The 72,089-nt window shown below is 43.3% G+C and overlaps 1 pseudogene; it reads right to left on the bottom strand.

Annotated features, from left to right (window-relative positions):
- Positions 1-22,535: 22,535 nt before the first annotated feature.
- Positions 22,536-68,353, bottom strand: LOC140736639 (uncharacterized; annotated as a pseudogene).
- Between the last annotated feature and the right edge of the window lie 3,736 nt (positions 68,354-72,089).

Below are 72,089 nucleotides of genomic sequence, written 5' to 3'. Positions count from 1 at the left end.
TCAGTTTCTCCATCTCACTAGACCCTCGGTCCCTTACTATTTCTGGAAGATTATTTATGTCCTCCTTAGTGAAGACAGAACCAAAGTAGTTATTCAATTGGTCTGCCATGTCTTTGTTCCCTATGATAAATTCACCTGTTTCTGACTGTAAAGGACCTACATTTGTCTTGACCAATCTTTTTCTTTTCACGTATTTATAAAAGCTTTTACAGTCAGTTTTTATGTTCCCTGCCAGCTTTCTCTCATAATCTTTTTTCCCTTTCCTAAATAAGCCCTTTGTCCTCCTCTGCTGGACTCTGAATTTCTCCCAGTCCTCAGGTGTGCCGCTTTTTTTTTGCTAATTTATATGTTTCTTCTTTGGACTTGATACTATCCCTAATTTCCCTTGTCGGCCATGGGTGCACTACCTTCCCTGGTTTATTCTTTTGCCAAACTGGGATGAACAATTGTTGTAGTTCATCCATGCGATCTTTAAATGCTTGCCATTGCATATCCACCGTCAACCCTTTAAGTATCATCTGCCAGTCTATCTTAGCTAATTCACGTCTCATACCTTCAAGGTTACCCTTCTTTAAGTTCAGAACCTTTGTTTCTGAATTAACTATGTCACTCTCCATCTTAATGAAGAATTCCACCATATTATGGTCACTCTTACCCAAGGGGCCTTGCATGACAAGATTGCTAACTAACCCTTCCTCATTGCTCAATACCCAATCTAGAATGGCCTGCTCTCTAGTTGGTTCCTCGACATGTTGGTTCAGAAAACCATCCCGCATATATTCCAAGAAATCTTCTTCCTCAGCGCCCTTACCAATTTGGTTCACCCAATCTATATGTAGATTGAAGTCACCCATTATAACTACTGTTCCTTTATTGCACGCATTTCTAATTTCCTGTTTAATGCCATCCCCATCCTCACTACTACTGTTAGGTGGCCTGTACACAACTCCCACCAGCGTTTTCTGCCCCTTAGTGTTATGCAGCTCTACCCATATCGATTCCACATCCTCCAGGCTAATGTCCTTCCTTTCTATTGCGTTAATCTCCTCTCTAACCAGCAATACTACCCCACCTCCTTTTCTTTCCTGTCTATCCCTCCTGAATATTGAATATCCCTGGATGTTGAGCTCCCATCCTTGGTCACCCTGGAGCCATGTCTCTGTGATCCCAACTATATCATATTCATTAATAACTATCTGCACATTCAATTCATCCACCTTGTTACGAATGCTCCTCGCATTGACACACAAAGCCTTCAGGCTTGTTTTTACAACACTCTTAGCCCTTATACAATTATGTTGAAAAGTGGCTCTTTTTGCTTTTTGCCCTGGATTTGCCTGCCTGCCACTTTTACTTTTCACCTTACTACTTTTTGCTTCTACCCTCATTTTACACCCCTCTGTCTCTCTGCACTTGTTCCCATCCCCCTGCCACATTAGTTTAAAGCCTCCCGAACAGCAGTAGCAAACGCTCCCCCTAGGACATTGGTTCCAGTCCAGCCCAAGTGCAGACCGTCCTGTTTATACCGGTCCCACCTCCCCCAGAACTGGTTCCAATGCCCCAGGAATTTGAATCCCTCCCCCTTGCACCATTTTTCAAGCCATGTATTCATCTGAAATATCCTCCTATTTCTACTCTGACTAGCATGTGGCACTGATGGTAATCCAGAGATTATTACCTTTGTGTCCTACTTTTTAGTTAATCTCCTAACTCCCTAAATTCACCTTGTAGGACCTCATCCCGTTTTTTACCTATATCGTTGGTACCTATGTGCACCACGACCACTGGCTGTTCACCCTCCCACTCCAGAATGTCCTGCAGCCGCTCAGAGACATCCTTGACCCTTGCACCAGGGAGGCAATATACCATCCTGGAGTCTCGTTTGCGGCCGCAGACACACCTATCTATTCCCTTTACAATCGAATCCCCTATCACTATAGCTCTCCCACTCCTTTTCCTTCCCTCCTGTGCTGCAGAGCCACCCATGGTGCAATGAACTCGGCTGCTGCTGCCTTCCCCTGATGAGACATCTCCCCCAACAGTATCCAAAACAGTATATCTGTTTAGGAGGGAGATGACCTCAGGGGACTCCTGCACTACCTGCCTACTGCTGCACTGTCTTGTGGCCACCCCTTCCCTTTCCGCCTGTGTAGCCTTTACCTGCAGTGTGGCCAACTCACTGAACGTGTTATTCACGACTTTCTCATCATTGCAGATGCTCCATTATGAATTCAATCGCAGCTCCAGATACTCAATGCGGTCTGTCAGAAGCTGCAGTTGGACACACTTCCTGCACACATAGTCGTCAGGGACACTGGAAGTATCCCTGATTTCCCACATGCTGCAGGATGAACAAACCACGGGGCCGATCTCAGCTGCCATGACCTACCCAATACTTGCCTCAACTTTTGAAACTTTCTCCTTTGAAAGGAACTTACCCGGCCTTACCTCACTTGGAGTGAAGCTCGTCCTCAGCCTCTTCTCATCGAAGCCTCTCGAGTCAAAGCCTCAAATCTCCACTCCTTCACTGGCCACTTTCCACAGGCCGCTCCGCTTGAGGTAACCGTCTATTTATTTGTTTGAGCTTTTCAAACTGCTTGGTCACCTGACCTCGATTGCCCAATCAGCTGCTTTCTGCTGAGTCTGAGCTATTCAAATCTTGATTGACTTGATTGCACAGTCCAACTGCCAAAACTGCCAGAATCTCTAGAGTCAAAGCCTCAAATCTCCACTCCTTCACTGGCCCACTCACTCACTGGCCAGTTCAAAACACTCTAGTGGTTGGAGCATCTCTCTCCTTTGGGGTTGTGGGATATTGAAGATTCATCATCCCAGCCCTCAGTTTCCCAAGCCTCAAACTCTGCCCTCTACAGCTGCTTCACCCAAGATCTTCTTCCCATGACGTAACGTCAGGTTTCCATTCACAGCCTCTCAGCGAATGAACCTACTCCTGCCTATGTTCAGAAAGACCTGGACAACATTCAGCCAAGGGCCAATAAGTGTCAGGTAACAATCGTGCTACATGATGGTCATCTCCAATACAAGAGAATCCAGACACCTAGCACTGATACTCTCATTCAAATCCAGGGACATGGTGAGGTGATATGCCACCACTGACCAGAACCGATCTGCACCAACACCAACCACTGGGCGTTCTGCGGCAAGTGACCCACCTCCCATTCAATTCCCAGCCCTGGACAGATTAGCTGAACCTTCTTGCCCAGGAACTCAAATCTGCCACGGGGTGAAAGCACAGAGAGAGTAGCGCTGAAGACAGTTGTAGGTTGAGAAGTTGCTGACCAGTACTCAAGGTCCTTTCCCCTCACTATCCCTCCAGCTATTCCTCAGCCCCTCACTTTATACCCCACCATCCCTCTATGCCTCCAATGTACCCTAAAACTCACTATCCACTCCTCTTCCCTCCCTCCCTCTCCCCATCACCTTCCTTATCCCTTTCATTCTATCACTGACACAGTTTCTATCTGCTTCCATCTTTGCCCCAATCCACCCTCTCCATCATGCTATCTACGCTTCTCCTTTCTTATCCTTTTCCACTCCTCCCTCTCTGTCTTGCTCTATACCTGCTTTCCTCTCCTCTATCTGCCCTGATCTACTCCTCATCCTCACCCCTCTTTCCCACTCCTCCTCCCCCAACTCTCCTTTATCTCTGATGTTCCCCACCATCCCCATCCCACTCTCCCTTTTTATATCTGGGTACACCTGTACAGCTCCCACTATATACACACACACTCTCTCTCTCTTGCACACACACACACACACACACACACACACACACACACACACACACACACACACACACACACACACACACACACTCACACACTCTCACACACACACTGACACACACACACTCACACTCTCACACACACACACCCACACTCTCTCTCACACACACACTGTCACACACACACACTCACTCACACACACACTCACACACTCTCTCACACACACACTCACACTCACACACACACACTCACACTCACACACACACACTCTCACACACACACTCACACACTCACTCTCTCACACACACACTCACACTCACACACACACACACACACACACTCTCTCACACACACACTCACACACACTGACACACACACTCACACTCTCACACACACACACTCACTCTCTCTCACACACACACACTCACACTCTCTCTCACACACACACTCACACTCTCACACACACTGTCACACACACACTCTCACACACACACACTCACACACATACACTCACTCACTCACACTCTCTCACACACACATTCACTCACACACACTGTAAGTATATAGGCCTTATTTTCCTTTCAGGAGGAAGTGTTCAGTTTGCTGACACTCATAGTGAAGAGACGAGGGGACACTGCCTTGCAGAAACATATAACCAATGCTCCAGTGGATTTTTCCTGCACTGAGGCTGTCATCCCCACTGCACTGCTCCCTGCTGCCCTGCCCGTGCCAACACTCAGGAACCCACGGAGTTTCTCAGAGTTTACTGAAGCTCACTGCTGCTCTCCTGTGGCTGCTCCATCTCACTTCACCCAAGGCCCAAAGCTTCACACGGCCAGCCATACCAGATTCAAATCAGTTCAATCAACTCCCCTTGTTGAAATACTTTAAGTGGCCTAAACAACAGGCCAGTGTCAGGTATTAAATAACTCCCTACAGTTAAGCATTTTGATGATTCGATTTACAAGTTTTCAGTGTTATGTCTGTATTGATATTTTGTAGCAATAACATCAGGGATAAACTAAACAGGAACATATTGATACAGTACATAGATTGGATTGTCTGCTCCAGGACTTTCTCTAATTATAGTTGTTATCAAAGCCAACATTTAATGCTAATCTGAAACATTAACAGAAACTGCTGAAGAGGTCAAGCTGCATTGCAGGAATAGAAACAGTCAACATCTCTGGTCGAAGACCCTTCCTCAGAGCCAGGGAGGAGATGTAATGATCTCATTAAGCTGCAGGGAGGGGGCAGAGCAGGGATGCCTCTGATAGGGTGAAACCAGGCTGATCATGGGAACTGGCTGTAGTCAAGGGGTGAATGGCAGCAGTTAGATAGGGAGGGAAGGCCATAGACAAGAGAATATGGGAGCTGTGAAATGCAGAGCAGGGGAACATACCTGACAGGACAAACTTGTTTTATTTTTCTCTCCTTCCTTTTTACCTCTCTGCGAGTGGAGGACATGCCCAGCCTGGCCTGCCAACAGAAGCATTTAAACCAACGGGTCTATTCTGGCTCCCAGTGGTCCCATTTCCCCAACACCCCTACACTCATAGGCTTGTAACTGACTCTTTCATCAACTTCCCTTTGCCACTTACCTTCACAGCAACAAATTAACCTCCCAAACCATACGTCTTCACAGTGAAACCACTGCAGTCACAGAGAGAATAGCATGTAGATTATTTAATATACAAACTTGCAAACAAAAGATGACCCCTTTGCCTTTGGGAAGGTGGTAATTTTTGTAAAGTGTGTGTGTGTGTGTGTGTGTGTGTGTGTGTGTGTGTGTGTGTGTGTGTGTGTGTGTGTGTGTGTGTGTGTGTGTGTGTGTGTGTGTGTGTGTGTGTGTGTGTGTGTGTGTGTGTGTGTGTGTGTGTGTGTGTGTGTGGGCGCGTGCGCGCACAAATGCAGTCAGACTATGAATCTCAGGTAAACTGACCAAACATTTCTGCCCAGATCAAAACTATGTTCTCCTTATCGGGAGATCACCGTCTGTGATGATTGGAAATAATATCTCCTCCTCACTGACAATCAACAGAGGCACACCTCGAGGATGCGTGATTGACCCTCTACTCTACTCTCTCTACACTCATGACTGTGTGGCTAGGTACAGCTCAAATGTTACCTATAAATTGCCTGATGATACAACTACTGTTGGCAGACAAATGGTGATGAAGAGCCATACAGGACTGAGATAGATCAGCTGTTGAGTAGAACCACAACAACCTTGCATTTCATGTCAGCAGAATTGATTGTATTGGGGAAGTTGAGGGAACACACACCAGTCCTCATTGGGGGATCAGCAGTGGAGAGGGTGAGCAGTTTCAAGTTCCTGGGTGTCAACATCTCTGAATATCTATCCTGAGTCCAACATATTGATACAATTACAAAGAAGGCATGACAGCAGCTATATTTCTTTAGGGTTTGAGGAGACTTGTTATGTCATCAAAGACTCACAGATTTCTATAGATCTGTGGTGGACAGCATTCTAACTGGTCTGGTATGGAGGGACCACTGTGCAGAACCAGAGAAAGCTACAGAAAGTTATACACTAGGCCGCCTCCGTCACGGGCACCAGCTTCCCAGCATCAAGGAGCATTTCACAACAAATTTCACAACATACACCAGTAATATTAAACCTGATTCTGATTCTGATCTTTGCAGCCTCCCCCTTCCCTTCTAGTCTTGAAGAAGGATCTTAGCCCAAAACACCCAAACTTTCTTTATTTCCATAGGTGCTGCCAGACCTCATTTCCTCCAGCATTGTGTGTGTGGGTCTTGCTCTGGATTTCCAGCACCTGCTGAATTTCTCATGTTTCTGATTCTGACTCTGGGTCGTTGGATCTGTGGGTCAGCAGCACTAACTCTGCACCACCCTGTCCCTACTCGGCTGAGAGGTGTACCACTTCAGGAGCACACTTGGAGCCAGGAAAGAGGAGTAACAAGGAAGCAGAGTCTTTGAATATTTTTTAAGGCAGAGGTAGATATATTTTTAATAACATGAAGTTAAAAAGATACAGAAGGTAGATTGGAATGTGGAATCTGATCAACTTAGCCTTACTGAATGTGAAATCTAACTGTAGGATCTGAGTAATCTACCCCTGTTCATAATTCATAAAAGTGTGAGACATTGGAGCAGAATTAGGCCATTTGGCCCACCAAGTGTACTTTGCCATTCATCATGGCTGATTTTTTTCCAGCTCTATTCTTCTCCCCATAACCCTTAGCCCTCTGACCAATAAAGACACAATCCCTGTCAGTGACCTGGCCTCCACAGTTGTTTGTGTCAACAAGTTCCAAAGATTCCTTACCCCTTGGCTGAAGAAATGTGGCATCAGATCCTAGATTCTCCTACTAATGGAAACATCCTCTGGACATTTACTCTATCGAGTCTTTGAGTATTTGCTAAGTTTCAATGAGATCTCCCTTCTTCTTTCTGAACTCCACTGAGCAGAGGACTAGAATTCACATGTTTGCCTGATAATAGCTTAGTTGTCACCAGTAGCAATAGTGTAGAGATGAAGAGGATCAATGACCACGATATCAAAATTACTAATGCTGCTGACTGATTATGGTCAGAGAAATATACCTCAAAGTGTCAGTAGGAAAATGTTCAGTTGTTGAAAACCTAGTCTGTGAGACTTGGGAAGCACTGAGTCAGTTGTTTCTGATGCAAAGGTTGGGTAGAGTGAATGTGGAGAGGATATTTTCACTGGCTGGAGGGACTAGGATCTGAGAGTGTAACAGTTTCCAATTATGGTCAGAGAGTGAAGCTGCCCATTAGAATACCCAAATAGCTACAAAAGGTACAATCCTGTTTTGAGAAGATCAGACAAAAGAATCAACTGTGGATTGGATGCACCCCATTACCTAAGGCTTCTAGAGCAAAGGCAGATGTGTTTGAACATAAGCACACTGATGTACGGGTTATAAAGCCAAATGCCAAGCCAATTTACTGTAAGCCTGGTCTAATAACATTAGAGGCTGAAGTAGAGGAGGAGTTGTATGCACTTGAATGATACAATTGTAACACCCTGGGAAAGGTTTCACTGCTAATGCAATGGTTTCTCTGTAGCAGCAGTGTTTGGGTTATGAGTAGAGATAATGGGGGTTTGGAATGTGCGCTGGCCAATGACGAGTGTTTTTATCTCGTTGTGTGCCTGAGACCGAGGTGATCTGGGTCTTTGGTTCGGCAGAAGATGGGAAGAGAAGATGCCTGAAAGGAGAGGTCGTAGACACCAGAAAGGAGTGGACTTGGAGTGAGGGCCGGGTGTCGACAAAGCCCAGGGAAATTGATGGAGGACCAGCGGAGGGAAACCACGAGCTCCAACTTGTACACATTAGATTGTTTCATTACATTGGGCCCTCTACTTCTTGTTTTACTTTTCTATCCCTTTAGTCAAATTAGGAATTATAAAACAAAATCCTTTAATTGCATACGGTGTACTGTCTGTTATTTTGTGGTACTGATTTGTAACAGGGGAACAGATCACACAGCATCCCCACAAACAATAGGATTTGCATCTCAATCTCATACATTTGGTGAGGCCTGAGATTGTCTTCCCCAGACTTACGCAGCCGACAGAACCTGGGGGTTACACTACATATTAGTCAATCCTTCTTAGAGGAATTGGGTGATGGTATTGTTTTGATGTCCACCATTGTCAAAACTGTTCAGCTTTGCAGGGACTATATGGTAATCCTCATTGATAGTCACAGACTAACAACAATATGAACATATAGTTAAGTGAGTGTAAGGAAAGCCAGCACAATTTAACAATCAACACCCACACCAGGTTTCATTCACTTACTAAGCTGCCTTGGCCTCAACTCACTGACCATAATATTTCGGGCCACAATGGAAGGGGAGTTTAATACTGCTAACATAACCAGCTCAAGTACCAAAACCTTCAAATATTTTAAAAGGCATTGTAGACAGTTAATCTCAGGGAGAGGAGAAGCAGACTTGTGCAAAAAGAATTCCCATTAGTTTGATAAATCCATTCTGCTCTCACGGGAAGCAGATGAAGGTAATTTTGTCCTGTTCTTGTATGTAAAGTAGGTGGTCCAGGTATGTTTCTGGTTAGTGAAAACATGGCCCCAGTGACTAATCATATTGGTGTTGGATGTTTGCTCTCTGCCATATTGAAAGTGGTTCTAACAAGGCAGCTGTATGACTTCAATGTTTCTTCAATGTTTCATAATCTAAGGTTTGTGCACAGGTTTGAACGTAGCACCATCATCAGAATCCATCTCCTCTTTAGATCTTATCTTGGATGGAAGGTCATAGAAGAAGCAGCTGAAGATGTTCTGTGGAATTCCTGTAGTAAGTCCTTGTATTGAAATAATTAACTTTCTAAAATTACAAGCATTTCCTTTGCTGGGGTACGACTCCAACCAAATTTTTGCCCAACTTCCTTCTTTCAAATGAAACCATGATATGGTGGCAGTTTTATTTTTTCTCTTTTTGCACTACTTATTTAATTTCACTCTCTCTCTCTCTCTCTCTCTCTCTCTCTCTCTCTCTGTCTCTCTCTCTGTCTCTATAGAGTACACACACATACACTTCTTACTGTAATTTACAGTATTTAATATTATGTATTGCAATGTACCATGTAACAGCAAATTTCACAACATATGCCAGTGATATTAAACCTGATTCTGATTCTGTTTTAGTTCTCCCTCCCTTCACCCCGGCAATCCCTCGCATTTGGACAGAGGTTATGATGGGGTCTGGAACACAGCAATCCTGCCAAAACACAGAATGATTATTATCCCTGCCCTCGGGTTATTGATAAAAACTCAATGTCACCTTCCCCCCTTTTAGTGAGCAGGGGTTACTTGGATTGTATTTGCCCTTTTAGTGAACGGGACAGCTCTCCACGTTGTTCCTGATCCCATGACAGTGGCTGCACTGGACAGCTGGCTGGAGGTGTGGCTCTGTTACAGATTAATGTTAGGGTATTGTGGCCAGAATGTCATTGGAACCAAGAGTCCGGTGTGCTCAGCAACGTTGATATGTTATGCAGTGAAATGAATTGTGGAGTCCTCGGAGAGGATATAAATGTTCTAACATCTAGCCTCTCGTCATTTCTCTTTCTTTTTCCACCACCTTCTGCGACTAAGCAGGAGTGCAGAGGTTTGGTCGTGACTTTGCTTCACTTAGCTTACGCCATGCAGTGTCTGTCTTTGAGCACACATGTTGTGGCTTCTAGCTGCCTCTGGTATTGTGGTACATTGGTTTATTATTGCCACATGTGCAGAGTGAAAACAATTACTTTGCATGATGTCTATGCACGTCATTTCATCACATTGAGGTAATCCGAGGGAAAGCAATAACAGAATGTAGAGTTAGAGCTACAGCTACAGAGAACACGCAGTGCACGCAGGCAATAACGTGCAAGGACATGACGAGGTAGATTGTGAGGTCAAGAATCCATCTTGTCATACAAGAGGTCTGTCTGTTCAATAGTTTTTTACCAGTGGGATAGAAGCTGTCCTTTAGCCTGGTTCTCTCACCTCATCGTACCAGAGATACAGTAGGAGGTGTGTTTGACCAGCCATTAGGTTGCAATTCAATTCTGCTGATGACCACACTCTCCCATGGATGTTGGCTTCAAGCTGCTCAAGCTACCCCAATTCAATCCCCTTTAGCTTGGTGGCAGTGCCTGTATAGCACACAACCTACTTCACAACACAAAGTTTGGAAAATTATGAGAAATGTTGTTAGAGTGGACAGTCAAAACTCTTTTCCCATGGTGGGGGGATCTAAAAGAAGAGGGCAGAGGTTTAAGAAATTTTAAGGAAAATATGAAGGGAATAGCTTTTATACATGAAACTGTGACATCTGGAACATAAGACATAAGATACAGCAGAAGAATTAGACCATTTGGCCCATCAGATCTTGTCTGCCATTCCATCATGGCAGATTTATTATTCCTCTCAAAGCCATTCTCCCATCTTCAACCCGTAACCTTTGATGCCCTTAGTAATCAGGAACCTATCAACTTCTGGTTCAAATGTGGCCAATGACTTGGCCTCCAAGGCCATCTGTGTCAATAAATTCCACAGATACACCACCCTATAGATAAAGAAATTCCTCCTCATCTTTGTTCTGAAGGCACATCTTTATATTCCAAGGCTGTGCACTCTGGCCCTAGAGTCCCCTACTATAGGAAACATTTTCTCCAAGTCCACTCTATCTAGGCTTTCAATATTCAATAGGTTTCAATGAGATCCCCTGTCATTCTTCAAAGCTCCACCGAGTACAGGCCCAGAGCCATCACATGTTATTTATATGTTAATCCTTCCATTTCCAGGATTATTTTTGTGTACCTCCTCTGGACCCTCTCCAGTGCCAGCACATCCTTTCTTAAATTACGGGGCCAAAATTGCTCATAATGCTCCCTGCAGTCTGACCAATGCCTTAGAAAGTCTCAGAATTACATCTCAGCTTTTGTATTCTAGTTCTCTTGAAATGAATTTGAAAGGAGAATTTGCCAACTCAACCTGCCCGTTAACCTTTAGGGAATCCTGCACAAAGACTATCAAGTTCCTTTTGGACCTCTGATTTTTGAGTTTTCTCCTCATTTAGAAAATACACCTTTATTCCTTCCACTGAAGTGCGTGAGCATACATTTCCTTACACCATCTGCTTCGTCTTTGCCCATTGTTGTAATCTGTCCAAGTCCTTCTGTAGACTCCCAGCTTCTTCAACACTACCTGCCCCTCCGCCTATCTTTATACCATCTCAAAGTGGGCCACAAAGCCATCAATGATATTTAATGTGAAAAGAAGAGGTCCCAATACTGACCCCTGAGGAACACTACTAGTCAGCGGCACTCAAACAGAAAAGACATCCTTTATTCCCACTCTCTGCCTCCTGCCAGTCTGCCAATCTTCTATCCATGTTAGTATCTCTCCTATAACATGGCTTGTCATCTTGCTTAGCAGCCTTGTGAGTGGCACTTGGTCAAAGGCCTGAAAATCCAAGTAAACATCCACTGGCTCTCCTTTGCCTATCTTACCTGTTAGTTCCTCTACAAATCCCAGTCGATTTAGAACATAGAACAGCACAGCTCAGGACCAGACCCTTTGGCCCACAACGTTCTGCAGAACCCAAAATCACAACCCCCAAACACGAATCCCTCCTATCTACATAATGTCCATATCCCTCCATCTTCCTCATATTCATGTACCTATCTAAATGTCTCTTAAGAGCCTCTAATGTATGTGTCAGTGTGTTCCAGACAGCCATCAGTCTGAGTAAAAAACCTGCCCCCGTCACCTTCAATGCATGCCCTGAGGTATTTGCCATTTCTTCCTTGGGGAAAAGGTACTCCCTGCCTACTCTATCTATGCCTCTCATAATCTTATAAACTTCTATCAGATCTCCCCTCTGCCTCCACCACTTCAGAGAAAACAGCCCAAGTTTCTCCAGCCTCTTATGATAGCACATGCCCTCTAAACCAGCCGGCATCCTGGTAAACCTGTTCTGCACCCGCTAGAGAGCCTCTACATTCTTCCTATATGTCAGGTAAGATTTCCTCGTAAGAAAACCATGCTGACTTCAATGTTTCAAAGGTACATTTAATGTCAGAAAATGGTATACAATATACATCCTGAAATTCTTCTTCCTCACAAACATCCACGAAAACAGAGCAGTGCCCCAAAGAATGAATGACTGTTAAATGTTAGAACCACAAACCCATCCCCCAGCTCCCCCCTCCCAGGCATAAGCAACAGCAAAGCAATGACCCCCTTCCCACACCAGCAAAAAAGCATTTGCACCCTCCAGCGAGCACTCAAGTGTGTAGCAAAGCATCAGTAAAGCCTTGCAGTACCCCAAAGACTACTCATACACTGGGTAATTCAACATACTGCAGGCTCTCTCTCTCCCTAATAAGGGAAAAAGCTTCTCAGTAAGAGGGGAGACATAATAAAAGAATGTCGATTTATGGTGTTAAAAGTCTGTTGTGTCGCTTTTTCCGAGCTCAGTGCCCAAGGAACGCGGGTCTTCAGACACACAGCTAGCAGCCAGCTCACTGCTTTTAATCTTCCCCGTACTCCCACAACACATCAGGCCTCGATTCCACCCGTCTCCAGAACCACGAAAATCCAGCACCCTGAAGCTGCACTAGTCTTCCAGGCCACGTCCTTGGCATATCAAAAAGCGGGTGATAGTGAGGCCCAGAGAGCGGGTCCCATTTCCGCAAAGAACTGAAGTCAGCATGAAACTGTAGGTCAGGGTCTTCAAAAAAAACCCCGAGAAGGTAAAAAAAGAGATATCAAAGATTGAAATAGAACTGTTTCTGAAGATGCAAGCAAAGGAGTTGACATTAGGCGCCATCATCCTAAGCTCTGTCCCCTCCAACTTTGGCTTATTTTATCACGTGCTTCCAAACCCGTGAGATCCCCAGAGCAGATAACGTGTCTCACAGAGGGACAGCAGCCCCAAGCAGGGACAGGAGACAGGGCAATGTGTGGGAATCATGTCAGGAGGTCGCTAGGGTAGGGGCCTGACACAGTGAAGAAATGCTAAAAGCGGTGTAGCTGCCTGCAGAGGTAGCAGCAATTAAAGGCACAGGAGAAGGGGGAGAGTGAGGAGTAGAAAGGGAATGTGTGACACGGTTCACGAAACAAAGAGAGCAAGAGGAAAACACGCCACAATAGAAATTGGAAGTGTCCAGGAAGAAACCATTAGAGCCAATTCAGTAAAATTCTATTGGAGTGTGAAGGACCACTGTAACCTTGTTACCATTAGGAGGGACAGGGCAAAGCAGCAGAAGCATATTGCTGATTGGAGAGACACAAGGTAGTCCTTTCACTGCCCGCTCAGAAGTCACAATAAGCGAGCCACTTGAAAGGCAAGGCTTGATCCCAACTGGACAGGACCACAAGTGATACTTCTGAAAAAAAAAGACACCCGTATTTGTATACAAATGCAGCAAGGAAGCCAGTGGAAACACTGGATCCAGGTTAAAACGTGTGACTCACCTTCAGAACAAGGTGCCGGACAGAGCGTAGAATCAAGTCTACTCAATAAGATTGTCGTTACGGAGAACTTACCCAATGCAAATAAGCCTGCTGCTTCACATCTGACCACCCGATGGAAGTAGACCCACAGGTGAAAGAGAACGAACACGCAGATGGAGAAGAGCGTGTCAGTGAATCACGACTAAAGTTTGAAGTGTAACGGTAACTATACTTTGAAATGAGTGCTGGTTCTTGAAGGCGGATGATTAGTCATATGGATCAGAATAGAAAGATTCTGGGGAAACAGGTGGGAAAGGATCCAAGTTAAGGCAGAAACATCAAGTTCTGCACCCTTGATGGCAAGGCAGGCCAAGAAGGAGAGAAGAAATCGCACACAGCATCAGCAGTCAGCCAGCCCAGCTGAATGGGGAGAGAACACAAGTGAGCTCGGTCCTTTCAGTGGTTGGGCCAGTGATCAACAGCACAGTCCTGGAGGGGTTGTCACTGACAAGGTGCTCGCAGCTATTCGAATAGCGACGAGCCGAAGCTCTCCTGTGGATCGATCAGAGACTGATTGTCAAGGTCACTGATAATCTTCTGTCATGGCAATGGAATTGATCCGTTGTCCGTGAATCTGAAATGAAGTCACTTTGCTGTGACCGTGCTCACTGACAGATAGTTTCAGCCATTGAAGATTGAAGGGGTGAAGCTGATGTCGTCACGTTTCTGGAACTTTGTATTGCCATACTGCCCTGATGTGTAGATAGCCAATTATCAAAGTCAGATATTGTCATCAATGCGGCAAGAGCCTTCCCCCCCCCCCCGCACTGATGACCCCTTCTCCCGTCGTCAACCCTCCTCCTCTCCCTGGACACCCCGCCCTGGTCTTCTGCCTGCTCTGGACCTTTTCATTGCCTACTGCTGATGGGACATTAACCATCTAGAATTTAACACTCCTCTCTCCTATTCTGACCTCACTCCTTACGAACGCTCGGCTCTCCACTGCACTAGTCCTAACATCATCAAACCTGCAGATAAGGGAGGTGCTGTAGTAGTCTGGCGAACTGACCTCTACCTTGCCGATGCCCGATAACAACTCTCATACACCTCCTCTTACTTACCTCTCGAACAAGACCTCACTAAAGAACACCAGGTTACTGTCTCCCACACTATCACCAACCTTATTGACTCTGAGGATCTCACATCCACTGCTACTAACCTTACAGTTTCAGCACCCCACACCTTCTGTTTCCACGTCCTAACCAAAATCCACAAACCCACTTGTCCAGGTAGAACTATTGTTTCAGCTTGTTCCTGCCCCACTGAACTCATATCAGCATACCCTGACTCAGTTTTATCCCCACTGGTTCCGTCCCTTCCTTCCTACATCTTGACACTTCCACGCTCTGGATCTTTTCAAGGATTTCAAGGTCCCTGACCCCCATCATCTCATTTTTACTATGGAGGTCCCGTCTCTATCTACCTCCATCCCCCACCAGGAAGACCTCAAAGCTCTCAGGTATTTTTTCTGGACTCCAGACCCAACCAGTTCCCCTCCACCACCACTCTCCTCCACCTAGCGGAATCACTCACACTCTCAATAGTTTCTCATTTGGCTCCTCCCACTTCCTTAAAACAAAAGGGTAGCCATGGGCACTCGTATGGGCGCAGCTATGGCCGCCTGTTTTTCGGCTACGTGGAACAGTCTATGTTCCAACCCTACACTGGTGACCGTCCTGCACTTTTCCTATGCTTCATCGACGACTGCATTGGTGCTGCTTCCTGCACCTGTGCTGAACTCATTGACTTCATCCACTTTGCCTCCAACTTCCACCCTGCCCTCAAATTCACCTGGATAATTTCCGACACTTCCCTTCCTTTTTTCGATCTCACTGTCTCTATCTCTGGAGAAAGCTTATCCACTGCTCTCTGTTACAAACCCCTGGACTCTCACAGCTACCTAGACTATACCTCGTCCCACCTTGCTACTTGTAAAAATGCCATCCCTTTCTCTCAGTTCCTCCGTCTCTGCCACATCTGCTCTCAGGATGAGGCTTTTCATTCTTGAATAAAGGAGATGTCCTCCTTTTTCAAGGAAAAGGGTTTCCCTCCTCCACCATCAAAACTACACTCAACCACATCTCTTCCATATCATGCACATCAGCTCTTACCCCAGCCACCCCATTAATGATAGCGTTCCTCTTGTCCTCACCTACCACTGCACCAGCCTCCACGTCCAGCTCATAATTCTCCGTAGCTTCCGCCACCTCCAATGGGATCCCACCACTGTGCACATGTAACATGCTGTAAGGTTTCACTGCTAAGGCTAATGTAATGGCTTCTATGCAATGTTCCACTGCTAAGGTAATGGTTTGTCTGTAGCAGCAATGTTTGGGTTATGACTAGAGATAATGGGGCTTTGGAATGCAGAGGCTATCCAACGGGAGAAAAGTTGTTCTTTCTTGTTGTCTGGGAGCTGGGTTTTTCATGATCTTTTGTCGGGGAGTGATGGAGAGAGAAGACACAAATGGAGAGAGTAGGAAAACCACCGGACGGAGTGGGCTGAGGAGCGAGGGTCCGAGGGCCGGCTACGCTTGGAGGTCGCTGGGAACAAATGAATGAACAGTGAGCCCCAGCGATGTGCAATAGACCGTTCATGAGAACGGGCCCCTTTCTTTTTTTGTTTCTTTACTAACCATATAGTCAAATTAAGAATGATAAAGATCGATCATTTAATTGCATATATTGCAGTGTGGATTTGTAACCGGGCAACACATCATGCAACATCCACACAAACGAGATTTCTCAGTTTGGAGGGGCCAGAAGTTGTTTTCCCCTAGATGAATAAGTGCTGGCCGAGCCTGAGGGTTACACAAATATCTTCCTTCCCTCCACCCCACTTTCTGCTTTCTGCAGGGATCGCTCCCTACGTGACTTTCTTGTCCATTCATCCCTCCCCACTGATCTCCCTCCTGGTACTTATCCTTGCAAATGGACAAATGCTATACCTGCCCCTACACCTCCCCCCTCACTACCATCCAGGGCCCTAAACAATCCTTCCAGGTGAGGCAATACTTCACCTGTGAGCCTGTAGGGGGTCATTTACTGTGTTTGGTGCTCCCGGTGTGACCTCCAGTATATTGGTGAGACGCGATGTAGATTGGAAGACTGCTTCGCCAAGCACCTATGCTCCATCTGCCAGTAAAAACAAGCAGGTTCTCCCAGAGGCCACCTATTTTAATTCTACGTCCCATTCCCATTCTGATATGTCCACCCATGGCCTCCTCCACTATCATGACGAGGCCACAAGTAGGTTGGAGGAACAGCACCTTATACAGTATTCCGTTTGGGTAGCCTCCAACCTGATGGCATGAACGTCGATTTCTCAAACTTCCAGTAATGCCCCCCATCTCTCCCCCCTCTCTATTTCCCATCCTGTTTTCCCTCTCTCACCTTATTTCACCAATCAACTTCCCAGCTCTTTACTTTATCCCTCCCCCTCCAAGTTTCACCTATCAGCTGGTGTTTCTCTCTCCCCTCCCCCCAACTTTTAAAACTACTCCTCAGCTTTTTTATTCAGTCCTTCCTAAAGGTTTCGGCCTGAAACGTTGACTGTACTTTTCCATAGATGCTGCCGGGCCTGCTGAGTTCCTGTAGCATTTTGTGTGTGTTGCTTAGATAGTGTAGATGTAGGTACACATAGGGACATGATAGGTTAGTAATTGGGGAAGGGATCTGAGGGCATTTTTGCTGTCCCACTGAATCAGGTCCTCCTTAAGGTTTGGCCTTCCTGGGACAGATTTCTGTCCATGGGCCAAGAGGAGAGTATTTTTGAAGTACTCTGGACTTAAGTGAATATAGTAACTATTAATTCAAACAAGAACCAGGAATCAGTTCTTATTGTAAATGTAAGTAAGTTCAGGAAATTTGCCATTAGTCTTCAATTTCTTTTGTATTGAAGTTACAAGCACAGGCTGCTCCTCGGACTAAGAACTTGCATGTGCATCAAGCATATGTTAGGACATTGGGGTTGTGTCAATTGCCCTGCATCAACTGTGGGTTTAAGGAAATGTCCCAGCCAAGGTTTTGAGCATTCAGAGGTGTCTCCCACTGCAGATAGGCCATTCCAAGAAACCATTGGCAACCCAAAGTACTGAAGTAAACAATGTCATTGTAACTATTGAAACTGCGTTGAATCACCTACTGTTACCATTCATCTTAAGGATATTAAAAAAATGTAGTTTGTGACCCTCTACCAAGAGTAATTCCAGAGTGATGCCAGAGTGACGTCTATATCAGCAGCTTCAGTGTTTCTCCAGCAACTTTGTTCATCGTCACAACACTTGGGATGCATCTTGGGTGTATGAATGGCCCACCTTGTCCATTGCATTCTGATGCTTATCTATTGTAATCCTATTTGCCTGCATTAGGCCCATATCCCTTTATTGCTTTCCTGCCCAAGTACCTGTCTACACACTGTTAAACATTTTAACTGCATCTCCATGGACCACCTTCTCTGCTAGCTTCTCCTTTAAATTTCTCTCCTCTCACATTAAACCCAAGCCCTCTAATGCTAGCCTCCCCTACTCTTGGAAAAAGACTGATTAATCACCCTATCGAAGACCTTAATGATTTTATAAACCTCTATAAGGTCACCCTTCAAGTTCTTACATTCCAATAAGAAACCCAACCTGCCCAATCTCTCCTTACAAGTAAAGGTTCCATTGCAGGCAATCTCCTCACTCTCTTTTGCTACCACATCCTCCCTGTAGCATGGTGACCACAATGGTGCACAATGCATCAAGATGATCGCTGGTGGTCAGCGTTCATCCTGGAGTTATGCCAAGGTAATCTCTGGGCTGGGGAGAGCAGTGCAGCCGAACCAAGGAATGGGGAGAGTGCATACATCTGAATGGGGTTGATATCCAAAAAGAAACATAGATCACTGTATGCATGGGGCAGGTATTGAGTAGACCCAGCACATTCCTGCACCCGCCGTGCCAGACAGAGTGCATCACAGTGCTGTGGGAGGCACGACACCGGCGCTCACAGGCTAACCATCTGCACCAAACTGTGGGGTTATTTATCACCATGAGTTCACCAGTGGAGAGTGAAAGCTTCTGCCAGGCTTCGGGTTTAGTAGGGCATGTCAATGGAGAGGACAGGGCTTTTAAGCCAGATTCCTGACACAGTAGCATGCAACCTGAGGGACATGTGTTTTAAGAGAATAGAGGAGTGTGCATTCAAGCTGGAAGACAGGGGCCATTGTAGTCAATCAGTACTCTTTGGGGCTGTGTGGAGAGGGCCATTAAAGCACTTTCTATAGAGAACTTTGATATAAAAGATCATGAATAATTGAGTTTCAGTCATGTTAATAATTACTGCTGCAATCTTTTGAACAAAACCCTGTGCAGGGATATACCATGCTTTTCTGTCAGTTGCTGCCCCAAATTCAATTTGCTCCACATCCGGATTATTCAGTGGCGTTGTTGTCTCTGAGTCTAAAGTTCAAGGTACTCTCCTGATTCTTCTGCACACTACTAAGCTACCGTGATGCTTTGGTGCCCTGCCAAGGGAGTGCTACACAGCTCTGACCTGGTACTAGACAAAGACGCCCATCTGTGCTCGCAGGCTCGGGATCTTGCAGAACTCGTGGGCAGAACAGATTCCTTCCTCACTGTGTGCTGAAGGTGTTGTTGGCCCCTGTGCCCCGAGGGAGAACATTAGTGGTGATGCTGAACATTCCGAGTATTGGTCGCGATTCCCCACTTTGTCAAACAGTTCTTCCCTTGGATTCAGACAGAAGGTGGGACTGCTATCCTTAGAACTGCTCTTGGGAAGGAATATTTTCCCCAGGGTCAATACATCAAATACTCGAGAGCATGCATTTAAAGTCAGAGGGGTAATGGGTAAGTTTGAAGCAGATGAATGGGGCAAGAGTTTTTACACAGAATGATGGATGCCTGGGGTGGAGTGGAGACAACTATGATAGAGGCTTTTAAGAGGCTCTTAGATAAGCATAAGAATGTGCAGAGAATGGAGGGATGTAGATATTGTGTCAGCAGAATGGACTGGCTTAGTTAGGCATTTCATTAACAGTTTGATGAGTTTGGCATAACATTGTGGATCGAAGTCCTGTTCCTGTGTTGTACTGTTCTATGAATTAGCACTGTCATTGACAAGAAAAAGATTGTTGCAGATAGAAGATAAGACAAGAAATTAGTAGTTCAGTGTTCTTGAGAATTTTTTTTATTCATGAAAATTAAGTTGAGATCATCTTATTGCACATAATGAAATACTGGGCATAATCTGAATATGACGGCCACATTAACCCATTTGGTCTTAGCCTAGCAGGGTACTCTGTTCCACTCAGCCTTTCTATCCTTGAAAACTAACATTATTTTCCCTTTCCTAGCACTGACTAGCATTTTCCTAGAATTACTTTTTCTTCTCTTTCCATAGATACTGACTGACCTACTGACAGTGTTCTCTCTAAGGTGTGTGCATGTGCGCACACAAGAATTCAAACTGCACCCAAAAGGTTGTCACCCTATTCCTCATTGGCAAGTATATTTCATGGTCGTACACAATCACATTTCCTTTTCCGGTTTCTGAAGCGGACAGTGCTGACAATGTGAAGTTTGCGATGATTTGTCTGCAGATTTTAGAGCTGGCTTAATTATACAGTTTTTATTGAAGAAATTATTGATTCACTATGTCGAATCCTAAAGAAGCAAAGGGTGTGAAGTGCAGAAGAACTGCTAGTTCATTTAAAACATAATGGCTTAATGAAACAGTAGAAACTGCTACACTGAAAGCTCATGAGATCAGGAATGAGAAATATTTATGTACAATACAGAAACTGCTGTTACCTGCATGTATTGCTGCAATGCAAAAGTTGCTGGAGAATTTACAAGTGGGAAGAAGTGGAGCGATATTTGGAAACCTGACTTTTCAAAACATCATTTAGCAAACAAATCACATATGGACAGTGTGTAAAAACTCCGGCGAAAAAATTCTTCTTTACCTATTTTAGGCCTGCTATGCTTGTTTTGTGAGAATGCAGGTGAACGAGGGCAAAAACGATCAAACTCACAGGAGATCAAAGTTCTTACTGACAGTCTTATGCTGGCTGTTAAGATGAATACCTCTGTATATAAATCCAGTGTGCACATGTTGTTGTCACAGGGCAAAAAATTGCACAGTACAAGATTTTTGCACACACTGGTCATTATAAACCAGAGGGACCATTGCTACTGAACATTTTCTGCTTTCACTTCTGTTTGTCTGCATCTGCAGTCCTTTTTCGTTGGCTATCTCCTTGCCATCTGTGGAATTTTTCTTTGAATTACCTGGCTGCTGCAGTGCCAATATCACTTTAAAAATAATCCATTGACAATAAAACATCTGGAGTGCCTTGAAAGAGCTGAGACAGATTATTTCTGTTGTATCATTCTACAACACATCGGTGAGGCCACATTTGGGATATCGTGTTTGGTTTTAGTCATCCTGTTAGAGGAACAATACGATCAAGCTTGAATCTAGTGGAAAAAAATTATGATGATGTTGGCAGGACTTGAGGGACTGTTATATGTTGAATGGTGAGGGTGGTTTGTGGGACCAAGTGGGCTATCCTTGCTCCTATTTTATTGCCCTCAGGAGGGTGAACCCATGGAAAGCATCTGGCTCAAACTAGGGTGTCTGGCCGAGTACTAAAGACCTGTGCTGATCAATCGATGGAATCAGTCATGCTCTCTTCTTACTTTTGCTATCACCTCCAAGTTCAGGAGCAGTTACTAACCCTCAGCCATCAGACTCTTGAACTTCACTCAGCTTCACCAGCCTCATCAATAAAATTTCCCACAACCTATGGACTCACTTTCAAAACTCTTCACTTCATGTTCTTGATATTTAATGCTTATTTATTATTATTATTTCTTTCTTTTTGTATTTGCGCAGTTTGTTGTCTTTTGCACAGTGGCTGAACACCCAAGTTGGTACAGTTTTTCCATGATTCGATTATTTTATTATGAATTTATTGAGTATGCCTACAAGAAAATTAATCTCAGGGTTGCATACGGTGATGTACTTGTGCTTCAATAATAAATTTACTTTCAACTGTGGAGCTGTTGCAAAGCCAGCTAATTGTAGCTGCACACTCAATGCTGGATTACTGGGATCAACAGCAGGGAGCTTTGTCTCCAATGATCTGTGGTGGTCCCGTAATCAGCCATAACTCAGCTGTAGCCCAGTGCAGGCAGAGGTGATGCTCCTAACCAAGTGTATTTGAAGAGTGCACAACATGTATGTAGTAATACAGGCCCAGAAAGAAGCAGGTTCAACATTAAAAATGAAATCAGTTTGAACGCATTGCATTAAAGTAGTGCAAAGGGCCTTACTGGAGCTTCCAACATAGCAGCTGATTGCCAGAATAATACAACAGCCAAGCCACTGTCCCAGGTCTGTGCTGCAGGAGTTCCTGCCAGCTGTGGTTGCTGGTTAATTTGCTGAGAAGCAACATATGGAGGACTTTTCATTTCACGCCAGGTTGATGCTTAGTATTGTTGGAAGGTGACAGATTAGTTTCCAACACTCAGGCAACCAGCCAGGTTTGGCATTGTGTGTGAGTTTATAAAGCTACAACTCACCCTTTCCAACCCCCACATTGTCAGGAAGCTGTCATCCCCTTGTATTACACCTGACTTTAATCACAAGCTTTGTAACTACAGATTAGCAGAGGCAGCCTTGCCTACCTCTGGATACAAAATACATTGGAGGTTACTGCCAGCAGTGATCTCTGCTACATCCTCTTTAACCCTTTTCGCTCCTTATGGAGCATAGGGCCTCAACAAAAGTCCTCCACTTCCTGCGATCTCTAGCAGATGTTTTTGCAGTCTCCCAAGTTTGGCCGGCGGCTTTCAGTTCATCCAAAAGCCTACGCCTCCAGGTTTGCTTTGGGCGACCTCTTCTTCTCTTCCCTTGTGGATTCCATTCGAGTGATTGTCGAGTGACATTCGACTGGCTCTTCCTCAAGGTGTGGCTGACCCATCTCCACTTCCTCCTCCTTATCTAGAATACAATGGGCTCTTGGTTTGCTCTCTTCCATAGGTCTAGGTTTGACACTCTGTCGTACCACTTGAGGCGGAGGATCTGCCGGAGGCATTTGTTGAGAAAGGTCTGGATCTTGTTGCAGCTGGTGTTAGTGATTCTCCATGTTTCGGATCCATATAGCAGGATGGCTTTCACATTGGAGCTGAATATACGGAGCTTAGTTTTGACAGAGATGGCCGTAGATCTCCAAACAGGTCGCAGGGTTGTGAAGGCATGTTGGGTTTTTCCGATCCTTGCTCTGATGTCCTCATCTGTACCTCCTGATTTACTGATTTTGCTTCCGAGGTAGGTGAATTTGTCTACATCTTCAACTATTTGTCCTTCAATCCGTAATGGCTCCTCTTGTTTGTTATTAATGCGTAGAACTTTGGTCTTCTCCTGACTGATCTTAAGGCCTACTTGCTGTGAGGTCTCTCCCAAGGAATCTACTTTCTTCTGTATATCTTGAAGCCTGTGTGAGAGAAGAGCGAGATCATCTGCAAATGCCAGGTCTTCCAATTTCCCTGTTAACGTCCACTGGATGCCTCTCTCTGAGCCAGCGTAGGCTGTTCTTTCTTCTTTTTTTTATTGTTTTCAAATAGTTACAGAGTAAATGTGTATGAAAAAAAAAGTGTTACCCAGCCTCCCTCCCCTTAACCCCTCCCCCCTAACATCCCTATTAAAAAAATAAGAAAGAAAAAAAAAGGAATGCCTGGATATTGGAAGATCCCCACATGCTCCATGGAGTACGTAATAACTTTAGTATATATATTTATTTCTTTCCCCAAGTAACCAATTATTTCCATTAAAACTTTAAAAATTTAGTAGATTAGTCATTATTTTTTAAAATTATATTACTCCAATCTATAATAATACCTAATCTTTCAACTTTCGTGGTATCCTGGGAAATCTTTATAAAAATCTCCATGTTGCTATGTGTGTCCCCACCAATCATCCAGGCAAAAAGATAGAAGAAAATTAAAATATAAAGGAAAAAACAAAATACCCCCCTACTAATGTTGTGGAAAAAAAAACACAACATTACCCCCCTCTGCTGTACGGGTCATGGCAATCGCCATGATTACACACGTGAATCCCGCAGTAACCGATCCAAAGCTCCCCAGCCCCCCCGCAACATAAAAAAGTATATGTATAAGAAGAGAAAAAAATACTATTCTCATTTAGTATTTCTAAAATTTTGCTTTTCTCTTCTATAATATCCATAAATGTCCATCACTTCTGTTCGTTGGGTCTATCTTCATCTTTAATCCATTACGTTTGGAAGCCTCTATGTGTAATTAGCGAATAGATGGAAGTTCTTGTACAAACTCCTCCGCTTTTCGATAATCGGAAAAAAATTTTTTTCCCTCCTCCAAAAAAATTATCAGTGTTGCTGGATGACGCATTGTAAATTTATAACCCTTTTCCCATAAGGCTTTTTTCGCTGGGTTAAATTCCTTCTTTCTCTTCAACAGGTTGTAACTTATATCAGGATAAAAAAGAACTGGTTTCCCTGCTATCATCAGTGGCCCGTTTCTATTTTTGGCACTTTGGGCAGCGGCCTTCAGGATCTTTTCTTTGTCTTGGTATCGTAAGCATTTTATCAAAATTGATCGTGGGTTTTGATCAGCTCGAGGTCTTGACCTTAAGGATCTATGAGCCCTTTCGATCTCAATTGGAGTTTCTCTTTCCATTCCCAATTTTTCAGGGATCCATTTTTGAAAAAAATTTATTGGTTCTTCTCCTTCTATATCTTCTTTAAGTCCAACAATTTTAATATTATTTCGTCTACTGAAATTTTCAAGCTTATCAATTTTTTCCATATATTGTTTTCTTTCTGATATCCAAGCAGTATTTTCATTTTCCATTTTGTCCATTCTTTCAACCATGTCCTCCGTTGTAGTTTCCAAGTCCGTAATTCTTTTTTCCATTTTTTCCTGTCTCTTTGTCATTTTATCAAGCATAATCTCCATATTGGTAATTTTTTTCCCGAGTATTTTTTGATTATTTTTAATTACTTTTAATGTGTCTAATTTACGCATTATTTGCCTCAAAGTCTTTTCTATATTTCCAGAAGGACTTTTAACTCCCTCTTCATCTGATCTTTCCGGAAGATCTGTCTCTCCCTCTGATTCGCTATCACTTTCAGTTGCAGTGGTAGCTGGGCTTTGTAGTTCTTGTTGCTCCCGTTTGCGCATGCTCCATCCTTCGCGTTTGCGCAGTTCACGATGGTTTTTTCCTTTAGAAATTGCCGGTGTTGCCGCAGTCTCCTGTTCCGTATCGCCGGTGGTATAATGTACCTGAGACTGCGGTTCCTTGGTAGACATGGGCCTTGTTCTTGTTCCAACTTGCGTAGTCTTCCCGGTATTAGTTTTCTTTATCTTCCTTCCTTGAGGCATAGCTTGACACAGTCCGGAGTCGTTTATAAGTAACTTTTAGAAAGTATTGACTAACTTTTCTTCATTTGGACATTAATTTATTAACTTCTTACGGGAGAGCTGGGTTCCAGCGTCTCGATCCTACGTCATCACGTGACGTCCCCCCGCGTAGGCTGTTCTTGTAGCCCAGTCGAGTACCACAAGAAAAAGTAGAGGCGACAGCAGGCATCCCTGTCTGACTGCAGTAGTGACCAGGAACTCTTCGGACAGTCTCCCATCGTGGATGACCCTGCATGAGAAGCCATCATAAAGCTGCTTGATGATATTCACTATCTCTTCCAGTACACCATAGTGTCGTAAGATGCTCCACATTGACTTTCTATCCAGGCTGTCAAATGCCTTCTCAAAATCAATAAAACACACATATAGTGGAGTTTGCCATTCTATTGTCTGCTCCACAATGACTCTAAGTGTCGCTATCTGGTCAATGCATGATCTCTCTTTCCTGAACCCTGCCTGCTCATCTCTAAGTCTCTGGTCAATGGCATCTTTCATCCACTCCAAGATGACCCTGGTGAGAACTTTGCTAGGAATAGACAACAAGGTGATCCCCCTCCACTTGCCACACAGTGAAAGATCTCCAGATTTTGGCAGCTTCACATGGAGGCCCTTCTTCCCAATCTGATGGGATCTCTCCTGTTCGCCATATCAAATTCAGCAGTATATGCAAATGGTCCACCATACCCTCTCCACCCTCTTTCAATGCTTCTGCAGGAATGTTGTCTTCTCCAGCAGCCTGGCCGTTCTTCAGGCTTTTCAGGGCTTTTCAAATTTCTTGCTTGGTGATTTCACCTATATTGATGTTGAATGGGTCTCCAGGCTCCAGGTCAGGTGGGTTCTGTGGTGGCGGTCTATTCAATACTTCCTGGAAGTGTTCCTTCCATCTCGCCAGCTGATCTTCAACCGAAGTGAGCAGATGGCCTGTCTTGTCTCTAACAGGTCTGTTGAAATTGCTTTTCTTCCCTCTCAAAAGTTTAGTCGTCGTGTAGAGTGCCTTGAGGCCCCCTTTACTGGCCGCTGTTTCTGCTTGCTCTGCTATTTCATTGAAGTATGACCTCTTGTCCTTTCTGAGCTGTTTCTTCACCTCCTTGGCCATCACGCTGTACCTGTTGGCGGTGATTTGTTTCTGTTGCCGGGTTCTGGCCTGATTCAACTCCTGTTTGAGCTTTTTCCTCTCCTCCACCTTCTGCCATGTCTCATCCCTGATCCAAGGTTTACTGTTGACTGGTGGTCTTCCCAGTACTTCTTCGCAGGCTCCTACAGTGGCCTGCTTGAAGTTAATCCAGGCGTGTTCTGCTGTTCTCTCATCTTGTTCCTCTATTTGAAGAGCCCCAAAGTGGTTTTGCAAGGCGATGTGGAAATCTTTCTTGTTCTCTTCCATCTGTAGTTTTCTAACATCAAACTTTATTTGCATGTTCTGTTGCTTCTTCTTGGCTGACAGCTTCATCTTCAGCTTTGCAACAACCAAATGGTGGTCAGATCCAATATCTGCTCCTCTTTTGGCTCTCACATCTTGCAATGAACTTCTCCAGCGCTGGCGGACTATGACGTGATCAATCTGGTTCTCTGTTTGATGGTCAGGCAAGACCCAGGTTATCTTGTGGCAGCGTCTACTTTGGTTACCTCCAATGGTCAGTTCGTTGAAGGCACAGAAGTCGGTAAGGAGTTCTCCATTTTCATTCATATTCTCCAAACCATTCTGGCCCATCTCTCTCTCCCTGCCAGTGTTATCGCTGCCTACTTTGGCATTCAGATCTCCCATGACGATCAACATATCTTGCTTAGGTACCTTTCCAACTACTGCTTGAAGCTGGGTGTAGAAGAGATCTTTTTCTTCTTCCTCTGCGTTGTTAGTTGGGGCATAGCACAGGATAATGGATACCTTCTGGAATCTGGACTCTAACCTGGCTGTGATGATACGGTCGGACACTGGTTCCCATTCTATCAAACTTCTGGCTGCTTCTTTGGACAACATCAGGGCCACACCAGCCTCATGCGGGTCTTCCTCTTTTTCTTTGCTGGAATAAAGCAGAGTTTCTCCCGTCTGCAGTTTGGTCTCACCAAAAGTATTCCACCTTGCTTCGCACATGCCCAGGAGTGTGAGGTGGTATCGGTTCATTTCCTTCACTGCCTGTGCGCACCTACCTGTCTCCCAAAGTGATCTCACATTCCATGTTCCAATTAGGATAGATTTCTTCTGTGAGAGCAGCTTTGGAACCTCCATTTTGGTTTTCCTCAGGTGAAGGAGGGTTGTCAGCCCTGCAGCTTCCTGACGGGTTTGGTTGCAGCGCGTCATCAGTCTCCTGAACGGGGCCCTGCTTTTCCCGAGATCTGGGTTAGTGGTTGACAATCTGCTGACGGTTTCTGTAACAATTGCTTGTTTTACGTGAACGGGTTGTTAGCCCATTGCACAACCCCCAACCTGGAGGACCAGGGGTTTTCTGTCGAGGTCACCTTTCCCTAGGCGATGACATTTCCATGCTAACGAGCTCCACCTGCCCAGGTTTGAAATCAGAGTTTACCCTCTCCTAGATAGGCTGCCATCCAAGGCTAACGAGTCCTATCTACCCGGGTTTGGAATCGGAGTTCCTTCTCCTAGGCTATGTTGGTTTGCGGCACCTTCTTCCATATTATCCAGTGCACCCCTCACAAGAGGGATCCCCCATCCACCACCCAGGGGACGCGCCTCAACGCCGTATAGCCCCAGCGCGAGGCCTGCTACATCCAACACTTCATAATAACCATGGGAGCTGGTTTCTAGTCAGAGAGCAATGTGTTAGTCTAATCCAGCAACATTAGTGAAGAGCAGCCCATTAAATGTTCGATGTAATGGAATAAATTTCTCCCTTTTTAAAATAGAATAGAGCAATTCATTATGAAAGGAATTTCCTACAAAATTGTCCTTTGTCCACGGCCACATAGAGAGTTGGCATCTATTTCCTTCCTTGCCTCATCACAACCTTCCCTAAGTATACTGCCAAAGGGGAGGGTCAGTGAATCGGGCTGTAAGTCCAAACTTAAATCTGGTTATGCAGGTAGCCAGACGGGAAACCAGCAAAGATGGATGTGGATGAATTTATGAGAAACCCGACGGTAGAGGCGCTAGGGAAGGCTACAAAATCAGACTTGGAAAATTTGGCGCAGGCGTTAGACCTCACAGCGGTGAAGCCAGCAATAAAAAAGCAGGAAGTGCGAAGGGTCATACAACAGTATTACGTTGGGAAGAAGGTGTTTGCAGCTGAGGATTTGGAAAATATCCCCAAAAAGAGATTAGCGAGTGGGACAGATCAGGTAGAGTTGGAGAAAGCAAGGTTGGACCATGATCTTAAAGTAAAGCAGCTAGAAGCAGCTGAAAGGGCTGAGGAAAGGGAGCATGTGTTCAAACTAAGGGAATTAGAGATGAAACGGGGTCATGAGCTCCAGTTAAAGCAGCTGGAAGTAGCTGAGAAAGAGAAACAAAGGAGCCATGAATTGGAGCTGGACAGGCGAAGGCAAGAGCGAAGAGCTCAAAGGGGAGAGAGAGGGGAGGGGGACGATTTAGCCAGAGGTAGGATTTGGGCAGCCATGATGCCGACCCGCCGACCGGCGAGTACGGTCGCCCCGCCCCTAGAGTCCCAAAGCTATCGCGCATGCGCGGTCACTCGCAGCCTGTCGAGAAAAGCAGCTGAGAACCAGAGCAGTTTAAATCGGGCCAGTAGTGAATTGGCCAAGACGTTTTTACCGACCCTATACCACGAGGGTTCAGAGGGTGGTAAAACAGAAAGTAGTAAAGTGAAAGGGGGTAAGGGCGAGGAGATAGCCCTCCCCTTAGTGAAGAGAAAGGTCCTAGAGGTAGGAAATAAAGATGAGAAACGGATAAAGCTGTTAAAAGGTCCAGAGTTGGACATGGTTGATCTGTCTGGTTTGGCAGAATTGTTTGGAGAAGTTGAGAGTTCTAAAGGTGTTCCCGATGGTCCCGAGAATGAAATGAGGGCAGTCTTAGAGAGGAAGGGTATCCTTGCTGTGGAGAAGTCAGCTGAAATGTCCGAGGAGGTTGTTTCAGCTCGCAGGGTTGCGCCTTCCCCAACAGGGGGCTGCCTAGAGAGTAGCTGGAAGGATCGGGGGATGTTAGAATTTGAAAAAGGTACGGGTGTTGAAAGCCTGGAAGAGGCCAATGTCCCGTTTGAGTGTGTCCAAGATGGGGATGCACGTGGTCCTGAACCTAGTCACGGAGCTCAGAAAAAAGCTGAGGTATTTGACTCAGCTGGACGAGATGGTCGTCCTTTTGGAGCAGATAGACTTGGTTCGGAAAAAAAGGGTTAACCTTGGGAAGTGAGAGTTCCCAGGTGTTTGTGCTCGAAGGTGGGTTACAAGTTGGTGAGGTGAATATTATTATTGAAGGAAAAGGGAAATGTGTAGTTCCCAAATTGACTGAAGAAAATTTAAAGGCTGGACTGATATCAGAAGCAGCAACCAGGCTACAGAGACAATGGCTTGGTACCACAAAGCCTGTGAATCAATTACAGGTTGAGTTGGAAGGTAAAGGGGCCCCACACGCTATTGTTATTCCAGAGTGTGGTGTGAAAAGGCAGAATTTGAAATGCTGTTTGAACAAAGAGTTTAAACTGAAAACTAATAACCTGAAGGGTCCTGAAGAGGAAACTAACAACTTGCATAAAATTAAAGAATTGGGTGGAAATTCGGAAGATGGTCTAAGTTTGGAACACATTGTTGATAAAATAACTCCTATGAATGGAGCGGGCGAAAGCCTATTTCGCCAGGGTGCCCAAGATCACCATGAGGGAATTAACCAGAAAAGAGGCGAGGGTTAATGGGGACGCGATTTTTAAATAGCGGAAGCTGGTTTTAAGGGATTTTGACAAAGTATGTGAATAATAAAGACAACACCCATGGAAGCTTGACTGCTAAGTTTGAAAGTAACATAAAAATTAGTATTTTGCATGAACTTTTGTAGTACACACGTAAACTAAGATCACAACTCTTTAGTTATGTTGCTGAAGAAAACAAATAAATAAGGTGGTTATTGAGCTGAAGTTTGATGCTACCAGACTTTAGTATGGCACGTGAGGTTAAGGTATTAAAGAAAAGGGGCACTGTACTTGTTACCTGTTTAGATACTGACTTGAATGTATAACGGTAGTACTCTGTGAAGAGAAAAGCTTGTGTAGTATGTAGATTCAAAAAAAAAGTCCTGTACCAACCTGTTTTTAACCGCTAGTAAAAAACCTGCTATGGGGGGGAGGTGTTATGACCTTGGCCCCCTCCTTTGTGAGAATCGCAAGAGCCCTAGTCAAGGGGGGGTCAACTGACCCAAGAGGGGGAGAGACGTGCTGAATAGACACAGGAAATGGGAGAGAGAGAGAGAGACGTGCGGAAGACCACGTTCTCCTGAGAAGCAGAATAAAGGCGACATTGACTGTTGTCTCATGGAGACCATGTGAAAAGCCCTCGGGCAAAGTGGGCTGGTTGAGAGAGAGATCGCATCACCTGCAACCTGATTGACACCTGCGATCCCGTGAAGAAGTATAAAGGAGGGTCTGAGGGGGGGACAACCCTCAGACGCACCAAGGAGACACCAAGGAAGCACAATACCGATTCCCGTGGGAGCGGGAAGCCATTTTGAAGGAAGCCACGTGTGTTAGATTCCAAATTTTGAATCTGTGGCTAGAACCAACGGAAGACCGCTTTTAAATAACAACGGGGAAGCCTGCTCCCCTGATTCCAAGGATTTGCTCTGTAAAGACAACGGGCAAGTGTTTATCCTTTCTCAACCATCTCTCTCTCTCCACAACGTGAAATCCCAGCGGTTCCCAAAAGGGAAAAGCCTGCAGACTTCTGAGTGACTCTTTATATTTCAATTGGACTCAGTATTATCCCCTAGACAACGGTAGAGCTTATTTCTGATTGATTATTATTACACCGGTGTTTTAGATTGAGTTTTGATGATGTATATGATCTGCATGTTTTGTATTAACCATACGTTTGTGCCCCTTTACAAATAAAAACGTTTGAAAATAGTAGCATCCGACTCAGCTGATCCCGCTATCTTTGCTGGTAAGTTACCTGGTTACGAGGTTACGTAACAACTGCCTTCTCTTCAATTGTCTGAAGGTTACAAAGTAGTCAGGCAACATGAGGACAAGAGCAAGGCTGAGGCTGGGGTGGAGACAGAATGTGGGCAATCAAGGTAGACTGCAGCGGGCAAGCTTAGAAGAAATGCCAATACCAAAGGCAAGTGGAAGTTGACCGGGGAAGGACACTGAATCATGGATGGATGGCAGTGAACAGGGAGCGGAGGAAGTCACGGGCCAGAAACTTTGAGTGATGAGAGCCCAGGGAATGGAGGACATGACTGTTAATAGTGAAGGAAACATCATCAAACTCATTGCCATTTCTCTCCAGGTGGTTGCCAGGACTCATGCTTCACGTGCCTTTTGACCAGGGCACTAAGCCATTTCATTACATCTTCTCTGCTTTTAAATCCAACACATTTGTTCCAATTCAAGTTCCAGTTCAAGCTTATTGTCACTCAACCATAGACATGTATATCACCAAATGAAACCATGTTCTTTCAGACCGAGGTGCACAACACATAAAGTAATATTACCACAAATAAATGAACAAATAAGAAGCAACGCACACAAAATACTGGAGGAACTCAGCAGGCCAGAGTAAGAGTCTTACTCTGACTTCTCATCTTTTTTTCTCCAGTCCTGATGTGGGGTCTCAGCCTGAAACATCAAATGTTTACTCTTTTGCACAGACGCTGCCTGGCCTGCTGAGTTCCTCCAGCATTTTGTGTGTGTTGCTTGGATTTCCAGCATCTGTACATTTTCTCTTGTTTGTAACAAATAATAAGGTGCACTTCCAACTCGAGTTACAAAGTAAACAGTATAATGCTACTGGTGCTTCATAGTGACGAGACCTGGGTGCTGGCAAGGAGTTCAGTCGTCTCACATTCTGGGGGAGGGATGACTCCATCTTAGCAGTGCCCTCGTATTGCTGTGGTACCTTCCACCTGATGGTAGGGGATCAGAAAGATGGCTGGATGGGTGGGAGGGATTATTGACAATGTTAAGGACTCTGCGTACCCAGCACTCCCAATAAATATCACTGCTGGGTGGAAGACAGACCCTGATGATCCTCTCAACAGTCCTACAATCCTTTGTAGGGACGCGGTCAGATGCCTTGCAATTCCTGTACCAGACGGTGATGCAGTTGGTCAGGACATTAGCAATGGTGCTCCTGTAAAAATTGGTTAGATTGGTTAAAGGCCTCGTTCTCTTCAGCCTTCTCAGGAAGAGGAGATGCTGTTGTGCTTTCTTGACCAAAAGGATGATGTTGAGGAACCAAGTGCTCTCCCAGAAATTCAGTGCTCCTTACAGTCTCCACAAAGAAGCCATGCATGTGCAGTGATGAGTGGTCAACCTGCACCTTCCTGGAGTCCACAATCATCTCATTGGTCTTCTTCACATTGATATTGAAGTCGTTGTGCTTACACCATTCTACCAGCCACTCGAATTGCTCTCTGTACACCATCTCAGTAGCTTTGTTAATGAGCTCAGCCACTGTTTGTGTCATCAGTGAGCAAATTAGAAAGTGTCCAATGTAGCAGGAAGATGGGATTTAATGCAATCCATAACCAATCACTCAAAGCACTTTATTATTGCTGAGGTCAGTACCACTGGACAGTGGTCATGTCACTCTCTTTGGAACTGGGATGGTGGTGTCCACCTTGAAGTATGCAGGAACAGTGGACTGTTCCAGGGAGATGGTGAAGGTGTCTGTTGAACCTGCACAGTCCTTAGCACCCGACCAGATCTGTTATCAGGTCCTGCAGCTTTACATAGGTTCAGAATCAGAATCAGGTTTGATATCACTGGCATATGTCATGAAATCTGTTGTTTTGCAGCAGCAGTACATTGCAGTATAGAATAATTCAAAAATATTAATTGCAATAAGTATATTTAAAAACATAATTGAATAAATAGTGCAAAAGGAGAGGAGAAAATAGCGAGGTAGTGTTCATGGGTTGATTGTCCATTCAGAAATCTGACGACATAGGGGAAGAAGCTGTTCGTGAAACATTCAGTGTGTGTCTCCAGGCCTGCTCCTCAGGGGGAAGGGGAGCCTTCTTTACCGGCACATGTTCCATGCATCAACCCATGCATGAAAGACACTCAGCCTATTAGGAAGAGAGGCACTGATGCACAAGGTGGACGTAGTCCACTGTGGTCATAATGCCCTGCCATATGTGCCTCATCTCTCTGGTGTCGCAGAAATGGCTGTATATTCTCTGTGAATAATTCTGATGGAATGGGAAAGCACAGCTCTTGCTGCCTTGAGAGCCGTCTTATCCTCTGATCAGAATCTTAACTTCTCAGCTGTGCTCGCACCTCTGCTGTCAGCATGGCTTCTCATTTACCCTCACAGAGATGTGTTTAATAACAGTGACATCCTCAATGTACTCCTCCATATCACCAGTCACACATCCCACATGTGCATCGGCAAATCTGATGGTCATAGGTAGCCACCTCCACAAACATCTTCCAATCTGTGTTATCAAAACAGTCCTGCAATGCAGAGGTTGTTCGTTCTGGCCAGGTCTTTATCTCCCTTTGAACTGATTTAACTGATTTAATCAGTGGTTGGTATAGGAATTAGCTTAACCCATAAGTAGTCAGATGGTCAGAAATTAGGCAGGACTGATTTAAGTTAGCATAGTTGAAGTCACCAGCAACAATAAGAAACTACTGGGGTGAGTGACTTGGAGATCACTGAGCTCACGTTGTGCTTCCGCAACTTTAGCAAAAGTGGGTGGGGTGGGGTAGGGAGAGAGGGATGTATACAGCCACAATCATCATAGCAGTGAACTCCTTCTGTAAACTACCTGCACTTCACCATTAAGAATTGTACCAGGGGTGAACAGTTGGCCGTCACTAGCTTTTATTAATGTGGAGACATGCACCTCCACCTTGGGGTTTGCCAGAGATTGTGGGAATTCTGTCAGCCCAAAGAAGAGAAGAACCCCCTCTGGCTGTATGTCCACATCGGGGGTGGTATCCTGGAGCCACATTTCCTTCAGGACGAGTGTGCAGCTGTCCTTTCTCTCAAGGTGATTCAGTCTCAGGTGCAGATAATCTAGTTTATTTTCTTGTGATTGAACATTTGAAAGCAGAATCGACAGGAGAGCTGGCCTGCAGTTTTTTGCCTTTAGTATTGCACAAATACCAGCTTGCTTTCCTGCTTCTGTTTCCTTGCACACTGCTTCTGATGCTGTCTTTCCCGGGTGACAACATGGTACACAATATGCAGAACTCTGCACTGCAAGTTAATTTGCTATCCAACAATTCACCAGTGAGGTAGACTTGCAGTACTTAGTGTTCTTAATGCTCAGCAGCGTCTTGTAATCATTAGAAATACGTAAAGGATGAACAACTTCACCATTAGTTGGAGCCAGAGTGGCCACTGCAACTGGATGTTCCACCATCTTGACCATCAAGATGGAGGTGCATCAGTTGAGGGCAACATCTCCCTTGCTTGGTGTGTGCTGTCTGGCTGTCTTCTGAATCAATGCTCCAAAGTAAGAGAGGTTGTATTCAATTGTCTCAGATATCTTGCATTTCAATCAACCAACTCTCCAGGTGCAGGTCCTCCCCAGCTTACCAATACCAGGCTTATGTGCAACTTGTACATATGAATGAGCATTTGGCAGATCAGCGGGATGGATTTGCTGGAGTCCTGCCAAAGGGTTTCGGCCTGAAATGATAACTGTACCCTTTTCCATAGGTGCTGCCTGACTTGCTGAGTTCCTCCAGCATTTTGTGTGCGTGCTTGGATTTGCTGGCGGCTACAGGCATCTTTTACTGTGTGACCGCATTTCTGATTTGCGAACTGTCCGGGTTCCCGTGAACAAAATCTGCCAGAACCAGGGGAGGACCTGTCTTTCACTTCCAAGTTTCCTGTCTTTGGCTCCTCAGCTTCTCTCAGTCCTATTTCTCACTATGAGAAAGTGGAACTCTGTGTCTTTGATAAGAGTCTATCAAATCAACCTGGACTCTGCTTTTCCCTTGACAGTCAAAGACAAAATTGAATTTATTGTCCTGTGCACAAGTATGTGTATGCACTAGTAGAATGAAAAATTCCTTTGCAGTAGCATCACAGACACATAGCATCAAATGCATAACATTCAGAAGAAAAACATAAATTAACAACATAAATTATACAAGAGCGAACACAATAACACAAAACAACCGAAGTCCATTGTAGTCCAAACTGACCAAAGTGTTATTGTACTGAGGTAGTGATCAGAGCTATGCAGATTGGTTCGATAATCAAATTGTTCAAAGGAAATAGCTGTTCTTGAAAATGGTGATGTTAGACTTCAGGCCTCTGTATCTCCAACCTGACGGTAGATGCAAGAAGGTGGCATGGTCCAGACGGTGAGGACCTTTGATGTTGTCTTCCTGAGGCAGTGCCTCCAGTAGATACTACTGATGTTGGAAAGAGATGTGCCTGTGATATGTTGGGTTGAGTTCATAAATCTTTGCAACTTCTATTCCTGTCCATTTGAATTGCTGTACCAGACATTGATGCAACCAGTCAGGATACTTTCACCAGTACATCTGTAGATGTTTGAGAAAACACATGCCAAATCTTGTCAAATTTCTAAGCAAGTGAAGATGCTGACCTGCCTTCCTTGTGATTGGATCTATGTGCTGGGCTGAGGATAGGTTAACGGTCAGGCACTTAGAGATACTGTCAATGCAGATACTGGTGCATGTTTGCCCTCCTTACCCTTCCTGAAGTCTCAGCAAGTGCTACCTGATCTGTTGAGTGTTTTTAGCACTGTCCCTTTTCCAGTTCTGCTCTAGAGCTTTGCTGAACAGTCAGTAACTCTCTCACCCCTGACTCTTCAGGGAAAGATTTCGAATCCCACTCCATGCTCCTGAGCACAACATCCAGGCTGAGGTTTGAGTGTGTGATTTGCACTGCTCAGAAGCATTGTGTTTGGATGTGGTGTTAGACTGTCGTTCTTTCCACGTGGGTGTTAAATAAATCCCTGCTTTACTTCAGTGAAGAACTGGGGGGTGGGGGAAGGGTCTCCTGGTGCTAGCACTTATCCCTTAATCAGTAAAAACCCAGAAACTGCTGGAAAAAAACTCAGTTAGTTAGGTGGCATCCGTCAGTAGGAAGGACAGCTTAAATTATAGATCAGGGACCCTCCATCAAGGCATGTCACTTCAGACCAGCCTGAATATGTGACCTTCCTCTCACATGAGTCAGTCAGTCAACTACTCTCATTATAATGGACATTCTTCAATTGTTTCAACAGTAATGAGGAGCATCTTGGGACATCCAAAGAACTAGGTGCAATGAGAAATCAAGTTCTTTCTGAAGATTTTAATAATTTGTTTTACAATTTGAGCAATCCTGAGCATCGCTTTGAGATCTAAGCTGTTCTTTGGTTTAGCAGTTTTCCCACTCCAAAGTTTAACTCACTGAACTTAATGAGCCTCTTTTCATCCTTAGTAACAGATAGATTTCCTCTCTGACAAACCGTGGTGAAGGCCGACTTTGCAATTGCTGCATTAAACACTTTAAAGCCCATGATTCCTCCTTCAGGGGAAATCAGATTAACAAGTTTATTGCAATTCAGTTTCACTGATTGTTCCCCTAATTCCAACTGGCCCCTTTATCCAACTTCTGTTGTACTCCAGCCATGCAGAATCCGATGCCAAACTTCATAACATCATAGTCCCTGATTCCAAGGACTTCCTCAGCTGGCTCAGTCAGCAGTGGTGCAGCCCAAATCCAGACCCTGGCATCTGCAGAACATCTCCACCTCCTCAATTTTCCCCTCCCAACAATTCCACTGCCCCAACCTCTCCTCTTAACTAGGTCTATTCTCACTCTATCCTGAATCTAAAATCCATGTTTTGATTGTGCATGGTTGGTGGTTGAATTCAGTGTGATCTTGTTTCTGATCCCACCTCATGGTGCATTGGTTTAAGCTTCTTCGTTACTGCGTGTTACAGCAAGCTCTGGCGAGAGTCATGCTCAAGAAAAGGCCTTTCAATCCATGGCAGGCAGTGCAACAGTCCAGTGCCAAAAGCACAGCGCAGTCTCCTGTCTTGGTTCCACAATGTGGCTGAATTATGAGTGAAGATTCTCTTGAAACAGAAGCCAAATCCACTTCAGATCCTGTACAGTTTTTTTTTGTTTCCCGAGCTTCTGCTTAGTATTAAATATAGATGAAGTGATTTTGTGGGATTTAAATATTTATTCACACTGAAGTGGGGAGAGATATTCTTGCACATTTACTGAGTGTTCTATCAGATGTGTGGTCGTAGGGTTGATGTCTCGCACCGTTGTGGAGTTCAGTTTGAGTTCACCTAGATAAAGACATCGATGAGACACAGCCTGAACCATGTCAAATTTCAGTCTCCAAATCTCCCTGGCTACAGTGGTCCTTCTGCAATGGTGCCTCTTGGCCGGTGTCCCGTTTACTGCAGGCCTGCTCCTCCATTTCTGCATGCTAAGGTTCTGTAAGGCTGTTACCTTTGAAGGGACAGTCAGAGCTGCAACAAAGACATGGTCAGTAGTGGCATACAACACAGAAACAGAAACTTCAGCCCAGCCTGTTCATGTCAACTTTCAACTCAATTCAAGTTTAATTGTCACTCAACCATACCTGAATACCCTTGAATACAGCCAAACGAGACAGTGTTACTCCAATCGCCAAGGTACAAAACACAGTAGCAGCAGTCACACAGCACAAAGCACACAGAGCACACATAAGACAGCAAGCACATAAACAAGGTACAGCCACGCAAAACCAATAGTTCCAGGTCTGAGCCATGAATGCCATAGGAATCTGCAGTCGGCCATAATGCAGGTTGTCTTCTGTGGAGTGAACAATGGGGGGGCAGCACCGACTGCAGCTTGGACATGTCACACCGCCTCCAGTGGAGGGTCCCGGCTCCAACACCTCTCTCCTGGTGGCTGTAAATGGGCAGCTCCACAGAGATAGGCATAGTCCTTGCACATACGAGATAGCAAGCACGTAAAAAATATCAGTTAAATACAACCACACAAAAAAATATCGTCCAGACCCTGAGTCCATGAATGCCACAGGAATCTGCAGTGGAGCATGATGCAGCTTGTCTTCTGCTGAGTGTCGGGCCCGGACGCTGTGCCGTGTCATCCCCGGCTCTGATGCCTCACTCCTGATGTCTGCAAACAAATGACACCACAGCTTGAGCATGTCTATACTAACCCCGTTCAGCAGCACTCAGTCTGTAGCGAATTAAAGGGTTGATGGCAATATAGAGTCATACTTCAGCCCACCATTCGTGCTCACTATTAAGTACCTGACTACACTGACAATAATCTCCATTAATCAAACAGTAGTTTTCAATGTCCTGCTGTCCTGTCCTCATCAGTGTTATGGGAATACTTGCCTCCACCATTCCCTCGGGCAATGAAGTGCAGATTTCAACCATTTTCTGGGTAAAATACAATTCTTAGAGACACAAGATCCTGCAGAGTCTGGAATGCAGAACACAAAAGGTGCTGGAGGAACTCAGTGGGCCAGGCAGCTGCCATCTTGTTCAACATAGCTCCATTTTGGTGCCAGCAAGGTTCCCCGTACCCGTACTCCATAGACTGCTTCTCCCTGCGTTGCTCCCACTGGATTTTATGTGCCACCTTCACCACCATTGGAAATGATGCATGCTGTCCCTGTCTCCTTCTTTCCACAGAGCTCTGGACCTCACTGTCCACCACCCATCACTGACCTCTCCAAAACCTGCATCCAGGAAGAATCAGAAGCTTGCCTGCCTCCAGACCACAGTCCCTGCCACCTCTGGCTCTGACCTCAGACCTAACCGTCTCCCGGCCAAGACTCTCACACTGCTGCTAGGTCCTACTTGTCCCCTGCTTCTTCCCATCCACCATGGGTCTCTCAGATCTCACCCTGCTTCTCATCCCCCTCCCCTTCACTCCTCTGACACCCCCTTCCTTCCTCCCCATTTCCCTGACACACCCAACCTCCTTTCAACTCTGATCCCTCAAACTTTCTACCCTCCCCCGAACCCCACCTCCAACCCCTGCCATGACTCCAGCATCCCCTCCAACCTTCCCCTCTGAGGTGGAAGATTCTGTGCTCAGCAAGGGCCTCCTTTTGCCTTCCTGCACTCACACCTCAGTGAATTCTGCACCTACCATGTCACAACTTTTCTTCCATTGCCTCAGTCTCTGAGCCTAGTTCTTTGGCAAGGGTTCCTCTCCCTGCACTGATGACCCCCTTCTCCATCTCCAACTCTCTTCCTCTTCTTGGATACCTCACTCTAGCCTTCTGCCCACTCTGGATCTTTTCATCTCTAACTGCCAATGAACATTAACCATCTCAATTTCACCACTCTTCTCACCTGTTACAATGACCCCCCTGGGCACACTGCTCTTTAGTCTCTCTGTACTAGTTCCAAACTCATTGCTTCCAGAGAGGCCCCTCCACAGCCTCCAGCCACATAGTCCCCCAACTCCACACTGTTCATTTCTCTCCTATCCAAGATCCACAAACCTAGCAGCCCTGGAAGGGCCTTTGTGTTTGCCTGCTCCTGACCCACTGAACGTGTCTTTGTCTCTCAACTCCACTGTCTCTTTACATCTGTGACACTTTGCATGCTCTCCACCACCTCAACAGCCTTGAATTCCATGGCATGACTGCCTCATTTTCAGCATGGCGTCCAGTCCATCCCTATCAGGTTTTCCACTTCTTAACAGCACACCCAACCAGTTGCCCTCTACCACCACCCTCCTCCATCTAGCAGAACTGGGTTTCACATTTAGCAACTTCTCTTTCAGCTCCTCTCACTTTCTCCAGACCAAAGGTGTAGCCATGGACATTCACATGGGCCACAGCAATGCCTGCTTTTTTTGTCAGCTCAGTGAAACAGTCCATGCTACAAGCCTACACCGTTAACACTCCCAGTCCCTTACTGCACTACACTGATGACTGCATTGCTGCTGTTTCCTGCACCCATGTGTGGAGTTCAACAATTGCATTAACTTCGCCTTCAACTTCCATCCTGCCCTCAAATTCACTCAGTCCATCTCTGACACCTCGCTCCCCTTTCTTTCTTTTTCAATCTCTTTATTATTATTAATAATATTATGAACAAAATACAATTGATATATTAATAAAGGGATTACAAACATACAAATTCCCATTACACATGAAAGAATACATAAGCAATGATTACAGTATAAATGAGTTTTCCCAAAACATGGACCATACAGTATATGTATGAACAAGGTAAATCTAGGTATTTCATAATATATGATATAAAAACAGAAAAAAGAAAAAAAATTTGCAAAATTGACTAAACTACTAATCTAATAACTAATGAAGAAGAAAAAAGAAGCAAAAAAAAGAAAAAAAAGAAAAACTAAAAAGGAAAAAAAAGGGCTGTTTATAATATCTCACAAGAATACATAATCATCAGTGTCGTCAACTCCGATCCTCTCAACATAAATAAGATTAAAGCTGGAAATCCAATAAGCTTGGAACAGGGTCATATTACATCATATGAAAATATTGAATAAATGGTCTCCATATCTTTTCAAATTTAATAGAAGTATCGAATACACCACTTCTAATTTTTTCTAAATTTAAACATAACATAGTTTGAGAAAGCCACTGAAATACAGTGGGAGGATTAATTTCCTTCCAATTCAACAAAATAGATCTTCTAGCCATCAAAGTGAGAAATGCAATCATTCGACAGGCGGAAGGAGATAAATGAAGTGAGTCCATCATTGGTAAACCAAAAATTGCGGTAATAGGATGGGGTTGTAAATCGATGTTCAATACCGCAGAGATAATATCAAAAATATCTTTCCAATATTTGTTCAAAAGCGAACATGACCAAAACATATGAGTTAAAGACGCGATTTCAAATTTACATCTATCACAAATAGGGTTTATATAAGAATAAAAATGAGCTAATTTATCCTTGGACATATGGGCCCTATGTACGACCTTAAATTGTATTAATGAATGTTTGGCACATATAGATGATGTATTAACTAATTGAAGAATTCTATCCCAATTCTCAATAGGAATAATAAGATTAAGCTCTCTTTCCCAATCATTTTTTGTCTTATTGGGGCTCTGAACGTATCTTCATAATTATATTATAAAGTTTTGATATAAGCCCTTTTTGAAAAGGGTTTAATTCGAACAAACTCTCCAGAATATCTGAAGAGACAAAATTTGGAAATGTAGGAAGTACCGTACTTAAAAAATGCCTAACCTGTAAATATCTAAAAAAATGAAATCTGAGCAAATTATATTTATTAGATAATTGCTCAAAAGACATAAAACAATTGTCCGAAAATAAATCAGAAAATCTTAGTAAACCCTTAGCTTTCCAAGCCAAAAAAGCTTGATCTATAATTGAAGGGTGGAAAAAACAATTAGATACAATAGGAATATTTAAAACGAATTGAGTCAACCTGAAAAATTTCCGAAATTGAAACCATATACGTAAGGTATATTTAACTATCGGGTTGTCAATTCATTTCGGCAATTTAGAAAGAGGCAAAGGGAAAGAAGTCCCTAAAATAGAACCCAGAGCATAACCTGGTACCGATTTAATTTCCAAACTCACCCAATGAGGGCCAAAAGAACCATCCCAGTCTTTCAACCAACATAACAAATATCTAATATTAACTGCCCAATAATAAAATCTGAAATTAGGTAATGCCAATCCACCTTCCTTCTTTGTCTTCTGTAAGTATATTTTACCTAACCTGGGATTTTTATTCTGCCATATATATGAGGAAATTTTTGAATCAACATTAGTAAAAAAAGATTTCGGAATAAAAATTGGTACCGCTTGAAAAATATATAAAAACTTAGGTAAAATAACCATCTTAATAGCATTAATTCTACCTATCAGAGATAAAGATAATGGTGACCACTTAGTAAACAAGCCTTTAATCTGATCAATTAAGGGTAAAAAATTAAACCTAAATAATTCTTTATGGTTTTTTGTGATTTTAATCCCTAAGTAAATAAAAGAGTCATTAACTAATTTAAAAGGTAAATTTCCATAACTTGGGACCTGTCTATTCAAAGGAAACAATTCACTCTTATTAAGATTTAACTTATACCCAGAAAACTCACTAAATTGAGCCAACAATGATAGAACTACTGGAATAGATTTCTCAGGGTTAGAAATGAATAATAATAAATCATCTGCATACAAAGATACCTTATGAATATCTGTCCCACGATTAATACCCGAAATATCCTGTGATTCTCTGATATCAATTGCCAAAGGTTCTAAAGCAATGTTAAATAGTAATTGGCTAAGAGGACAACCTTGTCTAGTGCCCCGAAATAAACGAAAAAAGGGAGATCTTTGGTTATTAGTAAACACCGAGGCTACTGGAGTGTGATAAATCAGTTTAATCCAAGAAATGAATGTCGGACTAAAATTAAACTTCTCCAACACATAAAATAAGTAAGGCCATTCAACTCTATCAAATGCTTTCTCCGCATCTAATGAAATAACACATTCTGAAGTGCTATGTGAAGGAGTATAAACAATATTCAGTAATCTCCTAACATTGAAAAAAGAATAGCGATTTTTAATAAAACCAGTTTGATCTTCTGAAATAATTTGGGGTAATACCTTCTCCAGCCTGAAAGCCAGTAACTTGGAAAAGATCCTGGAGTCCACATTCAGTAAAGATATTGGTCTATAGGATGCACAGTCAGTAGGGACTTTATCTTTCTTCAGTATTAAAGAAATGGAAGCTCTATAAAAAGGTTGTGGCAAATTCCCCAATCTAATTGCTTCTTCAAAAACCCTGCATAACCAAGGAGAAAGAGTAGCGGAAAAACATTTTAAAAATTCTACTGTATACCCATCTGGACCTGGTGCTTTCCCAGAATTCATTGAGGAAATAACCCCTTTAATTTCTGCATCTGTAATAGGAGTATCTAATATTGAAAGATCAGCGGATGATAATTTTGGAAAATTCAATTTCCCAAGAAAATCACACATGGTATTATGATCCTGAGGGAATTCAGATTGATAAAGGGAGGTATAAAAGTCTTGAAATGACTTATTTATCTCATTGTGGTTAACTGTCAAATCCACATTCTGCTGACGAATCTTAGTGATTTGACGTTTAACCAAAACATTCTTCAACTGACTAGCTAACAGTTTACCCGATTTATCACTATGTATATAAAAATCAGATCTGGTTTTCATTAATTGATTTTCAATCGGAGATGTAAGTAATAAGCTATGTTCCATTTGAAGTTCAACCCTTTGTTTGTAAAGCTCCTTACTAGGAGTGATCGAATATTTCTTGTCAATCTCTTTAATTTTATCAACCAATAAAAGAGTTTCCTTCTTAATGCGTTTTCTCAGACCAACAGAGTAAGAGATAATCTGTCCACGTATATACGCTTTAAAAGTGTCCCAAAGTGTTCCGCAAGGAATATCATCCGTGGAATTAGTTGAAAAGAAGAAATCGATCTGCTCCTTCATAAATTTAATAAAGTCCAGATCTTGCAATAAGGTAGAGTCAAATCGCCATTGTCTAACATTAGAAGCTGTATCCACAAATTTAATAGAAAGTTTTAATGGAGCATGGTCAGAGATAGCTATAATATCATAATTACAACCAATTACCGAAGGAATAAAACAAGAGTCAATAAAAAAATAATCAATTCTCGAATAGGAATGATAAACATGTGAGAAAAAAGAAAACTCTTTGTCGTTAGGATGCTGAAATCTCCAAATATCAAAAATTCCATTATCAGTCAAAAAGGAGTTAATACAAGTGGCCGACTTATTGAGTAAAGTCTGAATAGATATAGATTTGTCCATCAAAGGATTTAAACAACAATTAAAGTCACCACCCATTATTAACTTATATTCATTTAGATTAGGTAGAGAAGTAAATAAGGACTTAAAAAAATCAGGACAATCCACATTTGGAGCATAAACATTAACCATAGCAACCTTTTTATTACAAAGTAAACCCGTAATTAACAAAAATCTACCATTCGGATCCGAAAGGATATCGTGTTGAACAGATGCAATAGAGGAGTCAATAAAAATTGAAACTCCCTTAACTTTGGCATTCGAATTCGAATGATACTGTTGACCCCGCCAAGACCTAAAAAAGCGTTATTTGTCCTCCTTCCTCACATGAGTTTCTTGTACAAAAATGATATGAGCATTAAGTCTTTGGAATACTTTGAAAATCTTCTTTCGTTTAATCGGATGGTTTAAACCATTAGTATTCCAAGACACAAAATTAATGGTCTGAGCCATGCTTCTAAAGTCAACCCTTTGGTATAGAAAGGGTTAACCAAATTAAAAACTCATGCACCTGGAAGAGGAACAAAAATAAAGAGCGGACCCGGAAGTGACGACACCGTAGACATATTTATAGTTCAGAAACAGCCCAAATGAAAAAACTAAAACAAACTGGTAAAAGAAAAATAAAATTAGAAAACAGACCATCCCCCACCCCCACAAGAAAAAGAAAGAAAGCCAAAATATGGCTAGAAAAAGGGAAAAATGAGACTAATTCTACCCCCATATCAGTGGAAGACCACTCCATATATAAAGGATATATATTAAAAAAACCACCCCAACTTTAAAATTATAATCACTAAACTAAAAACCACGCTTCTTAATATACTTAGTTGTAAAAAAAAAGAATATAATCACTAAAAGCTTATAAATCGGGTTATAACCCAAACAAATCAAGAAATATTTAAACTATGATAAGCGATGCATTATAGGAAGAAGACGAGAAAAGAAAAAATAACGCCATCTTAAACAAAACCAAGAATATTTTTCCAAAAAACCACCATCTTAATAAAAAAGAATTTCCCTTCGAAAGGTTAAAAATATACCTTTGAGGGAACAAAAATAATAGTCAAAAATATAGTATAATGGTTAAAGTGTATAAAACAGAGCGATTAATATAACGAAAACACACTTTAACTTAAATATAAAGTATAGGATAAACCTACACCAATAACCAGAGACTAACTCTGGTTTGAGGAATCGAAAACCATCTTACACGATCAGAATCACTCATTTATTAGAGATTAGTGTCTATGGCTGTAGGGAAGTTCTCCTCCAGATACTTTCTCGCTTCAGATGTAGAAAGGGAAACCTGGCGTGGAGCATTCGACGGAGAGATTCTAAGCTTCGCAGGGTATAAGAGCGCAGGTTTTAGATTTTTCTCATAACATTCAGACATCAGAGGTTTAAAAAGAAGCCTTTTCTTCATAACTTCAGGACTAAAATCTTCAACCAAACGGAAGTGGTACTCTTGAAACTTAATCATTCCAGCCCGCCGAGCCACACGAATAAGTTGTTCTTTGTCGTGTACATAGTGAAACCGGACAATTACAACCGAGGGTTTAGCTGGAGCACTCGATGAACGACGCTAAATTCTATGTGCTCGATCAAGTAACGGGGGATTCTCTGGGAAAACCGACGGGAACGCATCTTTTAAAAGTTGAGCAAAATATTTCGAAGGATCGTCTTTTTCTATGCCGTCTGGGAGACCAAGTATATGTAGGTTCTGTCTTCTGGACCGATTCTCAAAGTCGACACTCTTAGCTTTAAGTGTTTCCACCAGTTTAATGGTTGAAATTAAATCCTGTTGCAATTTTTCAATTGTCAAATCTTGTTTCCGAGCTTCTTCTTGCAGAGATGTGATAAGAACTTGCTGCTGGTTAATTACTGAATCCGTCTTAACCATATAATCTTGAAAAGCCTTTATATCTTGTTTAAAAACTTGTTGTAGTTCATCGAATTTTTTATCCAAAACCTCCATAAACAGTTCACAAGTTAATTCAGTGCGTTGCGGATGAGCTTGCTTCTTTCCATTACCGTTCGGGTTGTGCCCCGGTTCTCGTCCTTTGGATCTAAGAGCCGTTTCTGTTTGCATATCTTCAAAAATTCACAATAAACTCTTAACGATAAGCCCAAGAAAATAGCGAGAATCTTTTGGTGTAGGTAAAAATAAGTTGGATAAGGGTGATCAAAGGTTAAAAAAAGTAAAGGTTATGGAGCGAATCTAAAACAGTACTCACTCCATGAGCGTCTCCCGCTGACTCCTCCCCTTTCTTTCTTGATCTCTCACAGACAGATCATTTGCCGACAACTTTTACAAGACCACTTACTCCAACAATGACTTTAACTACCTTAATTTCCTTAACTTATTGACTATAGCTCACCATCATTTAACACCATCATTCCTACAGTCCTGTTTGAAAAGCCCCAGAAAACCTGGGCCTCTGTACCTCCCTCTGCAACTGGATCCTCGACTTCCTAACCGGAAGACCACAATGTATGCGGATTGGAAATAATATCTTCTCTTGCTGACGATCAACAGTGGTGCCCTCAGGGGTGTGTGCTTAGCCCACTGCTCTACTCTCTCTGCACCCATAACTGTGTGGCTAGGCACAGCTCAAACAGCATCTATAAATTTGCTGATGATACAACCATTGTTGGCAGAATTTCAGATGATGAAAGCGCATACAGGAGTGAGACATACCAGTTAGTTGAGTGGTGTTGAAGCAACAACCTTGCACTCAGCATCAGCAAGCTGATTGTGGGCTTCAGAAAGGGTGAGATGAGGGAACACACACCAATCCTCACAGAGGGATCAGAAGTGGAAAGAGTGAGAAATTTCAAGTTCCTGGTTGTCAATAACACTGAGGACCTAACCTGGATGCAAGATATTGATGCAGTTATAAAGAAGGCAAGACAGCAGCTACATTTCATTAGGAGTTTGAGGAAATTTGGTTTGTCAATGAAAACACTCAAAAACTTCCACAAATATACCGTGGAGAGCATTCTGACTGCCTGCTTCACCCTGTGGTATGTGGGGTGGGGCTACTGCACAAGATTGAAGTAAGTTGCATAAACTTGTAAAATTAAGCTCGATCATGGGTACAGACTCTGTCTCCGTAGCATCTTCGCGGAGTGGTGCCTCAGGAAGGCGGCTTTCATCATTACGGATCGCCACTACACAGGACATGTCCTCTTCACACTGTTACTGTCAGGAACGAGGTTCAGAAGCCTGAAGGCTCACACTCAGGAATTCAGGAACAGCTTCTTCCCCTCTGTCATCCAATTTCTAAATGGACATTGAACCCATAAACACTACCTCACTACTTTTTATTTCTGTTATCTTACACTACTTATTTTAACTTAACTATTTAATAGACATATACTTAATGTAACTCAGTTTTTTCTCTATATTTATTTATCATGTATTTAATTGTACTACTACCGTAAAGATAACAAAGTTCAAGACATATGCCAGTGATATTAAATCTGATTCTGATGAATATAAAACCTCTTCCCATCCTGTACCTTGCAAGAACTCTATTCCCTTCTCTCAGTTCCTCCATTTCTGCTGCATCTGATCTCATGATAATGAGTTCTCATTCAAGGACATCAAGATGTCCTCTTCTTTTCAGAGAACGGAGTTTCCCCTCACTGCTAGTAACGTAGTACAGTACTCAGGTGCATCTCCTTCATTTTCTACACATCTGCCCTCATCCTAGCTGCTCCCTGATATAACAAGAATGGGGTTTCTTTGTTCTCACCTACCATCCCACAAGCCTCTGCATCAAAAGCATCATTCTTTGCAACTTCCAACATCTCTAATGGGAACTTACCACTAAGCACATCTTCCCACTTCCTCTCCTCTCTACGTTCTAAGGAATTGGTGTCCATGACTCCCTTGACTAATCTACCTCCTATTGATTCCCCTCGTGGTATTTATCCCCACAAGCATGTTAATTGTTACATCTGGCCCCACACCTCCTCCATGACCACTATTCAAGGCACTCAGCAGCCCTTCCAAGTGAGATAGCTGTTCACCTGTAAATTCATCAGCGTCATATATTGCGTCCAATATTCCTGGTGTACTGAGTTCTTTGGGCTGGAGAGCATTGGGATCTGAGGGTTTTAGAGACCTGAATTGGTTAAATGTTGTTTAATGAGTGTCATTAATCATTTAGAGTTCCTTGTGTTTTCCTCGAGCAACTTGCTCTTTGTAATGTGGTCTCCTGGTGCCTTCTGTTTAAACTTATCATGTTTGATAAGCTCAGGGATTCCATGTTCCTTGTACTACTTAAGGAGATGCCCAATTAGCATTAATTGCTGGGTCCTAGTTTTGAGAATGTTGCTTCTCACAATATTGCTTTTTCGAGCCATTGATGTTCTTCTGGAATTATTATGAATAGACTTTCATCGCCGTCTCTACATCAGGAAGTCAGTCTTTCCTCTGCACTTGGGTTCCAATGTTGCCAGCACACGCGTGATACTTGGTGCTGCCTCCTCTAAATCGTCGAGACCTGATGCTGACAGTGGTCCAGTTTGTTGAGCACCTTCACTCCATCTGTCACCACAGCCAGGATCTCCTAGTGGCCGGGTATCTTAATTCCATCTTCTATTGCCACACTGACAAGTCTGTCCATGGTCTCCTCTACACCTGCGTTGAGGTCAGACACAGGTTGGAGGAGCAACACCTCATATTCTATCTTGTTATTCCCCATCCTGATGGCAGCAACACTGATTTCTCTGACTTTCAGTAACCACTTCTTCCTGTTCTCCCTCCTTCTTCCTAGTTGTTTTTTCTTATTCTTGTGACCCAGCCTACATCTTCTCTCCCCTTCCTCACTTTCATGACCTGCCCATCACCTTCACCTTTCTCCCTCTCTTCCCACCTTTTGCCCTTTATTTTATGGCCTACTGTGCTCTCTTAGCAGATTCCTTCCTCTTCAGGCCTTTGCCACTTCCACTCAACACCTCACAGCTTCTCACATCCCCTTTCCCCTCTCTCCTCCCCCCCTTGCTTCCCCATCCTCATCTGGTTTTACCCATCACTTGCCAGCTCGTGTTCCTTCCTCTCCCACTACTTTATTATTCTGGCTTCCATGCCAGTCCCGATGAAAGGACTCGACCTGAAATGTTGATGGTTCATAGATGGGCCTTCCTCCAGCACATTGTAGGTGTTGACCTGGTGAATCTGTTGGTAGCTGTGTGAACTTCATTTTGTTTAAACCTTACTGCTGTTGTGAGGCTGACAATAGCTACATCTCCAAGGAGGACCTCCAAACCCAAGCATTCAGCCATCAAGCCCATTGCCTTAAAAAGAAAGTCTCAAGACACCATCCTATCCAATCAGCAGTGAACTCCAGAGTGCAGCACTGGCAACAAGTAATAGACAGGAAACCTTTTGTGTTCTTGAAAACTTGACCTAAAGTCTTGGTAACTTTGTGGGCTGCATTACAGACTATATGTGTGGAGGAGGTGATTTGTCCTAAGATAACAGTGAAAGAGAATAAATGAAGTATTTAGTGCTTCCCAACCTCCAAAAACCCAGGGAAGGCATGGGACTTGGATGACATTACAGGTGTCACCATAACCAGGCTCTGGAGGTTAAAATCTGTACCTGCTTTCACTGTCACTTCCACATCCCTTTAAGCCTCACCCTTCCATGTGTCTATCCAAGTGCCTTCTTAGCAGATAATATTGTACTTATTTCAACCCCTTCTTATTCCATATACTCACAACCCTCTGCATGAATAAGTTGCCCCTCGAGTCCCTTTTAAGTCTCCCACCCCTTAGTTTTGGAATTGATTTAAGACTGTTACTATCCATCACAATCCCCACCTCTACTGAAAGAAATTTGTGCGTTCTCTCTGTGACCGCGTGGGTTTCCTCCAGGTGCACCGGTATCCTCCCACAGTCCAAGGATGTACCGGTTGGTGGGTTAATTGGCCAATGCAAATTGTCCAATGATTATGTAGGATTAAATTGCGGGACTGCTGGGCAGCACAGCTCGAAGGGCCAGAAGGGCCTGTTCCAAGTTGTATCTCAATAAATTATGACCCTCATAATTTTAAACAGTTCTATAAGCTCACCCCTTATTCTCTGACATTGTAAGGAACAAAGATTTAACTTGGCCAGGCTTTTCCTGTACCTAAGGGCCCCTCGTTCTGGCAACATGCTTAGAAATCTTTTCTGCGCTGTTTCCAGTTTAACCACGTCTTTCATGTAACAGTGACCAAACCTATGCACAGTACTCCAAGTGTGACCTCACTAATGACATATACAACCGCAAAATTAGTAAGAGTATAAATTATCTACTGTAGTCAATGATATGACTGTCATCTTCTTAGCAGCATGTGAAATATTGCAGATTTAATAGGCAGGATATGTGGGAGCTTGCCCTGTCTGAGCCAAAAGCTAAATGTTTAGAATGACGTGCAGGAAGTGACGAGAATTTCTCAGTGTTGTTGGACTTCACACTTACACTTACAATAATTTCCCAGGTGTTTTCTGTCTAAGAGGATTTAAAAGCTCTACTCCTGCCATTGCAGTTATAATCCAGCCTTCCAGTCATTTCCTAGCCTTAACAGACACTCACTGATTATTCACTGTCAGATACTACGTTTGTAGTTATATTAAATTATTTCAGTCACACCCAACATGACGTCCATACACAAGTCATTGTTGTGATACCCCACTCTTTGCTGTAGTCCTTTAGCCATTTCCATAATCTTACATCATTCACTGGCATACTGTAGCCATTGGCGTTAAACAGCAGCCATTCAGTGGTACTACATTACAGTCACACCTATTGTTGTCACACTCCAGCATTCCAGCCCCATTCTAGCCACTGCAGCTTCATGCCAGGAAGTAAACCTATTAACTCTGTAGTATTTTGTGCATAAAGCATGCAAGTCATTTTATGTGCTTAACAAAAGCCAGAACCCTTCCATTACGAACAAAACAAAAAGTAGTTGCCTTACACTCACATCATTATGTCAGACACCATCTCTTAAAGTGAACACAGCACTCAATAATGGTGTTTGTAGAACAGTTTCTATTCTGAACCGTATGTGTCATCTGTCACCCATTACATTACTCTACAACACTGTAACTTTTCCACCTGTTGCTGTTGCACTCTTAGCATTGCAGTCACCTTCACCTTAGGCTGTGAGATGTGTAATGAACCAGATTTGATTAGGGAGCTTAAGGCAAAGGAACCCTAAGGAGCCAGTGATCATAATATGACATAATTTACCCTTCAATTTGAGAGGAGAATGTAAAGTCAAATATATCAGAATTACAGTGGAGTAAAGGGAATTCCAGAGACATGAGAGAGGAGCTGACCAAAGTTGACTGGAAGGGGCCACCACCAGGGATGCTGGGAGAGCAGCAATGGCTGGAGTTTCTGGAAACAATTCAGAAGGCGTAGGATAGATACATCCCAAAGAAGAAGAGATATTCTCAAGGCAGGGTAACACATCTGTGGCTGATAAAGGAAGTCAAAGCTAACATAAATGCAAAACAGAGGACATTTGACAAAGCGGAAATTAATGGGAAGTTAGAGGATTGGGAAGCTTTTAAAAACTAACAGAAAGCAACTAAAATGGAATAGGGAGGGAAAAGATGAAGTAAGAAGGTAAGCTAGCTAATAATATCAAAAAATACCAGAAGTTTTCCAGATATATAAAGAGTAAAAGTGAGACGAGAGTAGATATTGGACCACTGGAAAATGACTCTGGAGAGGTAGTAATGGGGGGCAAGGAAATGGTGGATGAATTGTATAAGCATTTTGCATCAGTCTTCACTGTGGAAGACTTTAGGAGTATGCTGGAATTTCAAGAGTGTCAGGGGGCAGAAGTGAGTGCAGATGCTATTCCTACAGAGGTCAAAGGTAGATAAGTCACCAGATGGACTACATCATAGGTTTCTGATTGAGGTATCAGAAGAGATTGTGGAGGTATTAGGTATGATCTTTCAAGAATCACTAGATTCTGGCATGGTTCTGGAGAACTGGAAAATTGCAGGTGTTACTCCACTCTTCAAGAAGGAAGGGAGGCAGAAGAAAGGAAATTATAGTCCAGGTAGCCTGACCTCAGTGGTTGGGAAGATGTTGGAGTTGATTGCTAAGGATGAGGTTTTGGGGTGCTTGAAGGCACACGATAAAGTGGGCTAAAGTCAGCTTGGTTTCCTTGAACAAAGACCTTGTCTGACAAATCTGTTAGAATTCTTTGAGGAAATAACAAGCAGGATAGACAAAGGAGAATCTGTAGATGCTTTGTACTTGAATTATCAAAAGGTCTTTAACGAGGTGCCACACATGAAGCTGCTTAGTAAGATATGAGCCAATGGTATTAGAGGAAAGATATTAGCATGATTAGAGCATTGGGTGATTGGCAGGAGGCAAGGAGTGGGAACATAGGCAGCCTTTTCTGATTGGCTGCTGGTGACTAGTGGTGTTCCACAGGGGTTGGTGCTGGGACATTTCCTTTAACGTTGTATGTCAATGTTTGGATGATGGAATTGATGGCCCTGTGACCATGTTTGTGGATGATACAAAGACAGATGGCGGAGTAGGTAGTGTTGAGGAAGCAGGGAGGCTGCAGAAAGACTTAGATAGATTAGGAGATTGGACAAAAAAGTAGCAGATGGACTATAGTGTCTGGAAGTGTATGGTCATGTACTTTGGTAGAAGGAATAAGCATGTAGAGTATTTTCTAAACAAGGAGAAAATTTAAAACTCTGTGGCATAAAGGGACCTGGGAGTCCTCATGCAGGATTCCCTGAAGGTTAATTTGCAGATTGAGTCAGTGCTGAGGAAGACCGTTGCTTTGTTAGCACTCATTTCAACAGGATTAGAATAAGAAAGGTAAGATGTAATGCTGAGACTTTATAATGCACTGCGGAGGTATCACTTGGGGTATTGTAAGCAGTTACAGGTCCCTTGACTCAGAAAAGATGTACTGACATTGGAGACATTTCAAAGGATGTTCACAAAATTATTCCAGGATTGAAAGACATCATATGAGGAGTTTTTGATGGCTCTCAGCCTATAGTAGCTGGAATTTAGAGGATTGAGGGGGGAGATCTCATTGAAACCCATAGAATATTGAAAGGCCATGATAGAGTGGATGTGGAAAGGATGTTTCCTATAGTGAGGGAGTCTAGGGCCAGAGGGCACAACCTCAGAGTAGAGGGATATCCATTTAGAATAGAAATATGAGGAGATTCTTTAGCCGGAGAGTTGTGAATCTGTGGAATCCATTGCCACACGTGGTTCTGGAGGTCATTGAGTGTATTTAAGGCAGAGATTGATAGATTCTTGATAAGTCAGGATGTGAAAGATTCTGGGAAGAAGGTAGCAGAATGGGCCTGAGAGGGAAATAAATCAACCATGATCAAATGTCAGAGCAGATTTGATGGACTGAATGGTCTAGTTCTGCAGCAATGTCTTATGGTCTTATGGTCCATTGTCAGTCATTGGTTACTAGAACTGGTTGATCTGATAATTAAGCATGTACCAACATTATTATATGCACTTTAATTAATGGCCTATCAAGTAATTAAGATGTCTAAAATGTTGTAATTTTTACCATTACTTTATCAGTGATTCAGTGTCTGATTGCTGTATAAGCACAATTTGTATACTGCTGTGGTTTAGAGAAGAAAATTTACTTCGCTGAAATGTTCTGCGTTAATCTTGTCTCACAACAATTAATAAATTATGTTATGGATTAAAAGGCAACTCCACTTTGTCTCAAACCAGTACTACCAGCACCTTAACAACAGAAGTCAAACACTGGCCAGTTCAGCCATACCCTCATCCTGAGCTTGAAATTTAGAAATAGACCTTAGGTATGAAATAGGATGAATACCAGTTAACTTACTTCTAGTGGTTTCGCTTGATTAGTGACCAGGGCAACAAGATACCAGGATACCTGTTTTGCTGTTTAAAATGTCATTTTGAAGTTTGGGGTGTCATGTCCTGCAGTACAAATCATTCAGGCTGTACTGGGGGATCCAGTAAGGTTCTGGTCAGATGTGGTAGCAATAGAGAGAGTGCTGATGACATTCACAGGGATGTTGCCTGGAATGGAGGAAATATGCTGGGTTGATTCCCACTGGAATGAAGGAGGTTTATACAGGTTTATAAGATGATAGGGGGCATGGATAGGATAGATTGACACAGTCTTTTTTCTAAAATTAGAGGGCATAGGATTAAGGTGAATGAGGAGAATCTGGTGATCTAGTTGAGAGAGAGAGATAAGGAGAGAGTGAGAGTGTGTGTGTGTGAGAGAGAGAAAGGGGTAAGAGAGAGAGAGAGAGATAAGGAGAGAGTGAGAGAGAGAGAAAGGGGTATGAGAGAGAGAAATAAGGAGAGAGCGAGTGAGAGAGTGTGTGTATGTGAGAGAGAGAGATAAGGAGAGAGCGAGAGATAAGGAGAGAGCAAGAGAGAGAGAGTGTGTGTGTGAGAGAGAGAAAGGGGTGAGAGAGAGAGAGATAAGGAGAGAGAGGGAGAGAGTGTGTGTGTGAGAGAGAGAAAGGGGTGAGAGAGAGAGAGAGATAAGGAGAAAGCGAGAGAGCAAAAGGATCACTGAACTTCAACTATGAGTGTTTCACCCAAATGTTCTGGTTTCAAATTCAAAGTTCAAAGTAAAATTTATTATCAGAGTACATGTATGTCACCACATACAATCCTGATGTTCTTTTTCCTGTGGTGAATACAGCAAATCTATAGAAGAGTAACTGTAAAAAGGATCAATAAACAACAAACTGTACAAATGCAAACATGAATAAATAGCAATAAATAATGAGAACATGAAATAGCAAAATAAAGAGTCCTTAACATGAAATATTTGGTTGTGGGAACACTAAAAGTAGAATGAGTGTAGATATCCTCTTTTGTTCTTGAACCTGGTGGTTGAGGGGTAGTAACTGTTCTTAAACGTGGTGGTTGAGGGGTAGTAACTGTTCTTGAACCTGGTGGTTGAGGGATAGTAACTGTTCTTGAACTGGTGGTTGAGGGGTAGTAACTGTTCTTGAACTGGTGGTTGAGGGATCATAACTGTTCTTGAACCTGGTGGTTGAGGGATCGTAACTGTTCTTGAACTGGTGGTTGAGGGATAGTAACTGTTCTTGAACCTGGTGGTTGAGGGGTAGTAACTGTTCTTGAACTGGTGGTTGAGGGGTAGTAACTGGTGGTGTGAGTCTTCCCACCTTCCAAAGACAAACCAGGTGGTCAGATAACTGGCTACTGTAACTTGCCCCTAGTGTGTAAAGGAGGAGTTGATAGGATGTAGGGAGAGTGGATGGGAATGTGGGATGAATAGTTTACAGGGATAAGTAGTGGGAAAATGGGATTGATTTGTGAGTCAGCATAGACTCAGTGGGTTGAATGACTTGCTTCTGTGCTATAAGGAGATATGGAAGTGTCAGCATGTTCAGTGTTGGGAGGTTACCCAGCACCGGGTAGGGGAGAAACCATGATCATTAACGGATTAATGACTCCTTTGCTTGCATCTTCAAAAACAGCTGTATTTCCATCTTTAATATCTCTAATTTTCCCTTTCAGGGTTCCTTTGAAGACCCTGACCTGGAGTTACACTCTCTGGGTTTCACGAATGGCCGTCACTCAGCACGCCGAGGGTGTGGCCTAAGAGCTTTGCTTGCCTTCAGAGGACCGAGATTTCGTGGCTCTGGAGACAGGGGGGTGGGGGGGGGGGAATCGGAGGTCGGTATCCGGGCAGGAGATCAATGTGCGATGTGTTGTGGGAAATGGAATATCTAAGGCTGCGTGCCCAGAGATCCTAGATCTTTGGGCGCAGAGCTTGGAAAAAGCAACGCAACAGACTTTTAACATCGTAAATCAGCAAGTTGTTTGTTATGTCTCCCTTCTCGCTGTGAAACAGAGACATCCCTTTCTCCCTTATTAGGGAGAGAGAGAGAGAGCCTGTGGTATATTGAATGCCGGGTGAACAAGTAGTTTTTGGAGTACTGCAAGTCTGTGTCTTCGCCGTTGCTTTGCTCACACTTGAGTGCTCAGTGGTGGGCGCTGATGCTTTTTTTTGCCGGTGGGGGGAGGGGGGATTATGCTTGCTGCCGCTTATGTGCAGGAGGGAGGGGTGCTGGGGGGGCTTTGGGGTTCTTACATTTAACTATCATTCATTCTTTGGGGGCACTCCTCTGTTTTTGTGGATGGTTGCGAAGTAAAAGCATTTCAGGATGTATATTGTATACATTTCTCTGACATTAAATGCACCTTTGGAACCTTACCTCCTAACAGGGAAGGATGGATTAAAGAAGAGAGCTAACTTCAGGCACTCTGAGTAGGTGGCTTTAGGGTGTCATGCTGGAGGGTCAGAATCTCATGGACCTGACACGGTGAGCAGGCCAAAAATAGCCAGGGTAAATTAAAAATAAACAGAAGGTGTGTTACCTTCTTGCAGGCTTCATCGTTAAGGAGACAGGAAGAGAGGAAGCTGCGGATGAAGCGCCCACCCATTTTCCTGCTGTGTGTTCTTTCGTTGGATCAGCTGAGACTGTGTCTGTTCCCATACTCAATCCCACTATACCTGACCCGGTTCTGTCCACCTGCCTGCCTTAGCTTCCTTGCTTAGGAGAGGTCTAGCACAGTTTTGAAATCTCCTGTTAGTCACCAGCCTTAACAACTTCTCAGATTTCTATGCAGCTTTTGTTGGACTTGTCACAGGAGCAGAGCTTGGGAGTGATGTAAATGCCGCCAGACTGTGAGCCAGCTCCCATTTGTTTGCTGTCCCTCACAGTAGTGTGTGCCAATCTTCCGAGGAAGCCAGCCAGCCCCAGCTCAGTCAGCTTGCAGATTCCAGTACATTCGCTCCCACAGCCCCTCCCTGCTACTGTCAAATCAATCAAATCGGCTTTTTATACGTCCCGGGGCTGCCAGAGACGACAGCATGCTTATACAAGTGATGACTCTCTGCACTTTCCCTGTCAAATTTCCAGACAACGCTTCTTCTTCCAGATGTATTGATTGGGGGCAGGGTATGGGGGGAGGAGGGTGCTGATTAATGCACAGTGAGTGGGGGGAGGAGGGGGTCGGCCAGGTAGAATCAGGGGTTGTGATGGAGGAAAAGAAAGATTCCAAACAAGACAATATATGAAGAGAGCATAGGCTACCAGGTGTGATAGATTTGGCGTTTGCTGCTTTAACAAGGCGGCTATGGTGACTGTTGGGAGTGAATGGAACAGTAAAAGTGATGACCAGCAGAAATCTGCGGGATCAGCGCAGCGGGGAGCTTTGACTAGTAATGGGGCATCACTTAGGTAGTGAGGCATTTAAGAGAAGTTCTGTGGCACTGAGGTTACCCCTTCCATTGCCAGCTGGATTCATGAGCACGTGCTCAGTAGCTGCTTCTCAATCTTCAGCACCCACCTTCTCCAGCGAAGTACCCAGCACTTATACCCAGAATATAAGTGGCCCTAGGATTGAGTGTGGTGAGGGGTTGTCTTGTCAAGATTCCCTGGGAGCAAATGGCCGGTGGAAGGCTAGAACGGCCACTTGCCATCTTTAGGCCGTGTTGGAGAACCATGGCTTCTTGGAGCCTTGCTGTCAGTAGTCGGAGCGGTCATTGTTTCCTGGGCCAGCTGGGTGGCTGTCAGCCACTCTGAATTAGGTAGGGATCCGGTTGTTTCCGTAGCCAGCCAAGGTTGCTGGCCGTAACGGCTACTCAGAGCTACCCCAATGCAGAGGTGGAACTGTCTGTCGTTCTTTGGTGTTTGTCTCTTCCTGTCCTTGCCCTGTGGGGTAAGTCTGGCTGTTCTGCCATTGCCCTGCCAGGAGAATCTGTCTTGTCTTGCCTTTGCCTCCATGGGGTAAGTCAGGCCGTTCTGCCATTACCTGATGGATGGACCTACCCCACCTTGGTGCGGAGTGAAAGTTGAGTCCCGGCTTGTTGAAGGATAAGTCCCTGCTCTATGTTGATGTACAGTTCCTAGTCTGCCTCCAAGTCTCAAGATCCCAGCCTCCAGCTCTTAGGACCCAGACCTCATCACATCTTTGCCTGGTTTGGGGTCCAAGCCCGAGTCAAGACCCAGGTTCTGTGTCCTGGTACAGTCTCGGGCTCAGAGTCCACACCCAGGCTCCTGGTTCCCAGTCCCTCGTCCTACTCCTGCTTCCCCAGCCCCATCTGCGACCTGTCCCATCCTTTAGTTTTGTCCCGTCCTGTTCCTAGTACTTCAGTGTCTGTGTCCTGCATTTGGGTCCATTCCCAATGCCCCTTATGACACAATGGCATGCAAAGGAAGAGCGATAATGTAATAAACCACATTGTAATAGAAAAGAGACAATTATCTTGCAACAAAGGCAGCACTGCAATATTGAGGAGAGAATTCCATAATACACCAGGCTGTAATCTAACCACATTGAAGTATGATAGTGGCAGAATTGAAGTATGACATGTTATAGTGTTGGATGTGGTGGTGGACCATTACATTGCAATAAATTCAGCTCTGTATTATAGTAATGGCATCAGTGCTTCAGTAAGCAGTGCTGTATAAGATTAGAGTGCAGAACAGTAATTGATATTTAACTGAACTGGTTTAATGGAGGTGATGCTGCAACATAACAAAACACATGCTGTAATATAATGCTAGCTGTGTGTTTTATAATTTAGCAATACACACAGAGTAATGTAGCTGGTACTGCGTTTTATAATTTAGCAATTCACACAGAGTAATGTAGCTAGCACTATTTTCACTCCCAGTGAAAATAAGAAAAGTTAAAAAGGACAACAGAATCAATGGAGTAGAAAGCTCAAGAAGAGATCATACAGTATGGCCAAGTGAAATAGGAATTGATATGAAAGGAGAGGGGAGTACCGAATTAAAAGTATTATATATGAATGCACGAAGTATAAGGAATAAAGTAGATGAGCTTGAGACTCAGTTGGAAATTGGCAAGTACAATGTCGTGGGAATTCATTGTGGGAGACATGGCTTCAAGCGGACAGGGCCTGGGAAAGGAATATTCAAGGATATACATCTTAACGAAAGGACAGACTGACTGGCAGAGGGGGTGGGGTGGCTCTGTTGGTGAGGAATGATATTCAGTCCCTTGCGAGGGGGGACATAGAATCAGGGGATGTAGAGTCAGTATGGATAGAACTGAGAAATTCTAAGGGTAGAAAGACCCGAATGGGAGTTATCTACAGGCCCCCAAACAGCAGTCTGGATGTCGGGTGTAAGTTGAATGAAGAGTTAAAATTGGCATGTCGCAAAGGTTGTCATGGGGGATTTCAACATGCAGGTAGACTGGGAGAATCAGAATAGTACTGGACCCCAAGAAAGGGAGTTTGTGGAGTGCCTCCAAGATGGATTCTTAGAACAGCTTGTACTGGAGCCTACCAGGGAGAAGGCAATTCTAGATTTAGTGTTGTGCAATGAACCGAATTTGATCAGGGATCTCGAGGTAAAGGAACCATTAGGAGGTAGTGACCATAATATGATATGTTTTAACCTACAGTTTGAGAAGGAGAAGGGAAAATCAGATGTGTCAGTATTACAGTTGAACAAAGGGAACTATGAAGCTATGAGGGAGGAGCTGGCCAAAGTTCAATGGAACAATACCCTAGCAGGGAAGACAGTGGAACAAAAATGGCAGGTATTTCTGGGAATAATGCAGAAGGTGCAGGATCGGTTCATTCCAAAGAGGAAGAAAGATCCTAAGGGGAGTAAGAGGCGGCCGTGGCTGACGACGGAAGTAAAGGGCAGTATAAAAATAAAAGAGAAGAAGTATAACATAGCAAAGCTGAGCGGGAAACCGGAGGACTGGGAAGCTTTTAAAGAGCAACAGAAGATAATAAAGAAGGCAATACGCCAAGAAAAAAATGAGGTACGAAGGTAAACTAGCCAAGAATATAAAGGAGGATAGTAAAAGCTTCTTTAGGTATGTGAATAGTAAAAAAATAGTTAAGACCAAAATTGGGCCATTGAAGACAGAAACGAGTGAATTTATTATGGGGAACAAGGAAATGGCAGATGAGTTGAACAGGTACTTTGGATCTGTCTTCACTAAGGAAGACACAAACAATCTCCCAGATGTAATAATGGCCAAAAGAACTAGGGTAAGGGATGAACTGAAGGAAATTTATATTAGGCAAGAAACGGTGTTGGATATACTGTTGAGTCTGAAGGCTGATAAATCCCCAGGACCTGATGATCTGCATCCCAGGGTACTTAAAGAGGTGGCTCTAGAAATCGTGGATGCATTGGTAATCATTTTCCAATGTTCTATAGATTCAGGAACAGTTCCTGCTGATTGGAGGGTGGCTAATGTTGTCCCACTTTTCAAGAAAGGAGGGAGAGAGAAAACAGGGAATTATAGACCGGTTAGCCTGACGTCAGTGGTGGGAAAGATGCTGGAGTCAATTATAAAAGAGGAAATTATGACACATTTGGATAGCAGTAGAAGGATCAGTCTGAGTCAGCATGGATTTATGAAGGGAAAATCATGCTTGACTAATCTTCTGGAGTTTTTTGAGGATGTAACTATGAAAATGGACAAGGGAGAGCCAGTGGATGTAGTGTACCTGGACTTCCAGAAAGCTTTTGATAAAGTCCCACATAGGAGATTAGTGGGCAAAATTAGGGCACATGGTATTGGGGGCAGAGTACTGACATGGATTGAAAATTGGCTGGCTGACAGGAAACAAAGAGTAGTGATTAACAGGTCCCTTTCGGAATGGCAGGCTGTGACCAGTGGGGTACCGCAAGGTTCGGTGCTGGGACCGCAGCTGTTTACAATATACATTAATGATTTAGATGAAGGGATTAAAAGTAACATTAGCAAATTTGCTGATGACACAAAGCTGGGTGGCAGTGTGAAATGTCAGGAGGATGTTATGAGAATGCAGGGTGACTTGGACAGGTTGAGTGAGTGGGCAAATGTATGGCAGATGCAGTTTAATGTGGATAAATGTGAGGTTATCCACTTTGGTGGCAAGAACAGGAAGGCAGATTACTATCTAAATGGTGTCAAGTTAGGAAAAGGGGAAGTACAACGAGATCTAGGTATTCTTGTACATCAGTCAATGAAAGCAAGCATGCAGGTACAGCAGGCAGTGAAGAAAGCTAATGGCATACTGGCTTTTATAATAAGAGGAATTGAGTATAGGAGTAAAGAGGTCCTTCTGCAGCTGTACAAGGCCCTGGTGAGACCCCACCTGGAGTATTGTGTATAGTTTTGGTCTCCAAATTTGAGGAAGGACATTCTTGCTATTGAGGGAGTGCAGTGTAGGTTCACAAGGTTAATTCCCGGAATGGTGGGACTGTCATATGTTGAAAGATTGGAGCGACTGGGCTTGTATACACTGGAATTTAGAAGGATGAGAGGGGATCTGATTGAAACCTATAAGATTATTAAGGGATTGGACACACTGGGGGCAGGAAGCATGTTCCCGCTGATGGGTGAGTCCAGAACTAGAGGCCACAGTTTAAGAATAAGGGGTAGGCCATTTAGAACAGAGATGCGGAAAAACTTTTTCACCCAGAGAGTGGTGGATATGTGGAATGCTCTGCCCCAGAAGGCAGTGGAGGACAAGTCTCTGGATGCATTCAAGAGAGAGTTAGATAGATCTCTTATAGATAGCGGGGTCAAGGGATATGGGGAGAGGGCAGGAACAGGGTACTGATTGTGTATGATCAGCCATGATCACAGTGAATGGCGGTGCTGGCTAGAAGGGCCAAATGGCCTACTCCTGCACCTACTGTCTATTGTCTATTGTTTTATAATTTAGCAATACACACAGAGTAATATAACGCTAGCTGTGTGTTTTATAATTTAGCAATACACACAGTGTAGGACTTTTGAGCCACACCACACCAGCAACCCCTGACATATCCAGTTAACCCTTACCTAATCACTGGACAATTTACAATGGTTCATGTTTGGGGGGAACCCACACATTCCATGGGTCGGACATCCAGAGGCCCCTTACAGAATGGCACCGAAACTGAACTCCAGATTCTGAACTGTAATAGTGTCCTGCTAACCACTGCATTACTGCAGCACCCAGAACATCTGTGAGTAAAACAGAATTCTGTAAAATAACAGCAGCAGTCTATAATTTAATTGCCTTAATACACATTGTTATAATGTAACTGAGGCAAATCTAGAAAAGAAGGCACTCAAAACCATCTTGTGATAATCCGAAGGCACTGTGCTAATATTACGAAGCTATATGGTAGAGTGTGTTTCATGAAGTTATGGCCAGAGCTCCACTATAACGGACTAGAATGAAGAAGCTACTCCAACAGAAACATACCAAAGTAAATTTATCATCAAAGTACATATATGTCACCACGTACGTACATCCCTGAGATTAATTTTCTTGCGGGCAATCACAGTAAACACAAAAACACAGTAGAATCGATGAAAGAGCGACCCAACGGGAGAAACAACCAATGTGCAATGAAAAGCAACACACTGCAAAGGAGAAAAGGAGAGACACAAGATCGTTACTGTAGGTAACTCTTTCCAGGAGGATATTGGGCGTACTTCAAACCGACTGAGCTGAGGGAGAAGGATGTGATATCATGATGACCAAGACAGTGAAATGAACACCAGGAAACAAGTGCCTGAGGAAGGCTACACACAGGCTTAATAGTCAGAGTTGTACAGCACTGAAACCAGCCCTTCATCCATGCCAACCACTTTCTGCATCTGCATGAATCCCATTTAACCACATTAAGTCTATATCTTTCTATGACTTGCCATTCGAAGGGTCTGTCTAAATGTCTCTTTAAGTGTAGTAATTGTATCTGATTCCACCATCTCCCCTAGCAGACAGTTCTAGATATTAACTACTCTCCATACAAAAAAAAAAATCACTCTCAAATCCCCTTTAAAACTCCTCTTAAACCTATGTCCACTGATTTTTGATATCTCTGTCATGGCCTAATGTTAAGTATGGCCTAATCAATATCTTCTAATGTTGAAATATTATGACTGAACTCTTGTGATAGTATCCTGTCTTATAAAGGGAAGTTTGCTGTATGCCTTCTTCAGCAACTTCTCAGGGAAAGAGCCTTTGAGAGAGAGGAGTTACCTAAGCCTAGGTGAGAGAGTTGTGAGATTCACAGAGAACATGGTATTCAACATGCAGTGAATGTCAGTGACACTCAGATCAAACTGACTGGTGCTCACAGCTATGGCCAAAGGCCTTATCCTAGGACCCTGAACTCTGGGACCAAATGGAAGAAGCTAAGTAGGAGAGAGATGATGATGCAACCTCCTGAACAAAACAGGAAGTGACAAAATATTTTGTTTGATACCACTACCATATAAAATGTCGCTATTTTATTTGGTAAACTTCGGATTTCAAAGGGGTTGATTATAGCCATAAAATTGGACACCAGAAATTCTGCAGAAACAATGGGATAATTTTACACAGATAATGTTACCCAAGGGAATATATATTGGCTCTAAGCAGGGTATTAATTCTTTAAAGGTTAATCCATCAGTCTTTGCTGTTAAACCTTTTTATGTGTTTTCCAAATTTACCGCAGCAATTTATGCCTGTATCTTTGCAGTTCATTTTATTTAGCTTAAAACCCCTAGTTTCGGATTAAATAAAATCACTTTCAATATTTAGGTAAAATTCATCACATTATAACCACCCTTGGTTAAATGCTTCTTAACAATCTAATTACCTCATTTTCATTATACAGTTGTAGTTCTAAAATAATCTTTTTCTCTTGTTGATTCTTCAACACATTGATCTGGAAAACCATCTCTTACACACTCCATGAATTCATGCCCCACACAATTACTGTTAATTTGGTTTGCCCAGTCCACATATATGTTAAAGTTCCTTGTGATTGCTGTATTATCCTTGTTGCACCAGTCTCTAATTTCCTGATTTATACTCTAGTCTACAATAAGGTCACAGTTAAGAAAACTATGGACAGCTTCCATGACTGGTTTCTGCTCCTTTCTATTCTTAGCTATGACCAGACTGATTCAATTTCTTGATTTTCAGAACTTCCTCCTCCTACTGCCTTTATCTCATTAGTTTTCATTAGAATTATCCTCCCTCCTTTTTCTAGTTTGGCTGTCTCTTGTAATAGTTAGGTGTTATGGAAAACTGAACACCCAACCTTGATCACTTTGTAATATGTCTTAGTATTAAATAACACCATTTTATTAGTATTCATGCCATTAATTTATCGATCTTGTTATGAATGCTATGTGCATTCAGATAAGGAGCCTTTCATTTTGTTATCAGTAATATGACAGAATACTGCCCATTCCCTTGGGTAAACGCATCTAGGCGTCATGGTAGCATAGTGGACAGCACAATGCTCTGGAGTACCGGCGATCCAGGTTCAATTCTCTTTGCTGCCAGTGATGAGTTTGTATGTTTCCCCGTGACTGCGTGGAGTGTGTTTTGTCCGGTGCTCCAGTTTCCTCTAACAGTACCGACTGACAGGTTAATTGGCAATTGCAAATTGTCCCATAATTAGGTTAGGGCTAAATCAGACATTTGCTGGGAGGCATGGCTCGAAGGGCCTATTCCATGCTATATTTCAATAAATAAATAAATCTCCAAACACATTCAAAAAGTTCAACACTATCCAAGTCAAGGCAACCCACTTCATTGACACCCACTTTTTAAAATCCAAATCTACACTTCTCGCTACAGTGTGTATCATCTACAGTAGGTATTTTATTCACATGTGATGTGGATATCACTGGAAAAGACAGCTCTGATTTTCCATCTCTCGTTGCCCTTGGGAAGATGGTGATGAGAGGAGCTGACCTGATTCTGATGAAGGATCTCGTAATGTTGGGAGGGATTCTGCTGTTTGGAACTGAAACAATGAAGGAATAGTAAAATATTTCCAAATCAGAGGCTTTTTCCCAGGGCTGAAATAGCTAGCATGAGAGCACTTAGTTTTAAGGTGTTTGAAAGTAGGTACAGAGGAGATGTCAGGGGTAAGTTTTTTACGCAGAGAGGGTTGAGTGTGTGGAATGGGCTATTGGCAGCAGTGGTGGAGGCGTAAACGATAAGGTCTTTTAAGAGGCTCCTGGATGGCTACATGGAGCTTAGAAAAATAGAGGGCTATGGGTAAAGCCTAGGTAGTTCTAAGGTAGGGACATGTTTGGCACAGCTTTGTGGGCCGAAGGGCCTGTATTGTGCTGTAGGTTTCTATGTTTCTATGAATTTTCCTGCTGTCCTTTTCCCTCTGTAAGAAAGCACCACTGGAACAGCTGAGGAGAGTAAACACAGTATTTTTTTTATGTGTGGTGCCTACCTCAGCAATGGTAGGTCGATGTTGGTGAAAGAGGGTGTTCAAGGTGGCGCAATGTGGTGCACCATAAAGATGTTGTCTTGTATTGATTAGATGTGTCCTGCAGCGACACAGCTGGGCTTCTTCAGGACCATATCACAAGCACAGCACCCCTACTGAGCTGGAGGACAATGTCAACACTTGCACAGTACCTATTCAATTGGGGGAATCCTTGGCTTAGTCCACTCCGTGACTCCAGCTTCAGTTTTGTCCATTCTGCCGTGCACAAGGTCCAAGGTGCCACATGATTTTATGCGATCTCCTGGTTTGGAGAATGGAGGAAGTGAAGTGCTGAGATCTCAGTTTGGGGAGGTGGATGGGAGAACAGAGAAACCATCTGGCATGCTTGCCTACATTACTTGAAGCAGAGAGAAGAAGAATTAGGAAATCAAAGTGCAGATATATAAAACATCAATTTGGAGTATTGTGTACAGTTCAGGTCGCTCCTTTCTGGAAAGAACGAGCAGACATTGGAGAGAGTACAGAGACAAAACCCTCTTATCAGGACGCTGCCGGGATTAGAAGGTATGAGCTAAAAGGAAAGGGTAGACAAATCTGTTTTCTCTGAGCGTTAGAGGCTAAGGAGAAACCTGATAGAAATTTATAAAATTATGAGAGGCAGAGATATGGTGGGCAGCCAAAATCTATTTCCCAGGATAGAAATATCAGATGCTGGAAGGCGAGAGGGGGAAGATTGAAGGAGATGTGAAGGGCATTGACACAGAAAGTGGTAGAAGGCTGCATAGTACACTGGGATAGTGGTGTAAGCAGGTACAACAGTGGCATTTAGGGGCTTCTAGGTAGACACAGAAGTATGCAGGGAATGGAGGGATAGGGATCATTTACAGGCAGAAGGGATTAGTTCAATTTGACACCATGCTTGCCACAGACAGACACTAGGGCCTGTTCCTGTGTTCCGCTGCACTGTTCTGCTCTTTTGCTTTATTGTACGGAGAGGTACTGGAGAACTAATACTTGTGGCTTGTGGGGTGGGTATGAAAGACTTGAGAAGGGATTGGGGTGGGGTGATGGAGTTTGCATGGGGCGAATATTCTGGGGTCAGCCAGAAACTTATTGCCAGTGATGTGAGGCAGGGGTAATTAAATTTCAAAACTGATAAAATAAATTTAATGAATGCATCCACTTGGAGGAAGGTAGATCTGGTTGATGTCTGAGGCAGTGGCTGAGGTGAGGTTGGGCACTGTGTATGACACAGCCCATTGGTCAGGATAGCTTTTGTCTTTATAGTAGAACTTTGCCCAAGACAAGTCAATGAGGCACATTGTTGTTTGGTAACCCTTTACGTGCTCAGTAGTCTGTGTGATCTACCACATAGTGTGAATGGAAGCTTGTGCTTAGTCTTCTGCTCTTTAAGTACAAAAATTTGGACATTGTGCTTCAGCCTGACAATCTGGCAGGTATTGTAACTGAGATATAGATAGAAAAGGCCTAAAGACCCAACGCAGGCAAACGGAACTAGCTTCAGATAAGACATTTTTGATAGCATGGTCAAGGTGGGCTGAATGGCCTGCTTCTGTGCATGACTCTGTGACTCTGTGTAATAGGGTAACTGAGGGGTGTATTATGAAAGGACATTTAAATATGACAAGCATGGTATGTAATGTACTGTTGACAGGTCTTTAGCTTCAGTACTACTAGAAATATAGTTTGAAATCTGATAATTTTGATTCTATTATCACCTACAGTGGCTTTGTCAGTTTTAATCAGAATCATGTTTAATATCACTGGTTTATATTATGAAACTTGTTTTGTGGAAGAAGTACATTGCGATACATAATAAAAAAGAACCTATACTCACAGATGGAAATTACAATGGACATTTATAAAATGGAGAAGATAACAGCATTTATTAATGATAAGTTGGAACAATTTGATTCATACTGGGAAGAATGGTTTAACTACATAACACCTCATAGGCCTGATTTTATTCTCACAAATCAATGAATATGTTGAAAAAAAAAGGATCTCTCCCTACTTGTACATAGTTTTCTCCTTTTGCTTATTCTTTCTTTCCTCTCTTTTCTATAAGTGTATACCTCAGATAAAAATTAAGTGGAGATTTGTGGCAAATATGACTATATGATATGTATGTACAATATCTGAAATACATCTTATGAAAATGTTGGTTTGATGATGAACTTCAATTAAAAAATAAATTACAAAAAAAAAGAAATGAGGCCTCCATTGGTCGGGGTTGTCTATGGATGTTGTGTCCCAGCTGCCTACATGATATGCAAGCTGGTAAGCTGTCGCCCATATAGCAGGCTCCCCTGCTCCACGCAGCTGATGATTCCAATGGAATGGCAGAGACCGACACAGTTTGGCACCAGCAGGAGTTGCCGGTCAGCAGTGTTGAAATCAACATAGGACTGCACCAGGGATTCCAGTTCCGGACTTTTGCTCGAGGTTTGTTCTTGAAAGGCTTCCCCATGAGTGGGTATAGTCACAAGGCAGCAGAGGCTTGAGATCAGATCCTTCTCCTACATATCAGCTACAGCTGATAAATCCCATCTGCCCAAAGCAGCCCGTTTTAAGGCACTAATAACCTGCATTTCCCCTTCTCCATTATACACACTCATCCAAATAGGTCTTGATGAGGTCAGCGACAACTGTAGTCTATTCATTCAGATTTGAAGATGAATCCCTGGACATCGTCCAATCCACCAACTCAAAGCAGCTTCGTAAGCACTCTTCTGCCTGCCTTGACCATACCTTCTTGGTCCTCAGCACTGATGCTGCGCTCTTTAGTCTCTGCCTGTACACTGGGAGTAGAATTGGACTTTCCAAAGTGCGGGCATGGAATGGCACAGTAAGCGTTCTTGATGGCAGTATAACAGTGGTCACGCATGTTGGCTCCTCTGGTTCCACAGGTTGGTAGTAGTTGTTCAGAGACTTCTTCAAGTTGGCGCAGTTGAAATCCCCCACAGTGATGGGGCAGGCATCAGGAAGTGCTGATTGGCGACTGCTGATCATGGTGCTCAGTTCTTCCAGTGCCTACCTGACATTGGCTAGAGGTGGAATGTACACCGCTACCAGGATGACAGCAGAAAACTTCCTCGGCAGATAAAATGGATGAAACTCGACCGCAAGATGTTCAAGGTCAGGTGAGCAGGATTGAGACAGAACCGCCACGTCTGTGCACTATAACTAGTTAATCATAGAGCATATCCCATCTCCTCTACCTTTAAAAGACTCTGATATCCTTTCAGATGAATAGTGTAACCCTTGGGCTATAGCGCTATGTCTGAAATGGTGATGGTGAGCCATGTTTCCACGAAGCAAAGTACACAGCAGTCCCTCCGGTACTGCAATCTTGCTCCACAGTCTTTAATTCTATTTACATTTGCCAGCAGGATTTTCCAGAGTGGGTGTCTAAGGCCTCAGCATTTCAATCATATCTGTAACCCAGCTCGTCTTCCACATTTCTGTCTTCTTAAAGAGGAACTGAGTCTGCCATCAGGGTACACTGAGTCTGAGGATCGATACATTTTTAAAAAATCTTAAAACAATGTTGCTTACTGAAGTACCCATGCCTGTGACTGTGGATTTCAGCTGTAGAAGTCCTAATTAGAAATATTTGATGATTTGCATCAGAGCCGCATGCAAAGAGTCACCACTTATCAATGTCGTTTTTGGAAATCTTTCTTTGCACTAATGATTGATCAATAATCTCTGTGTTTTCTTTTCTTAATTTTGTTAAGAATTTTTGCAAGTTATTTTGATTCTGGTACGATTGCAAGGGTATGTTCAAACCTACAAACTCTGGCTGTTCTCAGAGAGATCCAAAGCATCTCCGATCCCCATATGGGACAATTGTGAAAAGCATAACTCACTACAGATTATATGCAAGGAGTATAAAACTGTGCAAAGGTCTTAGGCCCGTGTAAAAAATTCTGTAAATTGAAGATGCTTTCAAAAATAATGAAATGATAAGTTTCTAAATATCAAAAAAAAACATTCTATAAAAAGCAGTAAACAGTAAAAAACTGAACCAAATCAATATTTGGTGTGAGCACACTTTGCCTTTAAAACTGCATCAGTTCTCTTAGATACACTGTTGCGCAGTTTCATAAGAAAATCAGCTGGTAGGTTGTTGCAAACATCTTGCAGACCTTGTCACAGTTCTTCTGAAGACTTTGGTTGTCTCACTTCCTTCTGACCCTCCAGGTGATCCCAGAGAGCTTCAATGATGCTGAGACCAGGGCTCTGTAGATACCATCTGAAACCATATAAAAAACCTATGGTGTCTAAGGCTTTTGCACACTACTGTATGTGATTAGGACATGTCATGATGCCACTGTGTCACATGTGAGTGCTCCACTAAAGAAAAATTAAGTATACAAGTACTCCAGGCTCCTGTGTTTTTCTTTTGAGTAGTTTCTGGAATTAGAAAACATAACAGTGGAGACGAGTGAATTTTAAAACAAACCCAAAATGACTACCCACCTGTTGAAGCGCTCAAGATGCTCAAGTTAAAAAACACAGCACATGTTTCTTCGGAAGGAAGAAAGAGAGAGAGATGGAGGATTTAAAACAAAGGTAGAAAATGGACAAAATTCACGGTTCATAAACCATAAGTATTGGGTGAATAATAATAAATTAAAAAGATGGCTCCATTGGAAAGATACACAGATTTTGTTGCAGAATAGTATCTGGATGATGTATACTGAATGACTTGAGCAGTATTTTAAAGCCGTTGTCCAATGAAAAACGAGTGCCAGTGTTGCTGAGTGCAACTGGTGGAAAAGCACACAGTTTGCTTAGAAGTTTAACTGTTCCAAACAAAACAACCAAAATGAGCTTTGCTGATATCATGAATGTAATGCAGGAACATTTAGAACCAAAACCATTATTGATTGTTGAATACTTTAGGATTCAAGAGCAGAATCAAAAAGAAGGGATCAAAATGGATCAAAAATCCATTTCAGCCTACGTGACTGAATTGAAGAAATTGCCTAAGTATTTTCTGTCAGTGATGGGCTTAAGGATGCACTAAGAGGTCACTTATTTTGTGGAATCTTTCAAGAAAACATTCAAAACCAGCTCCAAATAGAAGATTGCCTTACATTTAAAAAAGAACAGCTGAAATCACTGTATCAATGGAAACAGCAGACAGAGATGCAAGTGAGTTGTAGTCAGGAATGAAAGTCAATGTGAACTAAATTGCAACATCTAAACAGAATCCTGCAATTGTGTTACCATTGTGGCAGGGGCTCATAGACACTAGACCAATGCAGGTTTAAAGGCAAAACTGGCAGAAAATGCATACAAGAGCATACCAGACAGACAAAACAAATGGACTGTACAGGGAAGAGGAAAAGATAAAAGTTGCTGTTTCAAATAGAGCACTGAAGTGCTTGCTATTGTTGAAAAATTTGATAATGATAAGAGTGACGCAGGACTGAGTAGACTTGAGACTTACAAGGTGAAAACTAACAAGAGACAACCAATTTAGCTTACACCAGAAGTGTACAGCAAATTGTGGAGTCTGCATTTGGGTTTCCAGGTGCACTGGCCTCCTCCCACATCCCGGTTAATGCCGTAAATTGCCCTGGTGGGCAGGTGAATGGTGGAATCTGGCAGAAGTGTATCATTATTGTAAATGGGTTGATGATTTGTGGGGATTCAATGGGCTGAAGGGTTAGAGTTCCATGCTACACCAGCTGCAACATGGCAAAGTTGGGGAATTAAAGGTTCTGGGGAAAAGGCAGGTAGGTGGAGATGAATCCATGGTCGGATCAGCCATGATCTTATTGAATGGCAGAGCAGGTTAGATGGGCCAGATGGTCAACTCCTGCTCCTACTTCTTATGTTCTTATGCTCTTGTCAGTTAACATATGCTCTCTGTATAGGTATGCAATTTCATGGAGACATTCATCAGGAGCCCTTCTGCAGGATCCCACACATCCATCCAGCATCCTCTGTGACCTCCTACCATCAGGCAGGAGACTCCAAAGCATAAAGCCAAGAACAGTCAGGATGGAAAATAGCTTCTTTTCTCAAGGCTACTGAACTCTCTGCCGCATCACATTCAAAGTGTCACTGGTTAATCTGTCCTGTACCTTACAATATTAAATTTATTCACCTTAGTTTGTTATTTATGCATGACCCATCTGTACATTTTGTCCTTACTTTCATAAGTTATTGTGTGTTATGTGATTTACACTCTGGTTCAGGGAAACATCTCATTTGATGGTATACATGTATATAGTTAAATGAAAATAAACTTGACTTGATAATTGAGACACTCAAAATATTGAAGTAAGCTATGCAATTGTTACTATAACAATTGTAATCTGCTGTTATCTTTGTGCTTAAAGTATATAAAACCCTGATGAACTTTAAGTTTAGATTCTTCTAGGAAGGTCACCAACTATGTCTCCTCTCAGTGCCTACTTTCGCTAACTAAAAAATAAATGTGCAAATTCCACACAGGCAGAGGTCAGGATTGAACTTAAGTCTCTGGTTCAGCAAGTCAGAGGCTCAACCAGTTGCGCTTCTGTGCCTTAGAGTCTCAAGTTATAGAGTAGGCTCCCATAGTAGGAGGAAGCAAGGTGCTGAAACCATGCTGGTTCTAATGCCAG

Source organism: Hemitrygon akajei, chromosome 12, assembly GCF_048418815.1.
Source record: "Hemitrygon akajei chromosome 12, sHemAka1.3, whole genome shotgun sequence".
Classification (NCBI taxonomy): Eukaryota; Metazoa; Chordata; class Chondrichthyes; order Myliobatiformes; family Dasyatidae; genus Hemitrygon; species Hemitrygon akajei.
Note: the sequence above shows the minus strand (reverse complement) of the source record. Positions and strands in the feature narration are given on the sequence as shown.